The sequence below is a fragment of the Lytechinus variegatus genome, chromosome 17, assembly GCF_018143015.1.
Source record: "Lytechinus variegatus isolate NC3 chromosome 17, Lvar_3.0, whole genome shotgun sequence".
NCBI lineage: Eukaryota > Metazoa > Echinodermata > Echinoidea > Temnopleuroida > Toxopneustidae > Lytechinus > Lytechinus variegatus.
The window spans coordinates 12,442,857-12,506,090 of NC_054756.1; the positions used below are offsets into that span (position 1 = coordinate 12,442,857).

Sequence of the window (63,234 nt, forward strand, 5' to 3'; positions counted from 1 at the left end):
ATCTGCTCAAATTTCTTTAACAACTTATAATCACGAAGGGATAAATACAGAACAGAATCCGGGTACAACAGCAAAAATCTAAATTACGGAAATAAACTTATAATCTGTATATAAAACTCAAAATTCTCCATACTCTTCAATCAAACTGATTAATGAGGAAGTTATATTAATAAAAAAAAAAAATAAAATAATGTCGACGATAACAATATCGATAATGATAACAACAATAATTTAAAAAAATATCAGGAACAGCAAGCGTAATAAAACTAGAAATAAAAAATAATAAGTTTATTGATATAATGGGTTCATTTTAGTACCATTTCCAGTTTTGCATTTTTTTAGACAGACAAATAATAACAATGAAATAAATTGCCATTCATTTCATATAAGTCTGCTCCGTGCACGTGGCAAAAGGGACAATTTTGATTTGTTATTAATGTCGGGCCTGTTATCATATAAGCATATATTCTCATATTTGATAAAATATCAGTACGCTTTAACTGTTCCTTTCCCCTTTGTTTTCAAAACGAATAGACATGGGTTGTCATACAGTATTTGTTCCATTCTGCTTGCGATTTCTCTACTTTGTACGGCAACGGGAAGTGTTACCACTGTTACTACAAACGTGACAGGGGTGCCCTTTGAAACAGATTTAACGACAGACTCGATCACATACACAACCCATACTACGACGTCACCGAATCAACCAAGCAACACATACGCAACTCTCGACCATCCATCGACTAGTGATTCAGCAACGGTAAAGGAGAAATCCACCACTACCCAATCAACAACACCATCAGCCAAGCCAACAACTGAGCAGGCTGATAAGGAGTCTGACCCAAGCAAAGAGACCCCCGCTCAGAAGGCAGGTTTGTGAAAGAAATGTTTCTGATATCTTATTAACTAAGATGTTTGCTTTTCTCATTGATTTAATTATATCTTAAGATCCATGCTATTTAAATACACAGTAAACTATTCATTTATACATTAGGACTACTGTACTGTAAAATGGAATTAATGAAATATATAAGTGCTTTTTTCTGTAATTCACACGGAGTAATTTAACAAACACTTTGAATCTATCTCTCAGTCCTTGGTGAATATAAGTCATGTTCAAATTAATAGTAATACCAGAAATTATACCGCTGAGCGAATGATAATAATAATCACCCAATTTGTTATTGCAATAAATAAAAACATAATGAAACCAGCAAAATAGAATGATATTTCGGATCTTATCACCATGGATTCTACTTCTCTATCTTCACTCGACTGTATACCAAATCGACAATCATTTATTCCGTACATTAACACCAACAAAATCGACCGAACTTTCGAAATAACGTACTATAGCTTCGATTTGTCTGGAGTCGGGTTCGTTAGCGTGATGACTAGCATCATTGTCCTGGGAAGCGGGGGTGCTTGACATGCTTGAGGGTATACTTTATCACCCCCAAGATTTTCCTAGGGTGCTGCATGTGTTTTTCACCATTGGCAGCACCCCCTGGAATTCTGGTAGGCAAAATGGAGAAATGTAACAAAATGGCCTACATTTTGTAATGAAACTCTTTTTTGTTTGCTCGTCAGATTTCTCGTGACCAAAATGATCTCTCTTTTTTAAATGAAACCTTTTTTTCGCTTGTAAGATTTACATCAGCACCCCCTGTAAAAAAATAGTTCCCAAGGACCTGTAATACTAAAAAAAAATAGAGGTGAACTATAGCGCCGTATGAAGTTGTTCATAAGCCTATTTATGAATATTTCTTTTTATTTTCTACTATTTGAAGGATCTATGGCGGTCGCAGGAGTAATTCTGCTCATCTTTGGTCTTCTTCTTGTTGCAGTCAACGGATATGTGTTCTTTAAATCGAAAAAAGGGTGAGGTTTAGAATTATATGTTTTACAGTATTTATTCATTTATTTGTTCATTTTCTGGGGGGGGGTTTGGGGGAGGGGCGTCGTGGTCTAGTGGTTAAGACTCTCGCCTATCAATCTGAGGGACGTGGGTTCGATTCCCAGATATGTTGTGTTTTCCTTCAGCAAAAAAAATACCCATATTGTGCTGCACTCAACCCAGGTGAGGTAAATGGGTACCAGGAGGAAGTAATTCCTCAAAATGCTGTGCGCACCAGAATTGGTAGACTAGTTTAGCCGGGGTAAGAACGTCTTGAGCACCTAATAAGGTAGATACGTGCGCTATTATCATTATTTTTATTATTATCATCATCATCATCATTATCATCATCATCTACATCATTATTATTATTATTATCATTATTGTTATTATTATGATTATTATCATCATCATCATTATGATGGTGATGATGAAAATGAGTATTATCATCGTTATTTATTATTATCATAATTTTAATTATTGTATTCATGGTTACACTTCGTAATTCCGAAGCTTCGTAATTCCGAAGGTTCTTTATTCCGAAGGTTCGTATTTCCGAAACACGTAAATTGCCTATACCTCGATGTTCGTTAATCCGAAAACGAAAAAGGGTTCGTTAATCCGAACATTTGTGGCGTTATTCCGACGGTTCGTTATTCCGAAGGTTCGATAATCCGAAAACGAAATAAGGTTCGTTGTTCCGAAGGTTCGATAATCTGAAAACGAAATAAGGTTCGTTGTTCCGAAGGTTCGTTAATCCGAAAACGAAATAAGGTTCGTTGTTCCGAAGGTTCGTTAATCCGAAAACGAAATAAGGTTCGTTGTTCCGAAGGTTCGTTAATCCGAAAACAAAATAAGGTTCGTTTTTCCGAAGGTTCGTTAATCCGAAAACGAAATAAGGTTCGTTTTTCCGAAGGTTCGTTAATCCGAAAACGAAATAAGGTTCGTTAATCCGAAAACTAAATAAGGTTCGTTTATCCGAAAACAAAATAAGGTTCGTTAATCCGAAAAATGAAAACCGGGAAAGCAGAGGCAAGGGGGGTGGGGGCGGGGGACACTGTTGCCGTTCAATCGTTATGAGGATGGGAAGGCAAGGGCGGCAAGTCATTGTGTGTTTGATAGTGATTAAGTAGAGAAAAACCTTTTTTGAAGTGATTTCTTATTATGGCAAAACGTATATTTAGGCTTTATTTTTTGGGAGAGAGTGTAATGAGCGAGCGGCTTGGTAAAACAAATTCAAAGGTGAAGTTGTAAAATGTTTTGGGGGTCAATTATTCTTAAAATGGCATAATTGCGAGGTGTTGCGAGCGTGAATCACAAGCTAAAACTCTAGGGTATTTCAATAGAATAAAAATCCGCAGCTTAAACATACTGACAAGAAAAGGAACCTGTTAAAGAAAGCATTTAGTGGCCTCTTTAGGAAGCATATTTCACCAATCGAATGAGAGTGCGAAGCGCAAGCTGAAAATGTGCAATATTCCAGCCTGAACACTTAACTTGTATACTTTAAAAAGAGTATTTTATTTCGAAAAACACGAAAAACGGCATATTTATTTTTGAAAAAGGAACTTTCCCATTTTGGAAAATATTCATTTCCCTGTTTTTTTATTTCATTTTGGGGGTGCAAGTACCCCCTGCCTCCCTCCCGGCGGATCCAACTTTCGTCAAATAGGGGGGGGGGCAATATTTTTTTCAGCCACATTTTCCTCGATCGGCAGCTTAAAATTGATTTTTGTTTGTTTCTTTGAAATGGTAGTCCTAACAGTCAATAATTAGCTTTATATTTATAAAATAAAGTAAATATGTAATAACATGATAAACCCTTTTTAAATAATGCGAGCGCGAGCTATATATTTTTTTTTAATATGATGGGTAATATGTTTTACGATCTTCAAAACGAAATGCCTATGTAACTAACTTTAGATAATAACTGCGAGCAAGATCGCAAACAGAAATTTTAAATATATAAGCTCTGACCTGATCTAAAGGGGACATTTAAAGAACTTTTTGCAGTTAGCCATGAAGAAGATGCGTGTTTCAACCAGTGGCGGCGGAATATATTTTCCTTGGGGGGGGGGGCAAAGCCAAAAAGGGGCCAATAGGGGCAATTTGGTGCAAACGTATATTTTTACCATGAGATTATTATCTGTGTAAAGAGGTTGTGTGTTTTGTAGTAATTGAATTGAGCAAAAAATTTAAGTGATCACTGATTGATAAATTAAATATTTACGTTTCATTTCTGCGAGCGTAGCGAGCAAGCGGTTGGGGGGGGGGGGGAAAGAAATCAAATCTGAAGATGTAAAATTCGCCTTTTTGGTCAATTACTGTTAAAAGGGCATCCTTGTGAGATGTTGCGATCGAATCACGTGCTCAAACTTTTGGAAATTTCATGAAGGCCTAGAATGATAATAATGATATAGATATTATTTACCCAGGGAAGCCACTTCAGTTCTGAAAACTGTTCTCCCAGCTATTATTTTTTTTACAAGAATGCTTAGAATGTCCAATTTTCAGGTTGGAAATCGGAAAATTTTGGCTCACGTTTCTCGCTCGCATCAAGTATTGTTTATTGAGGAACTCATTCTATTCCTGGTTACAAAAAAATATAAAATGTCCAGTTTTCAGGTGGAATATCACAAATTTTAAGCTTGCGGTTCGCGCTCTCATTATTTAGTTCGTGAGATATATATTCTATTCAGTCACTAAATGCAGTCCTTAAAACAGGTCAGTATATAAACAAATTACAGCTCACCCTCGAGTTAATAATTTCTTTAGAAAGATACACATCTTTCTCACGATTAAAAAAACTGTTCAGAATGTTTAAGTTCACGTCTTGTTACATGAAATGTCTACTAGTTTGAGCTTGCGATTCGCGCTTTCAACATCTCACAAGGATCATTATTATTATTTTTATTACCAGCAGAAGCTGTTATTAAAAATGACATCCCCTCCAATACAAATCCTATTATCTAGAGGTTACTCGCACGCGACCAACACACTTGATCCCCTGCATCTTTAAACCATTTGCTTAGGCAGCAATCGCTCAGATAAAATCGAAATTAGCCTATGCTTGATCAGGGCGCCTATTCTTAATGAAATACATGCTTTGGGCCACAACACATGCATGTATCATCGATCGTCATTGCATAATATCATGTAATCTTGTAATGACAACTCCGTTTTTGTTACCAAAATGAATAATTTTTCATTTTCGGAAAAACGAACCTTATTTAATTTTCGGATTAACGAACCTTATTTCGTTTTCGGATTAACAAACCTTCGGAATTATGAACCTTATTTCGTTTTCGGATTAACGAACCTAATTTCGTTTTCGGATTAACGAACCTTATTTCGTTTTCGGATTGACGAACCTTCGGAATTACGAACCTCATTTTGTTTTCGGATTAACGAACCTTCGGAATTACGAACCTTATTTCGTTTTCGGATTAACGAACCTTCGGAATTACGAACCTTATTTCGTTTTCGGATTGACGAACCTTCGGAATTACGAACCTTATTTCGTTTTCGGATTGACGAACCTTCGGAATTACGAACCTTCGGAAATACGAACCTTCGGAATAACCGAACCTTCGGAATTACGAAGCTTCGGAATTACGAATGTATGCGGTATTCATTAGGGCAATTCCATAAAAATAATCAACCTTTTTGTATGTCCTACCCCCATTTTTCTCAAATTTTACTTCACTTCATAAACTGACCAAGTTATGGTCATTTGAGAACATTATAGACTGTCAAAAGATCAAGAAATCAGAGACAGAAAATTTCATGAAGGTTCCACATTTAAAGGGATGATCCGGGCTGAAAGTTTTTACAGGTGAATAAATGGAGTAGAATTCACTGAGCAAAATGCCGAAAATTTCATCAAAATCGGATAAGAAATGACAAAGTTATTAAATTTTGAAGTTTGGCAATATTTTGTGAAAACAGTCGTCATGAATATTCATTAGATGGGCTGATGATGTCACATCTCCACTTGTTCTTTTGTATTTTTATATGAAATTAGGTTTATTCAAATATTTTCCTCCAAGAACTAGAACAATTGGATTGACGATTAAATGTAGTGCATTCTATTTTTTACTGCTGCAACTTACATGTATTTTATTATAAGGGAAACATATTATTCACACAAGTAAGAAATAATGAAAAAGAAATTACCGTTTTCTTACGTTATTACATAGTATGTAATAACATGAGAAAACAGTAAGTGGAGATGTGACATCATCAGCCCACCTAATAAATATTCATAACGACTGTTTTCACAAAATATTGCTAAACTTTAAATTCGATAACTTTATTATTTTTTATCCGATTTTGATGAAATTTTCAGCATTTTGCTCAGTCAATTCTACTCTATGTATTAAGATATAAATATTTTCAGCCCGGACCATCACTTTAAGGGGTCAGCCGTATATAAGTCGAAACAGAAAAAATAATAATAAAAAGAAATCTTTAGAACCATTTGGAAAACATAGCACGTGACAAACTGATGCAGAATTTAGAATATTTCCAAACGTTATGTATTCAAATCAATCATCTTGATCTATGAAAATAAAATTTAAATATCTTTTGGATGCATCGACTAATGAGGCTGACAAATAATGATCTACAAAAAAGCGAAAGAATACCACATTATTAACGACTGATATTTTCCAAACTTGCAAACCTCTGTTTTAGGTCATGCACTACAAAGAAGGGTATCTTCCACGTCCTGCAGATGTCTAGCATTCAGAAGAACAACGAAGGTGACAACGACGACGATGATGACGTCGAAGATAACTTCAAAGACGACGTTGACGTCGAGAAGAAGTCCAGCTCGTCGAGATCATTGGATAAAGAAGGTACTACCGATCAGGAAGCCGAGCCGAAGTTTGAAGTGCATGTCAAGGTTGAGACCGACATCGAGGGCGGTGTCGAAGATGCCAACAAGCCAAATGGGAATGCTGACGTCAACGATTCTAATGCAGCACCAGAGGCTGATGTCGCTGAAAAGAGCACCGACAATGATGTCGCTGAAAAGAGCACCGACAATGATGTCGAGAAGACGAATGAAACTGTTGTCGAAGTGACCATAGAGGGCGGGAGTGAAACTCAAACCGATCCTTGATCATGTTGATAATAGTGTGATAAACCTTGAGCATGTTGAGTACTTTTCATTTCGTATCCCAGAATTGCCTTTAAAAAATGTTAAAATTATCGAGGATGACTGTAAATGCTATTTTTCTTTCACGTTTTGTGAAATCTGTTTTGTACATTGGTTTCTAAGAGTTAGCTTAAAGCATCTGGATGTGACATTAACTAAGTCTACTGAAATTGTTTTATATAATAATAGGCCTATACAAAATCCATGCACCCCTGCGGAAGGTGATTTGAATAGAGAAAAAAAATCAGAACGGTCAGATAAACAGAGCTACGGTATTCTAATATTCTACTTAATTAAAAAAAACCATTTATATCGCACATATAAGAGAGTCAATGTTGCCATCACTCCACTTGATATTTATAGTGTATTCTTTTGAATTAATCATATGATTAAAATAATTTTGCAGATTGAAGTGTAATAAGGAAGGTCATCTTTGAATTGTATTAATAATGATAACAATAATAATTGGCATTTATATAGCTTTATCAGTCTACGACTGTTCAAAGCGCTTCGCAATTATTATTACCCGGTCATTGTATTCATAGCATTCTAAGCAGCCTGTTAGGCGCAAACTTGCTAAACCAACCACAATGACGGTTGTTTCCTACCGGTACCTAATTAGCACCTGGGTGAGAGTGGCAAAGTGTGGATTGACGCCTTGCCAAAGGGCGCTAGGCCATGGTGGGATTCGAACACACGACCCTCTGATTACAAGGCGAGAGTCAGATCCGCTACACCACGGCGCTTCCACACGTTATTACGTTGCATTGTTATATATTGCACATGATCAGGCATTAATCAAACTTTGTTCCGCATTTTTTAAGGAAAATTTTCCATATTTATTCAAAACTACAAAAGAAATTATGAGTGGATGGATGCAACGGATATTCTCATTTGCATAAATTCATTCTGTGCGTATAACAGGTTTGTGAAATTAAACAAATTTTAAACATGCCATATCTTTCTTATAAATTGTGTGATATATTATCACTTGAATGCCGTTATCACCGTAATCAGAGTTATGCTCGATTCATCTTTAAGTCTGTTTAATCAAATCATCTTTTATTAATGTGAACTTTACCTTTAAAATGTAAATAGCACTTTTTAAACCAATGGGGTTTTTCATTCATTACTTGTTTGAATAACATAAAATAAATATTCGCATGACTGAGCATGGCCAGTTTTACAGCGTATTTGATTGCGTGAAAGGTGTTGTGATTAATGTTTGTGGGCGGTATTTTGTAGTTTGACGAAAGCTCTTCTTTTTTAAACAAACATGTAGGTCTACATTGTCTTACTTGATTGCAGCCTTATATAAATGTTTTTTTTTAGAATTTGCTCTCAAGTTTAGCAGTTTCTTTAAAGATTCAACACTCTAAAAAATAAATATCAAATCATGATTCTGAATGTTGAATGAGTGACAACCTATTCAAAATGTTGCATTTACCATTTTAAAAAGTTTGACCCAGAATTTTATTGTTTGATTCAGATTTTTGCAAGGTTGGATGTAATATTTGGAACAGCTAGGTTGTTCTCTTCCTTTTCAGATGTTGATTTCATATTGTTATTTTTTTTAATGAATGATAACTGTACATTGGGCTGTCAGCTAACTTAATAATAATAATATAGGATATTCATATTGCGCACATAACTTGCTTGTACCCAAAATGTGTACAGTATGTAGAGACGATGATGTTATTTTCCGTATGTATTTTGTGGATATTCGAATACATGTAATGTATATTCGAAACAACCAAGGCTGGATTCTTTTTTAAAATTCAGTGGTTTGTAAAATTATGAACAAGGAAGGAAAGTCCCCTGTCAATGAGCCAAAATGAAACTTGAGCTATTTCAGAAACGCCTAACTGGCCATATTTCCTTCTATATGTATATTTCACTTCAACTTCCATTTTTAATGTCAATCTAGTGACAACCTAATATGATACACTATTGATACAAGTATGTTGCCATAACCTGGATAAAATACATTGTGAAATGTCGCCCTCTTTAAACTAGTTTTGGGGAAGCACTGAGTCTGAAACAGAGATGTAGGTATATATCTCTATGGTCTGAAACAATCGGAAAAATTAAACAATTGGAACAAGATAATTTGATTGATATCGAATTTTATTCAAATGGGTTTACAAGATGATTGAATATCAGTTATAATGTAGATGGGGTCTGAAACAACTCGTTATTACTTATCAGTCCTGTAATGAGAAAAATATTTTGATAAGATATGGTGGAGCAAAAAATTCTAAAAAGATGAAAAAAAAATGGTACAAGAATAATTATAATGATTAGACCGGCGTAATATTAAGAAAACTATAGAATCTTACAATCTTTACCTTTTTCCTTTTTTCTCACCTTCTTATTCTAGGACATGAAACATTTCTTCTTCTTTTTTCGGGGAGGGGGGGGGGGGCATGGATTCATGTCCCCAAACTGTACGGCGGTGGGGTATGTGACGCATAGGTAAAACGAAGGAAGGGGGGGGGGGACAACAACAACATTGAAACAAATGCCCCCCCCCAAAAAAAAAAAAAAGCGAAGCCAAAATTTCATAGCAAAACATACTACGGGCTATTTTGGCTCGTTCTGGCATGGGTTTCGTCGATGTGGCAGTGACGATTAACATTTATTCAGCTGTTTATGTGCAAATAATACTGTAAAAACTTATAATCCTTAATAATACATTTCTACAAAGTATTTCTGGGGAAATCAGAAAATTTTACCAACGAGTTCATGCCCCAAAAAAGATATAAACTGATTGAAATGGAATTTATTTTCATGATCTTCTAGTCTGAAAACAAAAGAATATACATCCAACTGATGTAAAGAACTCCAAATGTGTTTGGTGTCGAGAAGAAGAGATAATTTTTTTAGAAAAAAATGCTTCCACAGATACTGGAGCTTTTCCTTATTTTACGTTATCACTGATTAAGTTGCAATTTAATGCTTTTTTTTCGTTACAGAAAAATCAAAAGTGGAATCTCAGGTAGGTGATACTTTTGACACATGTCCTATACAAGACTACATGATATTCAAACCAGGTTGTTGTTTTTTTCAATATTATTTATTTTTTTCATGATACTCATCAGTGATAGTTTCAATATTCTGGTGAATACCGCCCTCTTTAGACAATGTCAACCATTGCTCGGTTCATCATGTTCGTAGAATCTCTACATGTGATTTTAATGGTATTAGGCTTTGTTTTACTTTCCTGACAGGTGAAGTTCACCATAGCAAATGAAATGATTTTAGGAATCATACCAACATAATGCTGAAAATTTCTTCAAAATTGGATGTAGAATAAAAAAGTTATGACATTTTGAAAATTTCCCTTATTTTCACAGAATGCACATCACAGATGATAATGCAGTTTGTAGAGCCGTTAATAACACACACTCACTGTTTGTATAGGCCTATATTAATTATTGTTAATTACATTTTTTTTTGATTTGACAATAATATAGGCCCAGCTATTCATTTATTCATGGCAGGTTAAGTTAAGTGAATTCCACATGCTTAGATGAATCAAACCTTGTGTCCAATTATAATGATGAAAACATTAAGCATAGATTTCATACAGGCCATAGTAAAATGCAAAAGAAAAAGTAAGTAGATGACGTCATTAGTTACCTCATTTGGATTCCTGCAAGGGGTAGGCAAAAAACTGTCATGCGAGCATAAGCGAAATTTTGACATTTTCGCTTTTAATATTCAATTCAATAACGATAATATCTTCAGCGATATGCTTGTTTGATTTTCACGTTTTATTTAAATAAACATTTTTTTTTATGTTTTCCTTTTGCGGTGTATTTAGCCTTTTAAATTCACCTTACAGTGGTGAGAAAAACGTGTCAAAAAATGAGGAGGCCATATATGGCGTATAGAACAACGTTTCCAAAACGCTGCGATCGAGCGAGGCCAGCGAGCTAAATTTTTTGTCTTTTGGATACAAACATGTAACTTTTGTGACATATTTTGGCACAATATTCCGTGAATGATATCATATTTCAACTTTTTAAAAATTTTATTTCCATTTCTCTCCTTTTTATTTCTTGGTCATGTAGTTCTCTAGTGCTATGGCCCCCAATGCCCCCCCCCCCGCCCCATCTGTTACCCGAGTGCCTTTTCACCTTGTCTGATGTTTTCAATTCAAGCAATTTGAATCGATGGGAATATTCGTCTTTATGCGAAGGGTGAAAGGGTATTGAGACACTTAGCCATATCACCATGGTAACGGTAACATGACAAGTAAACAAAATTTCGTATGACATTCTTTTCGACGTACGTCATGGGAGAAAAAAAAAGAGTGGCACCTTCGTCCAGGCTTCGGATGAAAGGTTTTTTTTTAATTTCCGAGGTACCTTTATCACGTGACTTGTGAGTTCCGCTGAAGAATTGTTTTAAGCTAGTAGAATACTCGCATCTGATTGGCTAAGAATAAATCGTATATGAAAAAAATAATAACTGGAAAAAGAAATTCCTCAAACGTTGAAGTGCTCTCGAATTTGATCAACATTTTATTTTCACTTAACTTGCTGATCGCACTCTCAAGGCACAAACACAATGCACCCTCTCCCACACACATGCACTCATCCAAAAAATAAATGATATAAATACAAATTGTGACAATTACATAATAGAAGAACAATTTTATTATTATATTATCACTTTATACAAATAACAACTATAGAGTAATTGCTTAACAGTTCAACAAATCATGCAACAACTAATGTTAACATCATAGTAAACAGTGTTTTTTTCTATAGTAAAAACAAAAAATAATGTGCTGGAGATTTGGACTTAACACGGGTGAATAACAAGACATTTAAAAAAAAGTTTTTTAAAGCCATGTTTGCATTACTGAAGTTTGATTATTTGAATATGCCATCCATTTCTCAAACACGTCCTAGTTTGATCTGTAGAATGTCAACATGAAGAGAAGAATGATCTCATTCATGAATGGATATGAATGATATTATTTATAGGTGTTTATAGATCACATCTGCCATCTAATGGTGGAGTATAGGTGGCGTATCTATTTGGTGATCGAGGATAATTGAGGGTACACAATTTGCCCTCACAACTCCCATGAACAATTAGATGTGAATGTGTAATAGTAATAATGTATCGCGATTATTATGCCAAACTTTGTAAGCAATTAACACCCCACAATATCACTTATGTTATAGAGGGCGCTAGGTAATGTATGTATGATTGAGTATTTTAATAATAACAGACAATTGGCGGTCGCAAAAAATCAAACGGCTGCTACATTTTTTTTTTTAGATAGGAATGATGGATGATACTCAATTATAATTATTTCACCTAATTCAGTCATTGATCCTTTACCAAAGCTAAAGGCATTGGGGGAAATAGTGGTGTTATAATTGAGACGAAAAATCCACAGAAATTTAAACTTCGTTTCTAGCTTAGACATGGGAAAAAGGTGGTGCTGGAAATTAGACGAAAATCTACGGAAAACTAAACGTTTCTAAAAAAAAATGTATAAAAAAAACATGGATAACCAGCTTACGATAATCCAACAAACGACCTCTTTCTTTTATCCTTACTTTTTAACCCTTTTATACGAAAAAATGTATCAGAATTATGCAGCGGGATCCATTTCAGATTAAAAAAAATTCTTCACTGTTTTCCCTCGCCTTTCCTTTTGTCTTCCTCCCCCTTTTCTTCTTCTGCATGGGAGACCAGTGGCGTATAGATGATGATGGCTTGGGGCGTTTGCCCCCCCCCCATTTTTTTCATGACCAAGAAAAAAAAGAAAGACAAAAGGAAAGAAAAAGATAGAAGGGTGAAATATATTATTTTCTGAATATTATACCAGAATTGGATTTTTGTAATAAAGATAACAAAATGTTTGCTCTTTCGCTTCGCTCGCTCGTAACTTTTTATATTTTTTTCTCGATATGCAATATCTCCCCCTCTCAATTTTGTTTGGCTCCCTATGCCACTAGGGGCGACAACCCCCACTGCCCCTGGCTACGCACCCGCTAAAACATATCTAACACCCAGGCCACGCCCTCTTATATTGACATCTGTTCGAGTTGAATTGGTCTATTGTAACCCAGCGATGACTGTTCGTTCGATTCTCTTTTGTCATCGCTCAGGCACACGTTGATCTTTTGTTGACACAACTTTGAAATTTCCCATACCGAATACAACATATAAAAACATCAATAAGAGCGAAAGGGTCTCATTGAAAGTAGGGAATGTATTCAGTACAATTCGGCATCTGCCACCGGGGAATAGTACAAAATAACGCACGCTTTTTGCGCTCTGCGTGAAGTCATATCACAGCGCAGTACAGGTAAAGTAAAGCGTGCCGATGTCCCGTCAATGAACACGCGCTACCGCACTTTTGGGGGAACAAATTCATTCAATGCATTGTCATGCAGACTTTGAGTTTGCATTGCTCCTATGCAAATTGATTCGAGCGGCGTGCATTTGTCACGTTAGTTTAAGATGTTGATCAGTCTTCACTAATCTACTTATTGGAAGGAATATACAGGTATTAATCGAATCGCAGGTACTCCAGGTAAGGAGCAGGTTGCTGATTACACCGATAAACCCACTATCCCCTAAGGACACGACTTGACCGAAAAAACGTGTACTATCCAAAACTATCGCCTCTCTGGAATTAAGGAATACAAGGACTCTTAAACGAGGCGCCATGGAGAGGCCGAAAGCTGTACAGTGGATACCGCTGACTATCGGGATTGGGGTGCAATTATTACGTAAGTACAAGCCATTATTTGTTTTGGTACTACCCTTGATCGCATTGATGTTAATTTAGTTACGCCTACCTCTTCAATATATGTACGTTTATATAAAAAACAAAGAAATAAAATACGATAGCTTTCCAACTAAATAGTGTATCCTTTTGTTCATTTGCATTCTGCAGGTGAAAACAAAAATCTACTGGATGTTGTGTACTTTCTTTAGAAAATGTAGCAAGGTTATAATTATCATAACCTTGTTCATCGAATAAGTGGCATGTGGGAGTAGGAAGAAAAGGAACGATTTAATCTACCTTTTTTATTCTTTGTCAACCTTTAAAAAAATCTGAATCTACATGTAATGAAAGGGTGCAGCTCAATCTTGATTAATTTAATCATTTAGTTTATTTTTTTCCATAATATTGTTTCTTTGATTATTTTTCATCTCGATCCTATGAACAATGTTACTGAAGATGGATAAATGATATACAAAACGTTATTATTGATATGACTAAAAATGTACAATTGATTCAACCTCTGCTCAAATCAAGATTGATGTCAAGGCTCAATTCATATCTGATATTTCTTAATTGCATGTACATCCGATCATGACAATAATGAAAGCAATCACGGGATAAATATGATTTGAAATTCCTCCAACTACAACATTAGGGATATAATGAAAGTAATACAAATTATAATTAAATTCAAAATGCCATTCATTAATCACAATGCTTCATGTAGAATAGTTTTCCTGGGAACGCTGTTTCAAAGATAATACGTGGCGTAGAAGATTCCATGTTTTATTACTTGTTTGAAAGTTGTGAAAGTAATTTCATGACCCTCTTTGGTATAAGATCCTATTCATGATCTTCGCATTCGCACAACCCTTTTGTTAAACCATAGTTAAACATGCTCTTAGCCCTCTTCACGGTTTTTAATTAAAATGCCAACGTTCAATGAATCTTTGTCATGGTTTCGCTTTTCAAACGGATTTGAAAGACAGTTAACTATTCATTATCAAAGATTGAATAGCTCTCTTGCTTTGGTATTTTTCTTCGAACTTTGGTGGTAATACCTCATTCGTAGAATGCACATGATCCAACTTTGCTGTCAAGTTAGTAAACTGTCATGAAAACAGGTAAAACATGGCGTGGCAACGAAATGCTAATTATTTCACGTCGCTTCCGATTTCGAAAGAAGTACAAAACATGGGTGCACTGTAACTTTTTGGTGGCGACTTGTGATGCCGCCAGTTCCACCATGATTTTGTTCATGGGAAAACTGAGAAGTGAATCGTGTTGAAAATAGATATCTGCGAATATTTCCCATTTCATTTCATCGCAAAATTAATGTGGATATTAAACACATGACGACATATATCCCAAAGCATTTGTATATCCTGGCGTTCGGCGAAATATTGTATGATAGGCTAATAGTTTCAAAGTGTGATTATCCTCAGAATTGGGCAATTTTTAAGTAAACATTTTAAAAATTTCCACATACTTCCACGTAGCAAAAAAGTAGTTTCAGTGAATATATTTATTTTTGAAGCTACATGCAGTCGTGGCCACAGTTGTGGTCACATGCGTCAGGTCGCGAAATTTCAAATCATATTTCAATAAATATTGCAACATTTATTTTTGCTTTCCCCGTAAAAGTTAGCACTGTGTCTGCTCATAATATCTGACCAGAGGCAGCGAAATGCAATTATCACTACAAAAGCAAAAATTGTATTTGGCCAGTACGTCAATGATAAGGTTGGGATTGTTTTTCTCTCCAATGATAATGAGACGAATCCCTTTAAGAACATGTCTAACATATTGTATCCTTGCGGCATCAAAATGGCTCTACAGTGAATGTTTTAGATGTTCTCCATCTCTTAAAACTCCTTCATTCTACTAACCATGCTGAATTCCCTGAGTTGATGAATCGATTTTGGCATATTAAAAATTTCACTATGTTCATTAAACGAAAAATTGTAAGAGTCGCTTTTTAATCACTCGTGCATTGCAGTTGAAATTAATGAATTGCTCCTAGACGAGGTAAGAAAACGAAAACGTGGATATTGACATCTCTTGGAATGTTTATGTCAGAGCTCTTACTCTGAGAAGCAATCAATTTGTCAATATTTTTGAGCGAGAAATTACATAAACAGAAAGTCGTCTCTGCTATAGCAAGCATTTTTTTAAACGGAACCGCCTTGGCCGGGGAAGAATTTTTAACAGGGGCCGCGGAACCGGGGGACTGGGGGGGGGGGGTTCAGCCCCCCACTTTTTTTCCAAAACCGTGTACAAAAACGCAAAAATGACCATACAATTGTGATTTTTAGCATGTTCAGCCCCCCCCCCCCACCATGCCCACTTTGAAAACCGTTCCGCGGCCTACGAGAAATGATGATACTGTGTGAGGGTGTGGTTGTGTGTGTGTGGGGGGGCTCTTGATGAGCAATCACAGACAGAATGTTGTTGGATTAGATTCCTGTACTGTTACTAATGTAACCAGCTGACCTCCACCTCATTAAAACTACACATGTTAAACTAATCATAAACCTAAACTGTTGATGACTATTTAATTAACACAATCCGACAAATTCGAACACATGCACACCACCAACTCAGTTGAGTGTGGGTCTTCTTATTTTCCTCCCTCTTCTTTTTTTTCTTCTTCTACTTCTTATTCTTCTTCTTATTCTACTTCTTCCTTTTTCCCCTTCCTTTTCTTCTTCGTCTACTTCTTTTTCTTCCTCTTTTCTTTCTTCTCCTTCTTTTCTTTCTTTCTCCTTCTTCTTCTTCTTTTTATTATCTTCCTCCTTCATCTTCTTCTTATCCTCCTCCTTCCTTCCTTTTCTTTTTCTTTTCTGTCTTCTTTTTCTGTCTTCTTCTACTTCTTCTTCTTCTTCTCTTCGTCTTTTTCTTCACCTCCATTTCTTTATCATCACCACCTCTTCCCCATGCCCCCTCCTTACGATTCCACAAGACTCATCTACAATAGTTAATTCAGATATATATATATATTTCTCTTCTGAAACGATAATGACGATTCATCTTGTTTCTTTGTGACTCATAAATCAACATTCGACATGTTCGATATGAAGGTCTTTACAATTTTCATTGAATATGCAAGGTCATCGTTGAGCAATCATAAACGTAAAATCAAATCGTGAACCACGAAATATTTCAACTATCAAAACGTTGTTTTATTTATTTTCCTACTGTGGTGTAAGAATAGATCAACATAATAACTTAGAATGGTGATTACTGCATTTGATGTCTGTCTAACACGTTTCAATTCACTGCATTATTCAGTTGACTAATAATGCACAGCATTGTTGATATTAAATAAATATATTCAGTTATGAGGTAGCAGATACTGTATACATTGTAATTAAAGAAAAGCAAACAAATAAGGAAATTGATATTCTATTCGGATGTTTTTAATTACAGCCAGTGAATAAATAAAACCCCACACAGACACACTTATACTTTCCATAACACCTCGTAATATCGTTGCAAACGCATGATCAAAGAAAATAAATGTAAGAGTTTTTACAGGGGGTTTCAGAGATGGCAGTTTACATGTAAGTGTTCATGAACGGGAGGGGGACGGGCGCACACGTCGGAAGGTTATTCAAGATTTGGGACGAGTGTTTTGTAGTTTTTTTTACAAGCAGAAAAAGAAGTTGTTACTCAAATATGGACTTAGCGATCCCCTTATAACATGTATAAGAACTCCGACTAACGAAATAAGAAAACAACAGACATGGCTACAAAAAAAAGAAACAACAAAAACAATAACTACTGACATGACTCACAAGTCCCTGGTCAAAACTAAATGGCAGGAGGCTTGGACCATCATGGACACTGGCGTAGGGCAGACTGCCCCCCCCCTGACGAGTCACAACCCATGCAAGGGACGTATCCCTAGTCCCTACCCCCCTGACGAGTCACAACAGATCCTCTTGTGTACTTGGAAGACCTTTTTTTTTATTTGCTCAATTTGTTTTTAGTGCGAAATATCCTTTTATATGCGGTTGAAGACCTTTTTTTTGCTTTTGCTTGTCATTTTTTTTCTGGTACGAAATCCTTTAGCTGTGGTTGAAGACCTTTTCCTAATTTTTTTTTTTGGTTGTCAAATTTTTCCCCCTTTGTAAAATCCTGCGTACGCCACTGATCATGGACATGATGGGTATATATCCTGAGGTCTATACATGATAATAACGCCTTGCAGATTTTTTTTTTAAATGCAACATTCACGATTTTGCCAGTTCATTTATTATATCGGTGATTTGAGAATAGTTGCTCACGTGGTCCCCAACAATTACGCGATGACAGCTTTGGAAATGAACTGAATAACCAAATGAATTTCTTCCTTTGTCACGATCGTGTCTCCTTTTTGAGTCATAATGGGTGTACTGCCGAAATATGTATTCCCCGTCCGTGGCTCCTAAAGAAAAGAAAAGTTATTACATCCCGCAGGCAATATGACTTCTGTTGTACCCCCCCAAGGCATTTGCTATGGAGCTTTGCGAGCAGCCGATTTACAAAATAGATTCTCAAATTAGGTTCATGAAGATGAAACATGTGTATGAGTGGAATCAGAACTAAAATTATCCCTGAACACAACCATAATTGAGAATGAAAAGCTGTACATTCGTTAATAAAACACATATAATGTATGTGTTGAAATGAAGATGGTGTTTCCGGTCACTTGACATTTCACATTTTTTTATTACTAAATAATCATTGTCGGACGTGATTATTTCTGGACTTCATAGTTGTACATGCCATAGACATAATAAAAGTTGGATCTTGCGGCTCATATTTTTACTCGTCAAATCAATGTTCTAAGGCTTTTCAACGATTTTTATGATTTTCTTTTAATGTTTGTTCGGGAGTGATCTTTGATTCCTTCTTACCCAATGCACTATGAAAGGGGGGCATTGAACGGTAGCATCATCTCGGCTTGTGTTTTTGAACTCATCCTCTCCCGGGGGCATAAACGATGAAAGAAAGAACTATTTTTTCATGTGCTATGTTGCAACGGGAGACACGCATTAGGATCATTTTTTAGGTCAACGAAAATATTTGTCGAAAAAATGTTGGCAACTACTCTGAATTTTCATCTCCTGATTCTCGTGGTGAACATGGTGAATTGGTGATATAGGATGTATTCTATGTAATCGCCCTGGTAAATGTTTGTGTAAACGCTATTCGTTGCCACTGAACAGAAACGATAATTAAAGTCTGGGATATCGTCGGCTAATGAAGTTATGCTTATCAATCATCGCGCAGTATGGTCTACTTCTAAAAATAAAAGAAAGTTACGTCTGGATGCACAAGACTACCAAGTAGGACACCTGCTTGATATTCCATATCTTTATGCATGCTAAAGGAATTTATTGTGAGTGATGTCATTAGAAATATCTCAATTGTACTTGTATAATTTCGTATAGGCCTATCGTATAGGGTGGATAAAATTTAAGATAATTATTAACAACTCTCCCGGCGTGAGTAGAGCGAGGCTACGCCGTGCAAAAGGTACACTCTAACCACAAGCTGTTTAAACGTTTTTAAACAACTTGTTAAAATCCTTGAACAACTTGGTTACAGATTTAAACAATAGTCGTTTGAGTGAAGGGCTAAACTAACGCGAGCATAAGATTTTTTTTCAAAACGTCGAATTTATTTTATTTCATTTATATGTAATTTAAGTATGCGCAGTATTTACACATTAACCCATCCATGTAAGCTTTATATACATGTACCTATAACAGACCATGATAATTACAACATACATCGTCGTAATCATAATACAAACATGAGTCAGAGTAAATATCATATATTCAGTTGTTCGTGATGAAATTTAAATTGTCACTCGAGTATGAGATGAGTAAAAATGTCATTGAGCGTCATCAACCCATTCTGGCACGTTATGTTTGTTTGGTTTTAATATAACATTATTTCGTACTTATTTTGCGATTTTTTCGTTGTGATAATTTTCCGTTTATTATGTAGGCGCCCATTGATAATCAATGAAACACACAAAACAAACTAATAATTATTGACAAAAAAATCCGATGATGAATGATTTGTAATTATTATTATCGATACTAATTTAACCAAAAATACGAACAGAATTCCAAAAAAATCTGGGTTTTTTTCATTACCATGTTAGGCATTTTGTGTATTTTGCAATGCTGGTTTTATGAAATAGTTACATCAACTGTACAAGGACTTGTTGAAATTCCATTCGGAAATCGACATCAGACAATGTTCGCGAGACAGGACGGGCAAGACGAAAGGGAATTTCCCTGTCCGCGCCCGCATGGACCACGTAGGCCCATCACCTCCAAGTCAAACATTGTTAAAAAAAAAAAGAACGACAGATAAAAAGAGGATTATCCATACTTACAATAGGAACTTGTAATAATGTGTGTGTCCTCTGGTGTATAGGGACACGATGTGCACGTTCATCACCCGCTCAGCAAAACATCACCATTAAAAACAAATAACAACAAACAGAAATACTACACTTGTAATTTGAGGGGGGTATTGTCCTGTGCTATTCCTGTCTGTCGTTTGTTAATTGGTTTATTCTTTTTTAATTCAACGTTTATGCAGTAATAAAGGGAGTCAGTTTTAGCAGCCATATACCGACTCCCTGCTTCCTCTAAATTTTCTTTTCATTTCTTTAAATTTTCACTCTTTTCTTTATTTTTTTATATTGTTCATTATTATTATTATCATTTTTTTTGGGGGGGAGGTGTATTGTCTCATCTTTGTGCATATAATTGTAGATTTCAAATAATGAACAAATTGAATTCAAGTAACAACATGTGCAGGCAATTTATCAGAAATGTATGCATGGCATTTGATTTCGAATTTTAACAACGGGGACATGGCCCTGGGAAGAGGGTATGCTGCAGGGGGGGGGGCTGAAGCACCCCCAAAAATATTTGGGGGTGCTGCGTGTATCGTTCTCCATGGGCAGCACCCCTGGTAATTTGACAGATGTGTAAAAATAAAAAATGAATGTTACAAAAATGACCTTCATTTTGTAGTGAAACCCCCTTTTTTCTTTTCACATTTTTTGGAACCAATTTGACCTCCATTTTGTAGTGAACCCCCTCCCCTTTTTTTCTTTCAAATTTACATCACCAGAAACCCAGTCAAAAATCGTTCCAAGGGTCCTGCCTGAGGATATGGGCCTATTTTCTATTGATAATACACTTACATCATTTATCATCATGATTATGTAGATAATTGAACAATTACGAATATCTTATAATTCCTGATAACAATTAGTGATATGTATAAATTAAAAAAAAATGAAAAGTTTTCGTCTTGAAAGACACTCGTAATGAGTTTATCCTAGTTGATCATCTAATCATGGATCCTATTACATGCCAATGTGCAAAATTCGATGTTATGTAATACGAGCAGTTAATAACCAAATAAACCCCAAATCGACAATAGGAATGACATTCCAATGACCAATGTTTGCATGATTTCTGCTCTGTGCTCGTCCTTGATTAGATGTTTGCATGTTTACAAGCACGGGATAATAGAAACACATCATACCGGATCATGTACAAAATAGCACAATTTCATAGCATCATGTCATTTCAGGAGTATATATACTAGGTCTATAGTCTTTTATATCACCTGGTATTTTGGAAGAAAAAAAATCTAGAAATCTCAAAATAAAAACTATCGTGATGTCGAAACTGTTTTGATCAGGTTTTGTAGTAAAGGGTTAAAGATATTTACATCATGTACATTACACGGTGTTTGTCTACAGACATCTCATTTTAATGAAAACAAATGAATACATAGGCCTACATGATAGCTTAACCATGGATGACAATGCATTGTCTAGATAAGTCCATTTATCCGATATCATACTAAGAAAGAAGGACCCACTCTTAATATAGTTGGGCAAAAAAATCCCAACTTTTAACCAACCCTGGGCATCATGCTGTGCACACGACAATTGGTTAAAACCTGCCCAAATTGGGTAATAAAAAATGTCCAGAATATATCAATTTTTTTTACCAACATACATTATCCAACACAGCGGACAATTGCCCAACATTTTAAGTGTGTATGTTTGACTTTATCTTATCTAGCATAATATGCTGAACAGACAGATTTAACCTAATTAGGGTTTTAGGCGTATTTTTGTTGTTGTTTGTTTTTATTTATCTGTTTTGCCTTTATTGATATGTGTCAGGCAACAGTCACGCCAACGAAACGGACTCCAGTCCGATAAAAAAACTATTTCTCATTTTCAATGACATAATAGTCAGTTGGTGATAGCGAAAGGCTAAAATAAACCACCCTGCATGCAGCAATAGGCAGCGCCTGACCGTGTGTGTCATGTCTTGCACCTCTCGCGTGTGTGGAAACAGTTCGCAGATTACTCACTGCAATTAGACAACTAATTAGTGTCCTAATGGCTTTGGTACTCATCATTGCGGTCGATTATGTTCACAACGAATGTTTTATTGATGTTAAATGCTTGCTCTGGCTTTTCGCACGGAGTCCGTTTCACTGATGGCGAGGAGATAGAGTTGAATCACCATCCCTTGTGAGACTAGGGTAAAAAAAAACCCCTCCCCCAAAAAAATACAAATAAAAAAAATAGAAAAAAACATTTAATAAATATAGTATGTCTCGATCAGAGTCCCTGGTTCAATGTTGCAGATGTTGAATTGAATTGAATTTGCTACCACAAAAAATATCAAACAGGCTGTTCGCATGAATCAAAGGACTTGTATCTGTCAGACGCAAATCCTTAATTAACTAAAAATGCTTTAACAGTGATAACAAGGCAACTGCAACTGATAAGATAACGATAAATTGATTATATATCGGACGATTGTTTATGCAAATTTAATATGAACCTCCCTGGTTACGAAATCGTACCTATAGCTCTAAGGAAATGAAATGAATTCGTTGGCAAACCATCGTCAAATTATGAATCATAATTATAAAAATCACCACAAATAGGCATAGTTAATTGGAAGGTGAACGTGTCAAATATAGTGTAAGTTCCGTTAATTCCGGTTAGCAGTTACATGTAACACCAAATGAAACGACAAATAAAAGCTAATCCAAATTATTCTTATTTAAACCTCGGGTTAGGGGGGGGGTTCTAGAATCTGGTCTTGCGATGGTAGATTTTTAGAAATAAATGCCCCAAAATTTCAAGTAAAGCATCTGAATGTAATTCTATGTTCGTTATACAAGTTCATAACGTCTAATGCTAGTATAGGCATTAACTCAATTAATGGGACACCAATGCCTCCCGCGGCCGCTCAGCATACAGTAATTATATCTTGTTGAACATAGACTTGCTCTAAATACTACCCGGGAATGCTTAACAATTTAGACACCTTTTCGCACAGATTATAGCAATATATCAAATGAGCTGTTTGTTTTGTTCCATGGTCTATGATTAATGCTAAAAACCTTGCGCTTTGTAGATAAATGAAGAACGGAAAGAACTGTCAGACATAGAATAGGGTGGATACAATTTAAGATAATTATTAACAACTCTCCTGGCGTGTGTAGAGCGAGGCTACGCCGTAAAAAAGTAAGCTCGTTGTTTAAGCCTTACACTCTAACCAGAAGTTATTTAAACTTCTAAACCATTGTTAAAACTTTTTGGAAAATTATTTAAATTTTTTTTTAACAACCTGTTTAAATCTTTGAACGACTTGAATTTTAAAGCTTTAAACATGTTAAACGATATAGTCGCCTGAATGAATGGCTTAAACAACGCGGGCTTAAAATTTTGAACAGCGTTGTCGCGCTTTCAGACCTGCGGACAGGAGATTCACAAAACAAAATTTCCCTTTTATTGATTAGTAAACACCATACTGATCCTCTCAATCTTAAACCAGATTCTTGGTCACATATCTTCGTAATCACACAGGATTCCCTGTTGCTTGTCAGTTATTTCATCAGCATGACCAGTGGTCTGTCATTGCAGTCGTTACGTAATGTTACAATGCAGTATCCTCGTTCGTTATTCCTGTTCAAGTTAATGACGTATCTACTTTTCTCTTAATTTTTTCTTGAGAAACTCTGAAAGGAGGACGAAGATAAGATTAAAAGATTGACCCAGTCTTATTAATACGTGTCAGATTGTGTCCGTGATCTAATTGAATATTGAAAGATGGAGATGGGACCGGCAGCTTGGCTTAATACTTTTTGAAACTTGTTATTTGTTGTTATTTTTCATTTGTCTTTTGACCGAGCTCACTCACCCCGCCTCCCCTTTCTTTGACGCACGCTTCCTCTCCCGGTCACGAATTTCGACTCCTGGGTTCCGTAACACAAAGGTTATCGATTAATCGTACGCTTGATTTTCACGATTGATTGTACATTGTAGTCAATTGAATCAATCGTAGAAAAAAGTTCTACGATCATTGCTAAGTTTTGTGTTACGCCCCCCGATCTTCCCCCTCCCTTATGTCCCTCCTTCCCCTCCCTCTCCCTCTGTCTTGCATTCCCCCTCTGTATTTTACTGTCCTCGTCTTTCCATGTTCTTTCTCCGATTCATCTTATATTCAGCAGTAATCATAACTTCAGTTCATATAATGAAGATATTTTGAAATAAGATCTCAGTTTTTAATTTCACCAAGATTAAGCTGGAATATCTAAAAAGAACATGAACTCCAATTTGTTTGGCAAACTTGTCAATTGTGAGGGGGACTGACTAATACATGGTAATCTTGAACATGTTGAAATAACCGTTGTCTCTAACCTTTTTCATGAAATTCCAGGGACGAATTTCTTTCAGAAACCAAAGATATATTTAGCAGTAAGGTTCATTTTTGGCGACACCGTTGGGATTCCTTCAACTGCTTCTAGATTTTCCCTTATTTCGTCGGATATCCAGGATCTACTCTAACAATGGTGCTAAATTTGGCCGCATTCATGATGTTTCTATTGTTTATAATTTTATCCCTTTTTTGGCAGAGAGACAGGTCGTTCAGTTGATGATTTTTGGCAAAGAACTAGCTACGGCCTCTGATAACCCTTCAATTAGTAATTCTTGTAATTTGTATTCGTATTTGTTTCTTCTATGCACATAACAAAATTTAGAAGAGATGTTCAGCATATGACTTCCTTTCCGAAATTTTATCACACTGGACCATGCTTGGCTGATAACCATGGTAACATGGTCATCTATGATATTACAGGACTGTCATACGTAGGCCTTGGTCCTCTCGTATGTAGCAAACCTTTAATATATCAAAGCATTAAAATGGAAGAAAATATGAGACAAACACTTTGACATGACGGATAGCAGATAGAGCAACATATATAAATTTGAATCCTTAATGAATTTTGGCATAATATTCAGAAAATCATATAATAATCCATTCTCTCCTTGTGTTTTCTTTTCCTTTCATTTCCTCTCCTCCCTTTACTGCTGGTCTTGAATCATGGGGGGGGGGAGGCACCATGGCCCACAAGCCGCCATCCCCAACTGTATGCATGCCAATACAATTCATGTTCTGAATATTTAGAACCAGCAATGTCATATTGTTCCTTTAACCATAGTAGGTCCATGCTCTAGCGAAGGTCGCTCAACTATTTTTAGATGTCAATATGCTCACCTGTTCACGTGTATCATGATTCGTACTGTTTTCACTTCAGAAATGAGACTCTCATTGTTATTACCCTAATTAATCATCACACATGAACTTGGTCTAACCCTTCTACATGAACATCAATATCATGTGTCAGATAAGAAGACTATCCTGCACACGCTGATGTAAAACTATTAACCAATACATTCCTGGGGCCCGTAACCATGGTAACACCAAGCTTAGCAATCGTCGTACATTTCTTACGATTGATTGCATTGACTGTTCAATTAATTGTAAAAATCAAGCGTATGATTAATCCCTAACCTTTGTTTTACGGCCCTGGGGCCCGTAACACAAAGCGTAGCAATGATCGTAGAACATTTTTCTACGATTGATTGCATTGCCTCTAATGTTCAGGTAATCTTAAAAATCAAGATTACGATTAACCGCTAACCTGCGTGTTACGGCCCTGGTCAGCCTTTCAGCTATCACTCTATATCCACTAAGAAATGAGGTTCGCTTTTGTACCATATATAGGGGTTGGTACGATAGCAGCGCCACAACTGCCAAAGGCATGAAAGGGGTGCTAATGAGTGTAATTATGCACATTTGTGCACCTATAAGAGTGCCAATCCGTCAAATGCCAATTCGTCTACTATCATTTAGTCTAGTGCCATTCCGTCTAATAACCAGTTGGTCCAATAGCTATTTAGTCCATCATGATGTATGATTTGTTCTAATCAGACTAAGTGTTAAATTGTGCAAAATGAATGAAAATGAAATTGATATTAGACAAACTGGTGATGAGACGAAATGGTCATAGACGAAATGGGGATTAGACGAAGTGATGATTGGACCAAATGGTTAATGAACCAAACGTTTGTTAGACGAAATGTTGATGGACGGAATGGCATTAGACTAAATGGAAGTAGACCATGTGGTGAGTGGGCGAGTGTGCAGTAGACAAATTGGCAATTTACCTATAGTTAGTGGCGTGAGGCTGCTATGCAAAAGTGCAAAGTTTAACCATCTAATAAAGGTGCAAGTTTGAATATCGTCGAGTAACCGTGCACCATGAAAGGTGAAAAGTTGCATCATCTTTTAGGATGCAAACGAGCATTTGGTGCAAATAATAATAAAAATGCGTTGTTATACATTTTTCCACTTACGGTGCAAGATTAGACCACAAAGGTGCCACCAGTGTTTCATTCTTGGTGCAAATCAATCTTAGTGTGTGTAGCATCATTTGGTAGAGGATGCAAACTTCTTTTACCATGATCGAGAAGATTGTCGCGACCTCCTGATCCATCAAACATGTCAAATAAGAAACACTTCTTTTTTGGGGTGGGGGTGGGGAGGGCGGATCGTCCCAAGCTAATACGCCTGGGGGCCGCTTACATTGACGAGTGGATACCATGCGCGACCAAAAAACACGTAAAAAGGATGCCTTTTTACGATAGGGCACATTACGTACGTAACGCGATAAGGGTGTCAAAAACACAAAAATAATGAAAAAGTGTATCTATTTCGCTAGGAAAATTACGTGTTTAGGGTGGAATTTGTGGGGATTATAAAAGAAAAATAAAAATGTTTTATAAAGGATGTCCTTTTTGCCCCAACACTTCGTGTTGAGAGTCCGATTTGCGCGAGGTGTAGAAGGTGAGGTCGTACTAAACCAAATAAGGGTAAAGCCGACGACCGAAGGACCCGTAATAATAAAACATTCCTGTACTTGTTAAGGGGTTCATTTCAGGGAATATTTGCCAAGAATATCGTTTTGTTTCCAATACTTGTTAAGGGTAGGGTTTCACACGCCAATACTTGTTAAGGGGTGCATTTTTAGAGTATGGAAATTACGTGTTTAGGGTGCTTTTCGAGACCCCATGGTCGCACATGGTATCCACTCGTGAATGGAAGTGCCCCCCCCCCCCCCGACTAACACGCTATCTTCTTATCACCAACATCATGAACATGGCCATGAATGAGAGTTTGCTGGCTACGTAAAACGAATGTACTACGTTCAACATGATGTTCAGAGAGAAAGCCTGGATATTGATAACAGTATATGGTTTCCAGATGAAATTTAAATGAAAACAAGCTTTATTTCCCAGACGCACAGTTTCTGATCAGGACTTGCACCCTGTTCTTTACTTTGAAAGCACCTTCCGTTCCCCCCAAATACAATTCTATTGCATTAATGAACTGGATTTATTTTCAAGGTGTAGAGTAGGCCTACGTTGCAGAAAACTCAAAAGGTTAATTCATAATTATTTTCACGTTGCTATGTCTGATAAGCAATATTCGAGTTCCATCAGTAATTTTAGTTTCAGCCGTATCAAGGGTATAGTTGGTATAGCTTTGTCCGCCTGGGCCGCCTTTTCAAGAACTTTTTGAGAATCTTGACATATTCAACTCTCCTGCCTCTCGCAGGCTGAACCAGCTTGTGGCTTGTCAGTGAATGTTGTGGTCAGGCACCTAGCCAGTTTGATTGCTTTCAACACCAAGTCCTTCTGGCTGTCCAATGTGTCAGTAATGGCATAATGAGATTCACATATCACACTATTAACACCGGAATCATCGAATTATGCTCTGTCCCTTTTCCTCTGTATCCAAAGGAAGACGCGGGAATGGCAACTGTCCAGGGGAAAGCGAGAAGGTTAAAGGGGAATCCAACCCAAATAAAAACTTGTTTTTATAAGGAAAAGAAAAATCAGACAAGTTGATAGGTGAAAGTTTGAACAATATTGGACAAACAACAAGAAAGTTATGAATTTTTAAAAGTTGTAAATATTGGTAATCACTATACCCATGGAGACTTCAAATTGGCCGCATATGGGATGTCATAGTGATGTAAGGCAAGGACTACTCTTCCATGTACTCCAATACATATTATGGCTAAAATTTCATTTTTCCCAAAAGTTTTATTTCAAATTATATTTTTCATTCATGAGGACATACTACAATATACTACCTGGGTTATATTTAGATTACTGCCCCAGGGGAATGGGTACTTAGGAGAAAACCACAAATCCCTGATAATAAAGTACATGGCCTATGGGAAAGTTGTCCTTGCCCCTTGTCATAATTTACTTACACAGTTGCCAATTTGAAATCTACATAGTATTAGTGATCTCAATTTTAAAGCAGCTATAACTTTCTCATTGCTTGTCCGATTTCTTTCAAACTTTCACCATTCTGTTTAATTTATTTTTCTCCTTCCCAACATAACATTTTATGGCCAAGGCTGGATTCCCCTTTAAACCGCCGATCCCCTTCTATTGCCAACTTGTCCACTCATCACAGTTTACCTTTATTTAGTGTTTTTAGTCTAATGACATTCTGTCCGTCATTACTTCGTCTAACAGCCATTTGGTCTAATAATCATTTGGTTCAATAATCACTTCGTCTAATCACCGGTTTCGTCTGTGACCATTTCGTCTCATAACCAGTTGGCCTTCCCATTTTATTTTCATTTATTTCTCCCAATTAACACTCAGTCCAGTTAGGACAACTGGTATGTGGACGAAATGGCTATTGAACCAACTGGTTATTAGACGAAATGGTGAGGGAACGAAGTGACAATTGGACAATGTGGATAGCGAACGAACTGATGGTAGACCAAATTGTAGCTGACGAGTTGGTAATTTGACGAATTGGCATTAGACCAATGGGAAATGTTGGAAATACAGCGAGAAAATATCCCATTTAAAGCGAATACATAGTCATGGATATACACCTACACTGTATTAATTTTTATTAGTTGACAAAATTAGTGATATCTGCACCGCGCTGATAATCATGATAATTATATTCGTTATACAGACGTACTTATGAAAGGCTTCCACATTGCTTGGAAATGTCTAATATTTTAGAATTGTGTCATTTGCTATATAATGTGAAATTGCGAATCGTCAGGAAAGAGGATGTGGCTACAAGTTATGGCAAGATAACCACTGCCATGACTGCAGTAGCATACAGAGAGGGGAGGGGGGGGGCTTAGGGGCGTTTCCCCCCCCCACACACACACAAATCACGACCAACTTAAAAGGAAAGATAGAAGGGTGAGATACGACATTATTTTCTAAATATTGTGTCGAAATCTATCACAAAATTGGATATTTATAATTGAAATATAGATTCTTAGCTCGTTCGCGTCACTCGCTTTCAACTCTTTTTTTTAATAACCCAATGCGTCATATCTACACCAATGTTTACCACCGTTGTCTCTGGTTTTGGTTTCCTAGTTAAACTGTAAGTCATGTTGTCAGAGCCGTCGACCCATGTTGCGGATCGGAGGAGGGGGGGGGAGGGGGGAAGGGGCAAACATTAAAGAAAATATTGTTTTGGAATTGTGTATCTTCTAGTAGTCTTCTAACGCCAAGTTCTTCTATTTTTCTTCTTCTTCTCTTAACTGATTGACGTGCAGGCATCTATTGCCATGATTGCCATTAATTAGCACATTCTGCCTAATACATTCCATGATAATTAAACCATGGAAACGGTAACATAAGCAGATTAAGTGCTAACCAAATTAAATTGTTTTTCAAAACTACATGGTCAATTGAATTCTTTTTTTTATTACGAGCTAAACCTTTTCAAATATTTGCTTTTTCGAACAATTTTTTAACACTGAGCGCTCATTTTCATTTGGTTCTATTAGAATAATTTATTTTTTGGGGGGGGGGGGGTCTTGAAAGTAATTTTCCGTAAGAAAATATGGGTTAAATATATTTTCCTTATTCAATTTTCCTTATTAATTGTTCTGTCAAGGGTTAATCATGTTAATAAAAAAAATAGGAGACACTTGCCCCTCCCTCGCGCTTGGAGGAGTTTCGAGACTGTGTTTTACTTTTCAGAATCATTTTTGTAATTCACAGGAGAGTCGCGTCTTTTACCGTGTTAACCCGATTTTCTCATGAACGCAATTACCACGATTACTGATTAACAGTGTCGATTCTAATGCTAAATCAGACTCACTCTTCTTTTCTAATTAATTTCTCGCTTCATTTCCTTTTTTATGAATCATAACTAGAACAAAAAATGCATGCAGTTTACAAGTAAATTACTTTCGGTAAATTAAATTAAAAGAAAGTAATCGCAGTATTCATGCATAGACCGTTTTCAACAACATCAATTTAGCACTAATAGGGAGGAAGAGTGAGTATCAGTATCGATTAATATCGATCTGTATTCAAAGGCAAAAGACAACAGCGCGGCCTCACACTTATATAGTTTGGCATGCCATTTATTTTGACTAATGGTTAATAAAATGTTCATATAGTCTAGTCCCAGGCCGATATGAGTAAATAGCAGAAGTACCAAGGGCAGTGCAGAGGCTAGTCTAGTTCTGGACTAAATGAATTATTTTGACTGACCGAAACTTCATCACGTTTCAAGACGGCAACGATACGTTTCTCTGTCTTCTGCATATTCATGGCTTTATACATGTTATAAGAATAAACACAAAAGCGAGGGAACGAAGCTTGTCTGGTTTGCACTTTTCCATTTCTTAAAGTGAAATTGAAAGATTTATTGCAAACCTTCGTTGAATTTGTGAAAATTTTCAGTATAAAATAGGAAAGTTTTCAAAATTTATTTCTGTAAGGGGGGGGGGGGGAGGGGAGCGGCCGACTAGGTAAGATAACGTATTTTACCGTGTCGAGTTTTCGCACTTACTACGGGCATGACGGGGAAACTCTCTACGACGCATTGATTCCTTTGGAAATGGAATTAAAATCACAATCACGACAATGGAGAGCTGAAAGGCTTTGTCGAAAGTTGGTGGAATAGGACAGCAGATCATTCGAGGATTTGCTACGTTATCCAGAGTCAAGAGATTTCGATGCTGTTCCTGTCCACGAAATTACGTCAATAGCCTCTCGTCAGCTCTCCATTGTGATTTGGCTTGCGTTTTCAAAGGAACTGGTGCGTTGTAAAGAGTTTCCCCGTAGTAAATGTGAAAAGTACGGAATTGGGTTATGAAGTCGTCATGGCAAGATAAATATAACTCGCCATGTCGTAATGTCGATGGCACTCTAAAGGCTTCGTAACATTATTACACTCGACTGAATTAAAATATTTAGCGTGTGTTCTGTGGGAACGTTCTCGTCCTGTCAACGCTTGTCCCTACCTGTGCGCGCCATGCCAAATGATGGCGCGAACTCGAAAATTGCCTGAGAAACGGCAGATTGTCGCGACGAATGCTGTATTGATTTCAAATCTACGAATACTGCAGCTCTTGTCTTGTTTTACCACTCGTTCTTTCAGCCGTACACAAGTACAAAAGAACTAATGATTAATAAATCGATGGATAATAACATTGATTTAAATACATTCAAGACCAAGCAAAAAATATTTGTATAAGAAAATGATGAAATTTTATATGATATATCGTCGCACGCACCACGAACCGTCATCTCTGCGCACTTCGATGCGAAAGTTGAGCAGTTGAGCGCACTGTATCTATTCCACGTACCTTCCTCTCTGTTTCGTTACCCACTGTGGCGTAAATAATTAACTTCAAGAAAATATAAAGATACGGGATGAAACTTTGGAACCTGAAGTTTTTAACGAAGACACTGGTAAAAAATTGCTCTCCTAGTCATGCAAGTAGGTGCACTTATTGCTGGTTTAAAAAACCCTTTTCTTTAAATGCGTTTTCTGCAAAAGTAACTTTCGCATAGAAGTGCGCAGAGAGGATGGTTCGTGGTGCGTGCGACGATATGTATTAGACAGTGAAATTTCGTATTGTGCCCCCCCCCCTGAGGGCCCTCCTGAATTTTGGTCCATTACGCTGCTGCTCGTTCATAACGAAACTATGTGGAAATCGCAAGTTATATTCGCCTCATCGTGTTTAGAGTATACGGTAAAACGTACTTGGACATTCGCATTTCTTGCTCTCATAATTAGCCAACCCCTATTAAAAATAACTTTCCCAACTGTTACCGTCACTCCCTTTCAGTCCACGATTAAAGGGGGTTGACCGATCCCTCTCGCCGGAACCTCGGCCCAGGTTAACACCTATCATCCCCTCCCACCACCACCCCCAATATCAACAATCGCATCTCCTTCTCACTCATTCCTTTTCGGTCATAATTTCCGAAATTCTTTAAGCCCTCTTGAAAAATGTGATCATCTAAATATAGCAAGCTATCACTGCTGATATCCGTTAACAGGGATTGATTGGCAGTCAGTCGGTGAACACAATATAGCCATGATGCCAGGAGGGTGACGGCCATGACACCTGTTGCACCCGATAGGTGTGCATGAATGGGGTTCGGATATCATAACCTGGATGATAAATGTGTTTATTATATCCTTTTACCTTGTCTATCACTTCATTCCAATCAAATGTCAAACATCCGTCACATACTCTGACAAGCATATTAGTCCTCAAGTTTTTCTGTATATTTATGCTTTGATTATGTCCCATGTTTTTTTTTATTTTATTTTAGATGTAGCGCCTAACTTTATCACAAAGGGTCCATTAGGCATACTTATTTTATCATTGTCCCTATGCCATTCATGTAGCTACAAGCGAATATATAGATTTGGTTGAGTTGTAACTGAAAATAAAATCGATTGTAACATTGTCTGTACGGAGGGGGGGGGGTATTATGGGGCGGGCAAGGCGACTTAAAGATTACATCATTTGTTTGTTTAAGTTCTATAAAATCTACGAATAGTGTTCGACGTGTACACATTTATTCAATCTTTACTTTTCTCCCGCTCCCCATCTTGTTTGTGTCCCCAACTACTTGAAAGGTAATAGGGGCGTCCAGCCAGTGCGACAGTGTCCCCCCCCCTCTTGCGGCGCCCGTATCTCTTCTATCCGTGTTACACGGGCTTCATAGGTGTCATACGGTAATTCTACTTCACAATAAGTGCCAGACCTCACCCCTCGGTGAAACCATGCACCATGGTAATCAGGATGAATCTCAACGACAGTTACTTTCTCCGTTTTCCCATGGTATATATTTTTTTTCGGAAAGGGTATTTTTATGACCTATCTTAGCAGGGATCCATATTCTCTGATGTACGACCGTGATCTGTGACTGAAGAAAATAATAATTCAATCATTATTCTATCATGCGGATGCATGTTCTATTCGGTGAGATCAGATGATGAATTCTTTCAAAATGAAAATAAGGGTACTCAGAAGGGCATTTACTAACAAAATTCATCTATTAAAAAGAAATTATTCTTATTAAACATGTTAAATATGATTTTTTTGGAATTATTATTGGAGTAGAACCTCTGGTAAAAATCTTCCTATCTTTGTGAGAGCCCCTCAAATATGAATAGATTTTTTATGATTGGCATTGAAGGGATGCAAATAATTAACGAACAGGGCAATTGTCATACTTGTAATCAGACATGCCAGACGTATTCTAATTCTTTAGATACTTGCACTATGAAAAAAAAAACAAATCAGTTTTTGGTCTTTGTGCCTCTTACTTATACCCCTCTCTTTATCACTCGTCCCCATCCTCATGATCCTGCCTTTCTTTATTGTCTATTTTTGCCGTCTACCCAGTATGCCAAGTAACCCCCAATATTCTTTAAAAAAGGGAAACTATTACAGGCTCAAGGCCCACCTATCTCAATGAATGGCTGAATGAAAACATAATTCAATTCGAACAATATCCATAGTGTTATGACATGTCGAGTATATCGTTTGCTGCGTATTGTTCAGGTGTGATATCGTACTCTGTTTTAACAAAACCCATGTAGTCTATTCATGTCTTTTGTGATCCCGGGACCCCAATTCACATTTTGACCTAGAAATATTGTCAAATTCACAACTTCTTTTATGTCTCTATTTCACGACCTTCAGTAGGGCCTTTTATCGTTGTATTTCCATTGGATTTTCAAAACGACACGTCTTCAGTAAATTGTGGAAGTTGATATAACAATGAAACTTGACTTTCAATAATGGTGTAATCAGCCCCACCGCCCCCGCCCCCCAAAAAAAAGCAAGGGGTCAGAACGTGTGGGGAAATATGGGAAAATCGCGAGTTAGCAAAACGAGCCAGCGTGAATTTGCCCATTTATGATAAATTGGACTTTGTGTTATTGATTTAGGAAATAATCCCATACTGCACACACTTTTTTCTGTTTATGTTCAGTCCCAGTGCGTCAGTGCTATCGTCATTTGAAGTGAGAATGTGAGTTCGATTTCTTAATTTATCAATGTTATTGTATTTACTGAAATATCGCCATCATATTTACACATGCAATATACATTCCATCATAGGGAGATATTAGGTCAAGGGATTCCCAAGGCGAACAAACCAATATTCTGCCCAAATAGGGGTGATTTAATCCGCCCGCAGAGGACCTTTCTGACCTCACAGACCCGACTCCTACGGGAGCCGGTGGCACGTCGTCTTTTCGTTTCTTTGTATTATCGTATCGGGAAGAAGAGACGTGCGGTTATTCCAGGCACGGTGAACATTCTTCTCCTTCCCAACTCCATCTCCGTGCTTCATCTTGATCCAGTACCAACGCAACATCCTCGAGGATAACTTCTGTCTCTCCGATTGTGTTTCGTCGTCACTGTCATCCAGTACGATGCTATTTGGTCATCGGATGTAGCACTTGATGACGCCATCGTAAGTAGTCATATTCGATATTTATTAAATATGTATAGAGTCTCCCACATACCCATACTCCCTTCTCCCCTTTATTTGTATTTTGTAAGGTTTGCCGAGCTTTTGGCCAACGTTTGCAACACTCAGCTGGATAACATGGAGAAGGAATTGTCATGGAGTTGGCATAATCGTTGAGAGTTCGATGTATGAGGCGACGCCCTTCTTGCACGGAATATATTCTGGAGTGAATCTGTAGTGACGTCACGAAATCTCAGAAGGCGAAATGATATGAATGTACTTGTTTTAATCCCATACCGTTATAGATTTTTCTTGGTCACTGTTAGAGTTGGTGTTGATATGTCTGCCAATTAACTACACTGTCATGGCTGTAGCGTTATACACTTTTCCTGGGTCATCAGGGACTCTGGAAGCAAGGATGACCTTTTTGCATTTGATCAAAGGTAGAGTTATGATAGTTTATCAGTTAGTTACAATATAGGCCTATATTTTCATGCCAGCTCGGCAAGGAAGGAAGGGAAAAGGGTGTGATAATTATTACGGTTGATTATATGACGTCGTCTGGATGTTGACAAATGGAATTTCGTGTGTTTTGGAAGTTTAGTTTGAAATAATTACTTTTACAAAACTCTCTGGGTCGTGTAAATTTATATTTATTTTGATCCAGCTCTCGGGTAACCAGGGTATTTCGTTACACATCCAGGTGAATCAACAGATAGCTTCCACCCACTTTCCCCTATACGTTTTGTTTAGTGTGATTTTAAAGTCATTAGGGTAAACTAGACGGAGTATCGGCTGCATAGCTCTCTGTATGCTGAAACCAGACAAGAACCAAAAAATCTTACTAGACAATCGACAGTCCAGGCTTGAGTTTCAAAACGCATAATTCAGTTTGCCTAAGAAAGTTCTTGTGGCAAGTAAAAGAAGAACGATGATTGTCAATGCTGGTGAACGTGGTCAGTGTATTCTTCTTTATCATGTTCATGAATGTCTTGCCTGCATTTCTTCCATCATTGAGTTTAGAATATGCCATTTCAAAATATCTGTCGAATTTAGTTACCAAACATGACAAAGTGTTTTTTTTCTGAAAGGACGCAAGCGTGTTTTGAACTAAACGCGTACGAACAAGGCTGATTCAGGTCTGAAAAGTGAGCATCAAGTCAACATGATAGATGCCACCTTCAGAACCTCGCTACCTGTGCACAAACATCCTTTGGAAAATACATGCAAGTAATTGGGTCTGGAGTTTCAAATAAGTTTTGTCCTTACTTCGGATCGAAGTATAAGCAATTATACAGCCCTTTTTCACTGTAATGATTTCTACAACCGTCCCATACATTTTTTTTTTATTTCCAGTATAAATATTTCGTGTCTTTCGACACGGTCCACAAGACATTATTAGATGCACTATCGCAGGATATTCATCGTTCTGGGTACAATTGAATGGATCAAACCTTGATATTTTATAAGCTTTTAAACAACCCCATTTTCTTGTCATTTTGTCGTTTCTTGAATAATCCGATTTGTTGAGATAATATGATGGAAATGTCTTCTAATCTCCAATTGTCATTAAAGTTGTCCTTACTTTCGAAACCTCGACGGATGGGAAAGGGTTTTTGAATTATTGAACGGCTACATAATTCAATAAATAGGCCCTACCGATTAAGATGTAAGAAGAAAGCCACTGGCATAGATCATGGAGGTAAAAAGGTTTCCATGATATTATTATTACTTTATTTCTTGTGTTTAAAAGATCATTCTACCCAAATGTCATGTTTGCCTTTATTTTATATGGCAAATTATGAGAATACCAGGATAATATTTCTAATCATGCCTTAAATTATTGATAAATCGTGAATAAATCTATAAATTCTTGACATGCTTGAAGTTACATAAACTTCAAGCTATTACAGAGCAGTCCATTAAAATTAACAAATCTGTAATAAACACTATTCCTTTATTCACCAATCAATGAATAGTTTTATTTTTTAAGTATTACTGGTTAACCCTCCCACTTGCTTACTAATATCTCAGAAAACCCGTCTTCCGTTAGCGAACAATCTTCCTTTGTTTCATATTATTATATTTCATCTAGCTATTAAGCCAAGGTAACATTTTATTGCGTTTCCAAGGTTTGTATTTCATTCTAAGGTCGCGTAAGCATGAGCATGCCTGAGAAATCAATTTTCAATATTTGCATAGACCGGTAGAAAGGTTTGAATCGTTAGAAAAATAGATTATTTTAGCGCCATTTCTTCACAAAGAGTGTATGTATTCTGATCCAAATCGGTTGCAGCTGGAGAAACAGACTCAGACGTTAGCCTTGCATAAAATCTTATTCTTCACTTGGCATGCTTGGAGCATAGAACTATGCTTGGAGTGCAGTAAGATATAAGAGGGAATTAACTTCAAGCTTATTGTGTGACGTAAAATCAATTGATGTCGGGGGTTCGAGGTTCGAACCTTGGATGTTTGGGTTAACATGGGTTAATGTCAAATGTCGGTTCGAGACGCAAATACTTATGATCAAGAATTGAAACGCGTCTATGAAACATTTAGCTCTCCCCCACTATCCCTCTCTATCTTCTTCTTCTCTCCTCACACAAACGCACACGCACATATATTTATAAGCTCTTTCATGGATTATTTTAGTCTGGGTCATTCTCTGGAATATTCGCCATCTTGATAATTAATTTGATCTTTTGTGTCATCACAGGTATGTCGAATATAGCCACCTGCATGAACCTCAGCCCAGTGGCGGATCCTGGATTTATTTTCCCAAGAAAAAGTTGAAATTTCACAGACCAAAAAATAAAACTAGGAGAAATCTATTTGCTGTGACTCTCAAAGGGGGGGGGGTCACATTTGTGTATGAACGAAATATTCATATCATAATTATTGACTAGGACACTCAAGGGGGGGGGCACGGGCCGGAAATAGCCCCCCCCCCCTTCTTCCCTGTATTCGGCACTGTTCCAGCCCTAAATATTTTTAAAGAAATCACATTCGAATGAGACTAGACAGTCGTGAGAACCACTGGGAACTGAACCAGTTGTCCGATTGTTCTGCTCACTCCGTGTCCCCTAAACTTTCGTACGCCATAAATCTAGCAACAATAGTTACCATGGCAACATGCTGAAGGGTACAAATTTGAGTGCAATGGTTTTGACACCGATCCGATCCCGAAAACTCATTGCCAAAGTTGGGATTATTCTATTCACCCCCAAAAGGCTAAGACGTTGATAGCTTAGAAGGAAATAATATGGTTTCCTTATTACATGCAAACTGTTTTAAAGACTGTTTCCGGTTGTTTCTCAAGCCGATAATTTGATAATATGCAGTCTAGAAGCAGAAGTCCGGATATATTTGTTAGTTACTAATTTTGGTTAACCATCATAGGCTTAACTAAGTTATTATTTCAGATATGAGCTGTCACTTGCGCTATCTAAGGGGGCTATGTCCACATTCCGTGTTGACTGCTGAAAGGAAAAATAAAGTTTATGTGAGAGAATGCATCAATGCCCCCTACTCTGTGAAGTATAAATAAAAAAAAAAACTAGGTTTTCTTGCACAGTTGCTATGCTCCCTCGAAATAAGCCCTGATTTGCTTCAAAGGTTTATAAACGTATTGACCTACAAGTTTAGGCGAGCCAAAAATTAATATTATCCCCTTTTTTGTGAGGGGGGGGGGAGGCGGGGGTCGTCACATTTTGTTCTCGACTACTTTGTGAGCATTATATACCTATATATAGCTATGAATCTGCATGTCAAACCCTTTTATCTTTATCAACATCATCACTATTGTAATTTATTGTGGACCAAGAGAACTTTTTGTCTTTCAAACCTAATATGATCGTAATAAACAACATGGGTGTGTGACATCATCGACATTCTAATTTACATATTACAGGTTGAGCAATAAACTCCTCACTGTTGTGAAAATCAGTGATTTTTTGAAATGCTATTGCTTTCTTATTTTTAATCGGATTTTGATGACAGTTTCTGCTTTCATTTGATCTTTTTTCTATTCATTTTAACTTGTTTGAAACATATTGACAGTTTGCGAAGCTTCCGTTCCTCTTCACTGCCTCACGCCCCCCTCCCCTCCCCCTCTACTCTCTCCCTCACCACCCTCTCCCTTTCACCGACTCCCTTTATTCTCCTCACCTGCATTTTTCACGAGGCCTCAGTCGATCCTTGAGTTGTTAATTATATATTCTCATAAACCTTCGAATGTCACTTGACGAGCAGTGGTCTTATTCGGGTGTGTCCATTGATTAAATTTTATATTTAAACTTAAGAAAAAAGGGTAATGTGATTCTCACACAATACTCGAGATCCTTAAATCGGATTTCTGTTTTCATCGAAACTAAATTGAAGCTCTTTGGAGGTAAAAATAATAAACTACATTAACCAATCACTTTTCAAAAACTCGACTCACGTTACTTGTCATGCTTGTGGTACATTATATCCTTTCCTGAGTTCAAGTATATTTGATTAGTCCAAGTACGTACGGCAAGTGTATAATTAAGATATAACTCAAGCACGGAGATGAAGACTTCATGGTGTTATTGTCCCATTTGAATATACTTGCAAATGTAAAGAAATAAAATAAAATCAATGTACAATATATTGAAGTTTTTTTCAACGATAAACATTTTAACCTGATATCACGATTTTAAAGTAATCTTACTAGTCGTACCATTTTCCTTTTAATATGAGTTGATTTACAACCATACACGGCGCAGTATAAAACGCAATATGGCGTTAAATATAACACCGATCGGTGTTATAAGAGCACTATACCCTAAGGTGTCAAAGTGTACAAAGGAATTTAAATCCAACAACCAAAATGTGTTTAACATGAACACTAAATTGTATGTGTTAACCCAAAAGCAAAGGGTGTTTAGCTGACACCATGTGATGAACTACCACTAGTGTCAAATGATTGACATGGTCTTCTCCGACCCCGACTGACATGGCTAGTGCATATTTTGCAGCGCATCACGACTATTACTGTTATACAAGAAAATGACCTTAAGTTTTCTCTACTTCGGGTTCTCTTTTTGATAAATGTATTCTAGGTTTTTTTGTCTCTTGCGACTGTATGCCTTCCTCCCGGAAGGAACGAAAATATGAATCTCAAATACCATCCTTTCATCGAGCAGCCATAGAAAATTTCGTTTTCCTCTTTTCGATGAAATATTTATCTTTCGTAATGCGAAATATTATGATGAAATATTTGGGTGAAATGCCATGCATTCCTGCGATTTCAAGGTTTGATGAACAGGTAAAGCGAGATAGACTGACACAATGGGAGTACGTGTATATCATTCTTTATATGCTAGGGTCTGTTGCCCCCATTTTGATTTGGTATATAATCTTGATCATCGGCGTTGTCCTGGCAGTCATTGACATTGGTCTTTAAAGACCAAATCAACCCCCAATTATTAAAGTAAACTTCGTAGACCTGAAAATTCATTATGGTTCGATGTGAAATAAAAAGTCAGCGGGTTATGCCCGGGGGTTATGTAAGTAAGGAAAACGCTAATATATTCGCTTTTAAAATTTCGTTTCGGTATCTTGTAATATGACTGACATAATGCCTTCACTTTTCGAACGAACAATTTTACTATACTCTTACTACTATTTCTATAGTACTACTCAATAGAAAAGTACACGTGGGCTGGCGTGATCTAGCGCCCGAATATCTCTCACAAGGGGGCTCTATAGAAACTTTGAAAAAAGAGCACTGGAAATCCCCATTCTAAATCCCCATTCTAAATGTTCTATTACTAGGGGTGGGCAAATAACAAAATTTTTTTGAAACGGGTGGATTCTATGGCCATTTTTGCTGCTGAACCCAAATCCGACAACCATTTTTACCTACGATGTAGTTTGATATTGGTTCCAAGCGATTTTTCAAAATGGCCGCCAAATTTGTTCCAAAACGGTGTTTTAACAGGTAAATCCTTAAATATCTATACAAATGAGGCTTGCAGTATGTCTAAATATATGTTTTCAAGGTCAAAGAGCATAAAATATATGAATCAGATAATTTGAGTCATTTAAAATGACGATTTTTGGTGAAAAACAGCATTTTTAGGTCATTTTTGGTAAAAATTGCCTCCAAATCACAATTTATGTACATACATGTACATGTAAACCTCAATAATCTATCTATAGTGTTTTATATGTCTAAATATTTGTTTTCATGGCCACTGAGTGCAATAATAGATAAAACAGACATATTTTGGGATTTTGTACTGTCATTTTTAATAGAAAAATCACATTTTATGTAATTTTTATAAAAATTACTGAATACAGACTGCAAATATGCAACTACAGAGCATCTGGCTATAACCTTGTTTTTCTTCATAAATACATCAATTATATTGTCTGAATTAAAAAAAATGTGAATTTTAATGGATTTTTGTTAAATATGACCCCCTCCCCCAAAAATGAATACAATGAAGGATTTCACACGCATGCATGTCATGCAACTATATATCTATATACACTGTATACGTGGATATTTTCAGCCTTTCGCAGAGTATCTCCACATCATTTATAACAGAATAAGAATAAATACAAGATGCTGTCAAACATTTGGGAAAACAATTTCCCGCTATTTTCACAAAAAATAGCATTTTGGCACTATTTTAAAATTGAACGGTATAAAAGGGGTGTCCAGTTTATCTTTTTTAAATATTTTCAAGAGTGCTGAGTTCAAATATTATTGTACGTAAAAGATTAGAAGCATCATCATGGTGTTAATAAAAAAAAATTGAAAAAAATTGAAAAATAGACAGAATACATACTTTGAGCCTAGATCATACTGGGGAGCATTTCATGAACATTTGCATCCCACAAGTTGTCAAGTCTGACATCTTTCCATAAGAACAATTGACTGAAATTCACTGTTACCATGGTAACTGTCAGATAAAACAGCAATTGCTGAACTTCTGACAAGTTTTTTCATGAAACCCTGGGTACCAACGTTTAAAGGGTTCATAGCCAATAGATTCAGTACTTGCGTGGGAGTTATGGCATGATATTCAATCAAAATATTTCAACAATTAAGTTCGTATCAACAAATTCACAGTCTCTATAATTATTCAGAATGAATGTTTCACATGCTGTTTTATACATATCTACATAATAATGGGTTATCTTGCCATATTCCCCATGATAATGGTGATGGAACTGCTGGGCATAAAAAAATGGGTGATAAGGATACTGTAGACAAAACATGAATAAGAATGACAATTTCCCTTTGTCCTCCAGATATGTTCGTGTAAGTTGAGTTTAAGAAGATAATGTATAAAGGTAATTATAATATGTAAGACATAGACTTGCTAAGAGTCAGACTGATTACTTCTGAAAATTAGACAATCATGATAATAGCAACAATGACTGTCTGTGTATTATCACTTGGGGTACGATTTGTAATTTTTTTAAAAGCTAGACTAACATAGTTATTGATGGAACTCTTTCCAGGAAGAATATAAGTGGTGAATTAAAAAAGCAAGGAGATATGGGATCTATAAATGCTTGGCTCACTGTTTTGTAGAGGACAATACAGTCGAATCAGTCTCTTTTTTGCAACTGTACTGTTAGCACTGTACAAAAAGAAGGAAAATGAATATGTATGGTCCACTGACAAAATTATAAATTTTCACCCCAAAAAATCTGCTCCTGTTTGAAATTGCTAATATTTGGTCCATATTAGCTCCAGTTATTCTACAGATAAGGAATGTGAAAGCAGCAGATTAAGTTTTGTTAAAAGTTGAAGAAATCTGTGAAGGGCCTGAATCCTTACCAAGAAACACACCTATATGTATATCAAAAGATAATATCGCTGATGACACCAGCACTCTGCTACCAAATGTAGTGTAAATAATGCACATTAAGTTAAGAGTAAGCCTACATGACTACATGGCAAAACGGAAATTTTATGAAAGCCCTAATTTCTAATAAAAGCAATTTGACAGTGCTTATGAAAATGTAAATTGTTTTCCCTTATCTTTGAGAGCATAAGATATGTACATAAATCTGGTATTTGATATTATTTTTTCGTTTTCTTATACATAATGTGGATATATTCTCAGAAAGACTGAAAATATTCATATATATTTATACATTTATTTATTCCATAAAATGATCAACCTTTTTGTACATCCAACCCCCATTTTTCTCAAGTCTTACTTCATTTCATAAACTGACCAATTCATGGTCCTTTGAGAACATTACAGACCTTCAAAAGAACAAAAATCAGAGAAAAAAAATCATGAAGGTCCCACATATAGGGGGTTATTTTACGGAATGCCCATAAATATATATACACACACAGCAATAGTTGCATGACTTGTATGCATCTGATATCCTGCTTTGAAATTATTTATTTTTTAGGAAGGGGGGGAGGTAATATTTGACCAAAATCCACTAAAATACAGATTCTTTTCATTCAGACGATACAATTGATATTTGTTACTGTCTACCAAATCAAAATAAAAAAAAAGGTTATAGACAAATTACAAGTTGTGGTTACATTAATATATGTGCTATGTATTCAGTCATTTTTACCCCAAAAATACAGAAAATGTGATTTTTGACTGAAAATGACAGTACAAAAGACCAAAGCATGTATTTTTTATGTATTGTTGGACTCTGTGGCCATGAAAACATGTATTTACACATATAACAACCTACAGATGAACATATAATAAACTTTTATGTACACAAAATTGTCATTTGGGAGCAATTTTTACCAAAAACGACCCCAAAATGCTGTTTTTACCAAAAATCATCATTTTAAATGGCTCAACTTATCTGATTCTTATATTTTATTGCTCAATGACCATGAAAACATATAGTTGGATACATTGCAGGCCTTATTTGTATAGATATTTAAGGATTAACATGTTAAAACACTGATTTGGAAGGAATTTGGCGGCCATTTTGAAAAATCGCTTGGAACCAATATCAAACTACATCGTACGTCAAAATGGTTGTCGGATTTGGGCTCAGCAGCAAAAATGGCCATAGAATCCACCCGTTTGAAATTGAATTTCCCAAAAAAGGTTTTATTCGCCCACCCCTACTATTACTACTATAGTACTAGTACTACTACTACTACTACTACTACTACTACTACTACTACTACTACTACTACTACTACTACTACTACTACTACTACTACTACTACTACTACTACTACTACTACTACTACTACTACTACTACTACTACTACTACTACTACTACTAGGCTACTGCTACTACCACTACTACTACTACTACTACTACTACTACTACTACTACTACTACTACTACTACTACTACTACTAGGCTACTGCTACTACTACTACTACTACTACTACTACTACTACTACTACTACTACTACTACTACTACTACTACTACTACTACTACCACTACTACTACCACCACCACTACTACTACTACTACTACTACTACTACTACTATTACCAATGCTACCACTACTACTTCTACTACTATTACTATTACTACTACTACTGCTACTAAAACTAATGCTACCACTATACTACTAGGCCTACTACTACTACTACTACTACTTCTACTTCTACTTCTACTTCTACTACTAATAATAAACAAATTGATTGTAAGGATAATTCTATTCGTGATATAATGGTAATACTTTATATCGTTTGTCGTTATACTTTCAATGGGGAATCACGTTTAACTCAATAAATAATTGCCCATATCACTGCAGATGATGACATATTTCGTTGTACGTGATAAAATTCCCCACCAGCCGACAGTGGATGGGTTTACCTTTGGTTTTACTAAATTGAAATCCCTTTGGTTGTAACATCATCCGATTGTCTCTTTTCATCCTGTGGTGTTCTGAGGGCGTTGTCCCGTAAGCATCCTTTTCTCCTGCTGTCGTGTACCAATTCTCAAAGAGTCCTGATGGCTGATGGAGTAACATGATAGCGACAGTCCGCTCATTAGCAGAATCGCTTTCATGCATCACCTTTATCGTTTTTATTTCAAATGAAGCTTGTCGAATGAAAGCCCCCCCCCCCCATCCCCACCCCCGTCATTTAACAAAGCACGTGCTTATATCCCATGGACAATATTCATATAAAACAAAAAAAGAAAATGATTGACCTAACAATGCCAAGATACATTACTAAATAAGAAATATTAGCAGCGGAAGGAAGTATCGTGTTGTATCCACGTGAAGTGTTCATCGGAGGGCCTTCGAATTAACAACTCTTGTCAATATTCTTGATAATTATGAAGTTTCAACCCTTGCATCATTATGTTGTTAAAAGCTTATGAGGAAAAAAAATATATGAAATGCCACTTTCCTGGCATCTTCGAGAGAATGAAGAGGATATATGATTAAAACCTTCAATTAGAGGCAAAATGAGGGAAAGAGAAGTATGTTAACAATCTGGAAAACCCCTTCTTATGTTTCCCTATTTTCATACACTAAAAAATAGTTCCTACTAAGCCAGAAGCAATATTTTATATTTACACGAAACAGTTTGATCTTTAAAAATCACTTTATAGATTAATTGTAGGCCTATATCATCGACATACATGGACACCACATCTCACATTTTGCAAAGAGTTATTTGATGCTCGATATATTGAGACCTATATTGTTCTTACAGTGCTAAATAAAAGGCTCGAGCATATATTCATGAATATTTGATATTTGATGTTACGCTCCGTAACATTTCAATCTAATAAACGTGCACATAACGTTTTCGTTGCGTTCGTAAAAGATGCCAAACGTTCGTGGCACGTTCGATGTACGTTGTACTCGTAATGACAGAAATTGAATGTGCCGGAGTAAAATTTAGATTTTGATCATTAATTTTCAAACATTGATTGTATGCGTTTCTTTTTAAATTCATCCATTATTACACATAAATACGCTTAACATCTCTTTGAACCTTTTCTGACAAGTCTGGCCGTCGTTTGCACAAAATTGCGAAAGCAAATTCGCAACGGATAGCCAACGATGATTTGGCATATTCCCTCCGACTTCAGATTTCACAAAATGCTCTGATTATACACTTCACTGAGGTTGTAAAACATGTAAAAAGAAAAAAAAAGTCACACGGGCATGACAGACAACACTACTCTCCCAATCCATTCGTTTCCATGTCATTCTTACATGATAAAATAAAACGTATTTTACTTTCGTCCCCCTTCTACCATGTCTACTAGCTTTCATCGCGATTTAGGGTCCCATTTTTATGCTGCCTTACCAATTCTTCATAAACACTTTTTAATGGGAAATTCCTTTCCCAAACTTCCACTTTCCATTTTTCATTCCCAACCAGACTATATGATTTCCCAAGAGAAATAACAACAGACAGAATGATATCATGGGTATACAGAAGAGAAAAAAAACGTGATGAAAATAATATTTCTAAAATTGAAAAAGAAAGTTTGTGAAATCCGTCGGGTAAAAATGATATGTCACTTTTGATTAAACTCATTGACTGTATATTCGACTATACTCATACTAGTTCATATTATTTTGTACTCTTGCCGTATAAAATCATTTTAGATTAGAGACGGAATTGGGGAAGTGTTTGGGTGCAATCTAGTCAAAATTTGACCAGTTATTGTGCTTTGGTCGAATTTGTCATTGTTGCCAGAGATTTTATTTGTAGAATCGTACGTACCCTGACATTAAGTTGATTTTGGTGAATCTTTACGTTATTTTTAGTAAATTTATTTATTATTTATTTCATGAATTTTATTTCTTTCTTTATTTCTTTATTTATTTCATTCATTCATGGAGCTAATAGATCTATGATTCATTCATTCATTTATTTATTTATCTATCTATCTATCTATTTATTTATGTATTTATTTATTTATTCATTTATACATTTATTTTTTCGTCTATTATTATATTTTGGGAGGAGGGGGCGTAATGCCTATAGTGGATCTGTGAGAATAGGGGACACGTCTCCTTAACAAACTCACAAACTATTTGACAGACGACTTTAGCCCATTTTTTGCTGCCGGTTGCTATGGTAACAGGGTGATGATAGATCAACGCCTAAAGGGATATTTACACGTATTAGCGGTCATCGGTCAAGTTTAGTTTATTTGCGGGTGGTATGGAAGAAGCTATTTGTGGAGATCCGATCACATGAAAATTTAGCCGAACTTTCAGGATTGGGAAAAATTGGATGTTGACAGAAACAACTGGAAAGATTTGTTGCCGTACAGGTGATGCTGAATGAAGGCAGAAAAGAGTGTGGGTCTATGGTATTTAAAAGGATTTGGGGGCAATATCACTGTATGACTTCTGCTCTTGTTTGTTTGCAGAATTTAGTTCAGTTCGCTGAGGAGAGTTTAAGAATGGATCGACTGTTTAGTAGGAGAATATTTATAACTGATTAGTCTTAGGGTTTATTCTCTAGGATATTTAAATGATATTGCTTCAACAAGGCGATTCGCTCGTGCCTCAAAGTATGTAGTGTTTCGTTAAATTTGTCACTTTGCTGTATTGTCTAGATTTATCAATCATTTCCTAGCAACGTTTGTAACTTAATATTTATGATTTTTTTTTCATTTCATATCTACAGTGCTTTCATCACTGAGTCACGCACAACAGTCAGTCCCATTCGCAGACGGGGGAGGAGTGGACCTTAACACAGATGCCATCAGCACAGCAGACAGCGGAACGCAGCCAACATTATCCTTCACATCGATATCAACCGTTATCGTTACCGAGTTGTCCACAGTAACCCCACCCCCGCCACAAGAATCTCCCCCATTTTCAAACACGTCTGCGCCTTCGACATCGTCATCTGGTTCAACGTCCTCGCAACCCGATGTCGTCCACAAATTGAACATTTCAACGGAAGTGTCTGTCGCGGATTTATCAACGAATCAGCCGGGAAACGAATCCATCACTGAGCAGAAATTTAGTACTGATCTCCCAACGACCGAGCTCATGATTGACGAATCCAACTCAACGACGACACCCGCTACGTCCCTGTTAGGACAAGATTCAACGACGTTGCCATCTCTGCCATCGTTTTCAAACTCGTCAGATGGGATGGCGACTACTCAAACGACTTTATTGAATAGTATTGGTGTAACAGACAATGATACGATGTCGATGACGACGACTGCGGATGATTTAGTCACATACGAACTCGTCACTGAGCGCACCAACCCAATCTATGAAGACATGACCACGGCAGCGAGTGATGAGGGCATATTCACAGGTGAGCATATTCTAACGATTAGTTTTCTATGCACTATATATAGAAATGTCTACTTATGATATTCTTTCCGTCCATGTTTTCCTATTAAAATAGCAGATTATTTTACCGTTTTCATGCCCTCTTTTACTCAATTTGAAATCACATTTCCAAAGTTAAGTTACAAAACTGCACCAACAACATCCCTTCAGATCTGACATTACGTTAATTTCAGCACAGTGGTGGCGGCACTATCACATTGGCATTGTCTTTATTTCAACCCCTTAAACATGTTAAACCCTCAAATCTGTTCTTTTAATGTGTAAGTATAGGCCCCCCCCCCATTCGTTGATATTTTAAAACTTATTTACATCAGTCTGTCATCATGGTCACTCTTTATTTCTACATTATTTGATTATTGACTACATTAGATCAATTATGAAACTTTTGCAAGAACGTCATTAGAAAGGAAATTGATATAACTTGAACAATAGAGGGAGTGTTATAACGATATCGTTTGTAGTATTGATTTAACAAATTACGGGAAATTGGTATTTTGATTTTGATTTATTGTTTACTTCTGCAATTACATCATTCGTATATAATACATTTTCCATAACATAACAAACATAGTATATTGATAATTTTTTTGGCATGAATTGACCATGATATTAATTAAAATCAACACAATCATCCCACCATGTCATCGTATTCAAAATTGCCAAAAATGGAAATTGATTTATCAAATTGTAGACCAAAAGTTATTAATATTGATAATCGATTTCACGGGGCTATGTCAACGTTCACACTCAAATTGTTCATTATTTAACTCAATGAAATAAATAATGATTCAAATAAACTACCAATGTTAACACCATTCCCGTTTGCCAGGGTGGGGAGGGATGGGGAGGGGGTCCGTTCTCCAAATTAGCTTCGGGTGCCAACGATGTCATAACAAAGATTGAGGATAGCCAAGATGAAAGCAAATATATAATCAATGAAATACCTACCCGTCAACATCTGCCATCGAAGTTTATCTACTAGCGCGAGTGCTATCTGGCCATCTTCATATTTGTAGCGCCACTCACTTTTTTGTTTTCATCTGGGGACTGCTCCCTCCATCCTCTCTGGCTCTCTCCTTCCTCCTCTCTCCTTCTTTTTTTTCTTCTTCTTCTTAATCTTCGTTTTTCTTCTATTTTAACTTTTTTTTTCTTTTTCTTCTCCTCCTCCTCCTCCTCCTTCTTCTTCTTAATCTTCGTTTTCTTCTTCTTCTTTAACTTCTTTTTCTTCTCCTCCTTCTTCTTCTTTTTTTCTTCATCTTTTCTTCTTCTTCTTCTTCTTTTCCCCTTCTCATCCTCCTCATAGGTAGCACCCCTGGATGAGGCTGGTATGCTATAATGTTAAACTTTTACCAAATTACCTTCGTTTTTTTTTTTTTTTTTTTTTGGGGGGGGGGGCATTCATTATTTTCCACCCTAAACTATTTCTATAATACATGTATGTCGTGTATGTTATTATCTCGTCTTTCCAACCCACCCTCTAAAATCTAAATTGATCTAATTTCCCTTTTCCTTCCTATTGATTTTCCCATTTTCTACTTGATATTTTACTATTTCAAAATCGATCTTGACCGATTCCACTCATCTAATTTTCCCGATCAATATAATATACACACACACACCTTTCCATTGATTCGAACAGGATCCTTTCTCAGAACTCCATCCACCCTCGAAGCTCCATCACTTTTCATTGGGCAATCAATTCAACTTCCGCGCTCCCATTCCCTCGCCTGCCAAGGTGAAATTCAAATCGGTGGATGTACCGTTGACAATGTTGGTGAAGGGGGTATGCTCCGGGAATAATGACGTATGGAATCTCCGCTATGCCCCATGCGACAGCTGATCGGGACGCCAAAAATACACCAATGTATGAGTATGATAATGGCCATAGCAGACTTTACGCAAATGTGTATGTTAAGGATTTAGGGTGGTGACTGGTCAACCCGGGCTGGTCAATTTTATGGGGTGGGGACACAGCAAAAAAAAATTGACAAGCAAAAAAAAGAAAGAAAAAAGTTATCAACCACAACTATAGGGGGACACGCCCTCCCCCCCCTTCCGCCGCCTATGGTCACAAATTAAAAAAAATAAAAGATTCTAATGACTTTCTCAATCTTTGACGGATTTTCCTCAAACCTTCATAAATATTTTCAATAATTTTCTTCTGGTATTTTTACAACAAACTTTTCGTCAGGGTGAACTTCCAGTTCAAAACGTACATATTGACACAAACCGTACCTATACCTACGCTTACCAGTCCTACATCCAATCATAATGTATACCTGGCCCGAAACTTTGTCCGACCCTAATTCTATACTATGGACCGTGAATCTACCTTGGGACCGTCTCTTCAACACCTGCATTTACAACCCAACACCTCCATTGGGTAGGCACCCCATGAAGTATACTTCTGACAGTTATAGTTCCCGACCTATAAAGATTGTCCTTGACTTCAACTCATCTTGCTTTAGATTCCATCTTATCTCGACCTACCAATGAACTTGGTAATGGCCAGAAAAACGACTGCGAATCGATGTAATATGAAATGAATAATATGCACAAAAACTGAACAAAATTTAGTTATTAAGTTTATAATAAACAATGAGCCAAAATAAATGAATCAGTGAGTAAAATAATGCATCGATACCTATGCTATAAAATGAACATAAGCACTAATGAAGTTTCAGCATACGGTGAATTCTTGGGGGGAAATGTGAATCATAATCTTCTAATAATTGGGCACTATTAAGGGTATATATATACATGGAAAAACTTTGATTTGAGGAGAGAGCTTATTGCAGTGATAAACAGTGGGCCCTTTATCATGTTCATGTTCTCCTTCCCTAACTTCATGATTTCGATAAAACCAAGCAACACAAGTCTATCTACCATTCCATTCCTGATTTATTGCGCATTTTACGCGGGAAGGGCGTCTTGAGGGTGCATGCTATTAAAGCCGACTGTCACAAACCAATATTTTGCAGCGATGATGAATTGCCCAAGCTGAGCAATGTGAAATGGGGGTGGGGTGTGTCGTTGGATGTTGTGTGAGAGTCGGGGGCCTATTTCATGGCATGGTAGCGTCAAAACTCCAACTGGACTCGTCTTGGTAATCGTGTCACTTTTTCGAAATGATTTAAATAATTTTAATGGCACAATATTTAGTTCAACGTAATTTACATTATCTATTGATAAATAATTCACTATTATTTTGTCAGCTAACTGCTCTCACCGTGCCACCACCAAAATAAAGCCCACTCTGGTGCATTGATTGTAATTCGGGTAATGCATTACACCTAACTGACGGGACTGTTGTAACAACACCATCAGATCATTTTCAATAACAGTCATCTTCGATTTCAGTCGTCAAAATATCATCTTTATAGGGATGGTAAGGAAATAGTTTGCGTATGGAATGCCAAGAGGTCAGTCTTTGAACCAGACAAGAGAAATGAAAAGCGATTTTAACTTCCATCTCACTGCATAGGGGTCCTTAAAGGTTAGGTCAACCCCCAGATAAAAGTTGATTGGAATAACAAGAGAAAAATCAAAGAAGCATAACACTGAAAATTTCATCAAAATCGGATGTAAAATAGGAAAGTTATGACATTTTAAAGTTTCGCTTCATTTCACAAAACAGTTATATGCACATCTCGGTCGGTATGCATAATGGGGGAACTGATGACATCATTCACTCACTATTTCTTTTGTATTTTATTATATGAAATATGAAATATTTTGATTTTCTCGTCATTGTCATGTGAAATGAAATTTCATTTCTCCCTGAACACGGGGAATTCCATTATTCTAACCATGCTAACATTTTGTGCTACAGACAAGGAGGTCCTAATCATCAAATGCGTAAAAATTGAAATATTGTGTAATTCAAACAATAAAAAATAAAAGAAATAGTTAGTGAGTGACATCATCGACTCTCTCATTTGGATGTAACTGGCTCGTTCATATAACTACTTTGTTAAAAATAAGCGAAATTTTGAAATGTCATAACTTATTTTACATCCGATTTGGATGAAATTTTCAGCATTGTGCCTGTCTGATTTTTCTGTATTGATTCAAATCAACATTTTTCTGACCTTTAAAGTTCAAGTCTACCCAGATAAAAGTTGATTGAAATAAAAAGAGAAAAAATCAAAGAAGCATAACACTGAAAATTTCATCAAAATCGGATGTAAAATAAGAAAGTTATGACATTTTAAAGTTTCCCTTTTTTCAAAAAATCAGTAATGCACAACTCGGTGATATGCAAATGAGAGAGTTGATGAAGTCCCTTACTATTTTTTAATTCTTTGAAATGTACAATATTTCAATTTTGACAGATTTGACGATAAGGGCCCTCTTGTTTCAACCACAAAAAACAATGACAATTACAGTTGTTCAGGGGGAATCGGGGCAGAATCAAACTTCGTTTCACATGACAATGAGGAGAAAATTAGAATATTTCGTGTTCCATGAAATACAAAAGAAATAGTGAGTGGACGATGTCATCAGTTACCTCTTTTGCATACCGACCAGGATTTTAATGCAACTGTTTCGTGAAAGCAAAATTTCAAAATGTCATAACTTTTTTATTTTACATCCTATTTTGATGAAATTTTCAGTTTTATGCTTGCTTGATTATTTGTATGTTTTTACCATTTTTTTGTTGGTGGGGACTTGCCCTTTAATAAATAAAATGCCTTTGGACTATGATTGTCAGGATTGTGTGATATCTTCTTGATCCGTTCATTAGACCATTGCTTCACCTTCCTTGTGGACTACTGACATATCAACATGCCCTTTCAATTCAAGTACAATATTCTTTATACACACGTTCCACATCAGTGAATCCGTTCCTCAATTTCGTTGTTTTTGATGGGGGGGGGGGGTACTTGTTGGGTGAATTTTTTTTAATGAGAAAAGCAAAGTAAAAAACCGAAATGGAGTAATCCTCAGCAGAAAACTCATTGTTCATTCAAAAAGTCAATCTTGCTTTGTGGGTCCCTTCGCTAAATTTCTTCCTATCTTATACCTAAGTGTTTCTCCTTTTTGGAGGGAGGGGGGGGGGGTTAAAACCAACATTGCGTTAGCAATTTTGGAGCTTCCTCAAAGGAAATGACTTCAGTGTTAATTTTAATTTAATATCAAGCCCATCCCGCCATTTTACACGGCGAAATAAATTATTATGCCCAAATGTTTGTTACTTTTATTGTTATTTTAATCGTTATGCAAGAAACAAGACAGAACAAGCAGGTGTCTTTAAGTGTCAAAGTACATGTACCTCGCTAATTATACTTTGGGATCTGTTCCAAAACGTAGCCTTACAGGTCCTGCACTTTCCAAAAAAAATCTTTATGTATAGTTCAGTCTGTTATAATCAAATATTATAATGAACCACAAGGTTTCAGCTTTGTATAATTTCAAGGGTAAATGTCACTATAAAGGTAACTAAACGCTGACGTTATTATCGCACGACTTCGTTTGATAATTTGTAGTATTAGGCCTATAGGTGTAAGTTATATTTATATGTTTGTGTGGCTGATGTCAAGACTAACCTTGGTACGTTAATTTGGAAGGTGAACTTGACAAGCGGGGTCAGGGGTCATATAAATACTGTCAAGTGCAGTAAGGTCGCGTGGAAAAATAGATCGGTTTCATTTTAAAGGGATGACGAGTCTGTGACTCTCGAGTATCATTACAAGTAATGATCACTATAAGTTACCATGGTTTCCATGGACGTACATCGCGGTCCATGTCATAATAATGAAATACTATTGCAGGTATAACATGTATAAGATCGAATACTAATTTAGGACCCTATAACCTAAAACTAGCGATCAGTTAACGATATATTTACCTTTTTTATTTACGGGATCATTTTCTAGCTATATGTATTTCAAATTGATAGAATTATCATGAAGTTCATTCGAACGTATGGAGTTATTAATCGGGTATTGTAAGTTAAAATATTAAATATTAAGTAATTCTGTAATTCACATAAGTCTATTTTCTTTGTTTCTATTATATGTATTTTGTTTCCTTTATTGAAAAGCGCGTAAAGAAACTTTCAGTTTATTATGCGCTATATAAGAGAGTATTATTATTATTATTATTATTAGTAGTAGTAGTAAATATTTTTTTGGTAATACAGATTACAAGGGGGAATGAAAATTTCTAGGATCCCTTTTTAAGGATTAAAATAGATAAAGGCAAACTATGAACTTTAGCATGTTTAAAGCGAATAAGGGCAATTCCTTAAAATACGTACGTCCGGCCTTCTACATGTGGGACCTTCATGAAGTTTTCTGTCTCTGATTTCTTGTTCTTTTGTAATGTTCCCAAAAGACCATGACCTGTTAGTTTATGAAGTGAAGTGAAACTTTAGAAAAATGGTGGTCAGACGTACATAAAGGTTTAATATTTTATGAAACTGCCCATAATATTCCTATATAGGCTCTAACATTCACACCTCCTTATTCTTCGTGATTTTTAAGTTAAGGTGGTAAATAAAGTTTGATTAATTACTCGGAAGCGCATGGTCCAATTCCAAGTTAATCCCTGCTTGTCATGAATGTGATATCAGAATGCAGAGGGATATAGCTTGGTATTTATTCGTTTCTTTATGTGTAATTACAATATTGGTTAATTCTCAGTAAGAAATATGCTGTACCCAATTTTCTATGCCGTATTTTAAAACAGATTGCAGTCATAGTTCCGTGATCGGTTAAATAATTCAATAACATGCATTACATGGTGGTAATTAAATGTATAGGCCTAAGCCAGTTCGTAGATCCACTCTGCGCATGATCAGAGAAAGGTCATTGGTACTAAAAGCGACATGGTGGTTTGAAATCTAATGAGATAAGTACAAACTTTGATGTCTTGATTATTCATACATTCTTTTGAATTGTGCTTTTCATTTACATCCACAAAAAACAACAACAATGCGTCCACGAACGACTGGTATTTCACAGTTTGCCAAGTATACATTGCAGGGGCGGATCCAGCTTTCGCCAATAGGGGGGGGGGGCGAAAAATATTCTGATCAACATTTTTCTCGATTGGCTGCTACAATCTGTTTTTTTTTTTTGGTTTTTCAGGGGGTAGTCCTAACTAAAGTCTGAAGTTTTATTAAAGTATATGTTAGTTTTTATTGCTATAAACAATATAAGGTATCTCATGTGGTGTTAATATATAATGCGAGCGCGAAGCGCGAGCTAAAAATCTTTGATATTTTATGTCCTTAGAACTGAAGATTCAGAGCAGTTTTTATAATCATGAACAAAGATAAGCATCCGACTAAACAATGCGAGCGCGAAGCGCGAGACGAAATTTTGTCATATAGTAACGTGAAAAGTGACTCAATTATGACTGTATTTATTGATTAATGAAGAGGATACAAGTATCACCAATTGAATAATGAGAGTGCGAAGGTTTCTCACAAATCAAACAATGCGAGCGCGCAGCGCGAGCTGAACATTTTGATACACATTAACAATTTGTGTAAATCAAACAAAATAATGAAAGCTTGATGTGCGAGCTAAAAAATTGTGTGCAAATTGATATCAGAACTGGATATATTGTATATATATTGGTTATATATTAATGTCATTTAACCCTCTTGAATGGGATTCATTACACAGGCAATGCGAGCGCGAAGCGCGAGCGAAAATTTTCATATAAAGTCTATTTTCCAATTCCTCCCCTCACCTTTTTTTATATCCTTTCGGGGTCGGGCCGGTCGTTACGTGGCTGTAAATTACACATCATGGGTAAAATACCTCTTTCTTACTTTTCTTTCTGTTCTTCGTAGTTTCTCTCAAGGTAAAGAGTACACTTTTTCTGCAGGTTGTCATAAAATAGGGGGGGGGGGCCGGGGCCGGCTCGGCCCCCTCCTGGATCCGCGCCTGCATTGTACAGTGTGATCATGCATTCAAAGTAGAAATGCAACAAATACCTTCATAGAGTGTTCATTGATGTGCAATCTAGCCAACAGGGTAGTTTTTCATGAAAGGACTTGTCGGACGTTTTATCCGGCAAGTCCCATTTATCCGACAGTTACCATAGGAACAGTGTTTCACAGCCAATCCGAATCGAGGAATGATGTCAGATCTGACAACTTGTCGGACAAAAATGTTGATGAAACGGTCCCCAGGTCTATTCATTTTTTTTTCATTCTATGTAAGGCATGCTTACGTATTATCTTGCTTTGAAATTTGCCTATCATAATGAAAGAAATGAAAGGTAATTTGACCAAAATTTTCCATAAAGTAACTTCGAACTGGTCTATTCTATTTTTTCAGAATCTTTCCTTCGCCTTCTAATCATCGCCGGTGCAACAGCGGGTTCGTGTCTCGTTCTCCTCATCGTAGTCTTCATTATTGTCGCCTGTTGCCATAGACGACGACAACGGAAAAAGAATTCAAGATACTACGAATTCAAAAAGAAGTATGTCATGTGTATTTATAACATTTCACTTCTGTTCATTATCCACCCTTCCTTCTGCTGCACTGGCGTACCTAGGATTTTCCAAAAGGGGAAATTTTGGAGGATAATTCGTCCGCGAAAAAAAATTAGCAAGCAAAAAAAGGTGCTAAACCAAAAATCAAGGATTTCTTACCAGAAAAAAATTTGACAAGCTTCCCCCCCAAAAAAAAAACCATGGGCTTCAGGTTCAAAAGAGGGGGTACACGTCTGTTTTCATTGCATTTTTACATTACATATCATTAATTTGGCTTCTCAAAGGGGGGGGGGGCACGTCCCCTTGATCAGTTGTGACTCGTCAGGGAGGGGGGGGGGCAGTCCCCCCCCCCATTAGGTACGCTAGTGTTCTGCTGTGTAGGCTCCTACTTCTTGGCATTTTCGCACAATATTTTCATTTGATGTTTTTTAGTGTTTACCACTCGTGGGATGGGACGCCATATCAGCTTATTTTGTCTTTTGTTGGCAGGTAGAGGGTATTATTAAAGGACAAGTCCACCCCAACAAAAACTTGATTTGAATAAAAAGAGAAAAATTCAACAAGCATAACACTGAAAATTTCATCAAAATCGGATGTAAAATAAGAAATTTATGGCATTTTAAAGTTTCGCTTATTTTCAACAAAATAGTTATATTAACGAGCCAGTTACATCCAAATGAGAGAGTTGATGACATCACTCACTCACTATTTCTTTTGTATTTTATTATATGAAATATGAAATATTTTTATTTTTCGTCATTGTCATGTGAAATGAAGTTTCATTCCTCCCTGAACACGTGGAATTCCATTATTTTAACATTTTGTGCTTCAGGCAAGGAGGTTCTAATCGTCAAATTCGTTAAAATTGAGATATTGTATAATTCAAACGATAAAAAACAAAAAATAATAGTGAGTGACATCATCGACTGTCTCATTTGAGTGTAACTGACTCGTTCATATAACTATTTTGTTTAAAATAAGCGAAACTTTGAAATGTCTTAACTTTCTTATTTTACATCCGATTTTGATGAAATTTTCAGCATTGTGCTTGTCTGATTTTTCTCTATTGATTCAAATCAAAATTTTTCTGAGATAGACTTAACCTTTAATGACATCACTTTGGAAGAAAACTTTCTGATGTTGAATATGAATACATAATAGTATATTCAACCTCTGCTCTGAATTTGTGAGAGATATTCATGATCCATCATGATTATGTAAAAAAAATGAAATAGGACTATTAATTTCGATCTTTTGGTTTCTCATTTCTTCATGTATTGTGCGCAGAGACTTCAGTTCGAAATATGAAAAAGTGGAGCAGAAGAACTCGCTAGCCCGCCGAGATCATGCAGACGGTAACACACCCATAGGCGGAGGCTGGGTTTTCAATTCGAGCGGTTACCATGGTGAATACGAAGACGAGACCGCCCAAAACGTCGCATTGCGCTCCATCTCACCGCTAGCGGTCGCTACACCACTTCTCAAAGTTTCCCCAGTTGAGGACCAAAATGGGATTCCCGACTCCGGCCATGGCGGGTCCATCACGGCGGAGGATTCGGCGCTCGGGCTCTCACCCAGCCTCGAGGAAGATATAGAGCTCGAGTTGAGTCCTCTTTACAAAGCCCTGGGTCATGCTGGGACATCGATTGGCACCGGAAGTGAGGTCAGGGATCACAGTTATATCGGAGGCGATTCGGACACCATTAGCGAAGGCAACGAACCTGTTGATGATGCTCCGATCCGAGATGTTCTTTTTAATTCATTTGGTGCCAACAGAGCGGCCAGTGAGGACGCTGTTGAACTTTGAACCTGCAATCATATTTTCTATATAAATATTATATTTTTCATTTATATTGAATGCATTCTTATCCAATTTGAACACGTTTCATTGGAACAAACTTGAGAATGAATGGTGCGATAAAGCAGGGTGAAGTACTTTGTATAAAAGAACAAAGAAACTTTATATTTTTATTACAATACTTTGTCTTCCAAAGAGGTCCCCACTTGTTCTTCAGTGTCTTACACGAATTAAGGTTCCAGCTTAATTTTTTGAGAGATAAGTGCCTTATTTGCGATATTTGGACATAATTTTGTAAGGAAGGATCAAGTACATATTGAAAGAGGAATATGCCGAAATGTCATCAAATGAGCACGAGGTCCTTGATGAAGTCTGAAGATCGAGGAATGACCTTTTCATTCGAAGTTTCGACTAAATCACTTCAGGATGTGTATTGGAACTGTTGTACAAGGTTTGGCTGATATACAAGATGCACGCGAATGAGTCAACCCCGTATAAGCTTCTGACAACATTAACAAAGGAGAGGCAATTCAATTTTATTTTTTTAGTATTTATTTTAATTTGGAAGACTATATGCATTCATGTACGCGATGATTCGAGAATCAAAGTAACATGGTATTGAATGCTACTAGGTTTAGAAAAAAATGTAACTTTTGTCATTATAATCAGCAATCTCGGGTCTGAGTCCCGTTTCAAAAGGACTTCTTAATGCCCAATTATTTATATAACAAGTTCACTATCAGCCAGTCAAATCGAATGTTTTTGAGTAGGTTTAAACTGTTTATTGCAATGTTTTAATTGTACTCAGTATGAAACAGACCCCAGGGGTATCTGGGGGAGGGGTAAGTAGGATTGGTCGGGTTCCCACTCCCCATGATTTTTTCTCTTTTTTTTCTTCAAATGGTTGAACACACAAAAATGAGAGAGATGAAAAAGGAGAAAAACGCTCGAAATCAACAATGGAATGCAGTATTTGAAAGACACGGCTGGGTCGTGAAAGTGTAATGATGCCACCTTATACTTGGGTCGTCATGTCTACACCCCTGTCCCTCACCAAAATACCTCAGTATACCTGTGTCTATCAGCTAATCAATATGGATATGGCCAAAGCACATTAAAGTGTCTTATAATGACAAGTGTTTACCCTTCTCATTTTTTAAAATTCAATATCGTGTGAAAGGTGAGCATTTTATTTGGGATAGACTTCCTCATGAGTGACTTTCATTGGGTTTTTTTTATCCAGTATTGTTCGTGCATGACGCTGGATGACTCGCATCAGTCGCCTTGGTAATTGTCATGTAAATCGTCATAATTGAATTCATTTGTAGCGCCATCTTCTGTTCATGTGAGGACAGGAGTTCTGCACTCAAATTTTACGCAACATGAATGTGTTATAGATTTCGATACAGATAATATGCATATTTTATTACCCAGTTCAATTGCAGCTAGGATAGACAATGTCAAGTAAAAGGAGTAAGTCGTGATCTGCATCGCGACTTATTTTCGTTTCTTCATGTTCTTGCGCACAAACGCTGGCATGTGGCCTTTGTGAACGCGCGTTTACCCCCCCCCCCCCCTCCCCATCTAAACAAACGATACAATGCTTTTCATGAATCTAACATTAGTTATTTAAACAGTTTAAATGAGAGTTTAATATCTTTGAGCACAAAGTTTGATTTTAATATTTGATTCTCAATAAATTAAACTTGGTTGTTTAATCTGTTAACAAACTAGTGTGAAACTCATCTAAAACAGCATTGCCAGCGGATACATGTACTTTCATGACTGTGTGACTACTATATTTTATATGATTCGTCGGACATTGTATTCGATAGTTATCATAGTATTACACTCAAATAGCTGATGCCTCTCAGCCAATCAAAACCAAGGAAAGTTGTCAGATGACAAATGTTGATGAAACGCTCCTCTAGCGTCACTTTTTTTTTACATGTCGTAAAGGTTGTTTTATGGGCAGTGTTACATGGAGGTAGGTGCAGTCGCGCCCTCTATAGTTTTCAATAGTGAGGTAGAAATGAACAAAAAATGGGGGAAAGGAAAGAAATTCTCCAAAGGAGGAAAACAAGTATAAGAGAGTGAGAGAGAGGTCTCGGGTATGGGTCATGTGACTTAATACACTGCAAAAACTCCGGTGTTGATTTAACACCGGCCCGGAATCTATATGTGTCCACACCAGACTGAAGTATTGAAACAACACCAGTTTGGAATCAAACCGATGCTGTTTTGATACTAATTGGTTTTGTATAATAACCTAGCTGGTGTTAGACCAAAATGAATCTGGTGTTGTTGAACACTTCTCTGCATGGTGTAGACATAAATAGATTCCGGCTGATGTTGAATCAACACCAGAGTTTTTGCAATGTATAATTACCCATTTTATGCAATTGAAGCAAACGACCTCACTTCTTAGGTATTAGAAGAAAACAACAAGCTTGTTGCCATCCCCATTTTATATCCAGAGCCCCATGACAAAGGTCAGCGATTGATCGTTAATTTTAAAGAACAATTCTGATTGATTCATTTTCAGTCTACTTAACAAAATGCGCATGCAACGACCGTTTTGATTGGTCATTTCATTTAGCGATTAATCGCTAACTTTTGTGTTACGGCGCCCAGGGGTAGTATTCTGAGGTCATTTTATCTTTAAAATATTTTATTTTATCTCTTAAAATGAAATTGTTATTCTGAGATGACATTTTATCTCTCAGATAAAATTTACAATGTTATCTTGCGTATAAATTTTATCTTTCGTAACTTTTAATGATACGCAACAAAACAGTGCCTGCGTAGACAAAGGCATCGCGTATCTGGGTATTGCAACGCAGATGATGTGCTTGCGCCCAAGATAGTTTGAAGAAAAAATAAAATAAACTTAAAAGAGGGTAGGGGCTATTTTATCTCCGCGTTGTTGATTTCACCAATATTTCTAGGTGAATTAACCCCAAATGTTGACATGAAAATGAAGAAAAATTATATATTTATTAAGAATAACACCTTAACGTTATTCCTGTACAATAAGAAATTATTTCATAAGACTTGTCTTTACTAATATTGTCTTTGAAATGATGCTTGAAAAGATGCGATACAGACCTCGAAAAAAGATGAGAGCATTGTCCTTTTTGTTAAAAAGAAATCTCTGTAAAGACGCGCGAGCGTATAGTGCAGGCGTATTTGAAGTTAAAAATTAACGCAATCTCACTCCTTTGCCACACCTCCTTGTGGAATGGATTTCCATTGGTTGACTGACACGAAAGAGCTATAAAAGCGCGTTTCTAATTGGATATTGATTAAAAAGTAGGTGTGTCTTACAGAGATAAAATGAAGATAAAATGGTTCTCAGAATACCAATTTGGAGAGATTTTAAGGGCATTTTATCTCACTGATTTTAACGGAGATAAAATATTTTATTTTATCTGAGATAAAATGGATCTCAGAATACCACCCCAGATGATTATTTGATTTGTAGGAAATATCACATTTTCAAATGTAGTAATGAAATTATTTTCTATACCTACGTGTTCTAATAAAAGATTATTCCAATAAACAATTGCTCTGGTTTTCACAATACCCCCACCCTATGTGACATGGAAATCTGTTTTGATATTGTCAGTGTTAAGGTAATGCTCAACTGATGCCGAAATCGCCATAATTACACAGTTTGATGAGAGTTGAGCAGGAAAGTAAGCGGGGGAGAGAGTAAGGGGGGGGGGGGGTGTATAAAGATAGTGGCGAGAATACAATAGTTATCATAAGTCTTTGATGCATAATTATCAACCCTCAAGGACCTTGCGATCCTCATTATCTAACCTCTTACAAATTCCAGTTGCTTACTGAGAAATCATGCGGGGAACGGGCGTTTGCTCATGCAGGGCATATATAACCTGTGGAATTTATTTCCGCAGAGTTTGAAAACCCAGACTTCAGCGACCACTTTCAAGGGCAACCTGAAAACATACCTGTTTAAGGGTGCTTTTTGATAGACATTGACTTATTGTTCAGACATGTCTTATAATTATGTAAATAGCTTTCGTTTTTGAAGCACCTTGAACATCTAATCAGTATGGAAAGTGCACTATATACACATCTCATGTATTATTATTATTATTATTATCATTTAATGGAAGGAAGACATTGGCGGTGGAAGCCAAAAAAAATAGGGAGGGGGGTCTACCTGAAATTTTGTGATGGACACATGTAAAAAAAAATTGACAAGCAAAAAAAAAAGGTTATCGGCTAAATATTTAGGGGGGACCGCGTCCCCCCCCCCCGCTTCCGCCGCCTATGAAGGAAGAGAACAGAAAGGGTGGAGTGGAAGGGGGGGGGGGGTTAGGGGGCAGATACAAAAAATTTGAAAAGAGGGAAAATAAACAAGAGGAGAGTGTTATAAGTAATACCTCAGTCGCAATTGCTCTACCATGTCTACGGCGGCCGTACGGTGAGTCAAAAACAGTAGTTTCAACATTTTTTTTTGTAACTTTGGTTGGACTAAAATGAATGAAATAACTGTTTTCGACTCGCTGTACAGCCGCCATAGAGGTATCACGGTTATTCTTCCCCAAAAGGTTTTATTATGTTTTTCCAACCGACCGGCAGTGACTGCCATAGTCAAAGAACAGGAACCGGTTGAACCGTGGATTCAAGTTCTAC

At 36.6% G+C, this 63,234-nt stretch overlaps 2 protein-coding genes across 2 annotated transcripts in view; both read left to right on the top strand.

Annotated features, from left to right (window-relative positions):
• Positions 1 to 7,351, top strand: part of LOC121430909 — an 8,349-nt gene extending 998 nt beyond the window's left edge. The window contains exons 2-4 of the mRNA XM_041628340.1: positions 535 to 872; positions 1,791 to 1,881; positions 6,593 to 7,351. Of these exons, the coding sequence (XP_041484274.1) occupies positions 535 to 872; positions 1,791 to 1,881; positions 6,593 to 7,022 (859 nt within the window). The 3' untranslated portion in view covers positions 7,023 to 7,351. The remainder of the gene's footprint in view (positions 1 to 534; positions 873 to 1,790; positions 1,882 to 6,592) is intronic.
• Positions 7,352 to 46,412: 39,061 nt separating this feature from the next.
• On the top strand, positions 46,413 to 60,644 carry LOC121431245. The gene is made up of 4 exons (XM_041628754.1): positions 46,413 to 46,416; positions 47,631 to 48,278; positions 56,614 to 56,758; positions 58,059 to 60,644. The coding sequence occupies exons 1-4, from the start codon at positions 46,413 to 46,415 to the stop codon at positions 58,576 to 58,578; spliced, it is 1,317 nt and encodes a 438-aa protein (XP_041484688.1). The 3' UTR covers positions 58,579 to 60,644.
• The last annotated feature ends 2,590 nt before the right edge of the window (positions 60,645 to 63,234 follow it).

Bases quoted from the DNA above. Each gene is read 5' to 3' on its own strand.
- LOC121431245 (XM_041628754.1), top strand. The intron at 48,279-56,613 runs GTGAGCATATTC...CTATTTTTTCAG, and splicing joins TGATGAGGGCATATTCACAG to AATCTTTCCTTCGCCTTCTA. The intron at 56,759-58,058 runs GTATGTCATGTG...TATTGTGCGCAG, and splicing joins TACTACGAATTCAAAAAGAA to AGACTTCAGTTCGAAATATG.